Source organism: Mytilus trossulus, unplaced genomic scaffold (genome assembly GCF_036588685.1).
Source record: "Mytilus trossulus isolate FHL-02 unplaced genomic scaffold, PNRI_Mtr1.1.1.hap1 h1tg000234l__unscaffolded, whole genome shotgun sequence".
NCBI lineage: Eukaryota > Metazoa > Mollusca > Bivalvia > Mytilida > Mytilidae > Mytilus > Mytilus trossulus.
In genome coordinates this window covers 3,489,439-3,561,527 of record NW_026963315.1, presented here as the reverse complement: position 1 = coordinate 3,561,527, position 72,089 = coordinate 3,489,439, and the positions used below count along the sequence as shown (strand labels likewise).

The 72,089-nt window shown below is 31.9% G+C and overlaps 1 protein-coding gene across 1 annotated transcript; it reads left to right on the top strand.

The window, feature by feature from the left end:
- The first annotated feature begins 28,335 nt into the window (after window positions 1–28,335).
- Window positions 28,336–43,279, top strand: LOC134701253 (CD209 antigen-like protein A). The gene is made up of 7 exons (XM_063562381.1): window positions 28,336–28,345; window positions 33,521–33,835; window positions 34,875–34,975; window positions 36,093–36,177; window positions 37,050–37,180; window positions 38,201–38,304; window positions 43,198–43,279. The coding sequence occupies exons 1-7, from the start codon at window positions 28,336–28,338 to the stop codon at window positions 43,277–43,279; spliced, it is 828 nt and encodes a 275-aa protein (XP_063418451.1).
- The last annotated feature ends 28,810 nt before the right edge of the window (window positions 43,280–72,089 follow it).

Below are 72,089 nucleotides of genomic sequence, written 5' to 3'. Positions count from 1 at the left end.
GGGGAAAACTCACGTCAAATGTCTACGTACCCTTTCGACTAAAATTTATGTGTTACTACATGTCGTAACTAACAATTTTATGAAAATATTTTGTCAATATCTTATATGATTTCTGAAAATAAGAGATAACAAGCCAAAATCAAAATTTTGATCATGACCTTGACCTTTGACCTTGACCTCATTTTCAATTTTTTGGGCCAAGGACCTCAAAACAAAAGACCCTAGGCCTCTAACACTTATGGTTTTCCAGTTAAAAATGCATATCACTTATATCAAATATAAAAGGGGAAATAACTCTCATATGGAGTCTCCGGAAAGCTTCGGTCAAAATAAATCAAATCATCCTGAGGATATAACGAGCAATTTGGTAAAATAAATTTGTCGGTTTCTTATACGGTTGCGAATATTAAGCGATCACAAGAAAAACAGTGTTCGGGGAGATAACTCTTACATTGAAAAGATTTTGGTTACGCGGTGTCACTTTCAAAATCGTATTAATTGCTCGATATCATATACCATATATCTAAGCGACATCTTGCGAAACAAAAAAATTGCGAAGGAACGAAAAGTTGGCGGAAGAAAAAAAATAATAATAATCAGAAGAAAACCAATAGGTCTTTCCACGGAAAAGTGGAAAGACCTAATAATCAGAAGAAAACCAATAGGTCTTTCCACGGAAAAGTGGAAAGAACTTATAATTGGCAAAGGGCCATATTACAGTGCATTACAACAATGAATACAGCATACAGTTACTAGTATTTAAATATGTTATAATTAAGAAGCTAAAATCTCGTTTCTATATATCCGACATTTATATATATAAGAACTAGTCACTTTCAGGACTTTTAAAGAATTACTATTAATACAACTATTAATATTTAGCTGATTTTCACTACAACATGTAGGAAGTATATTTAATATCTTATTTTTAAAGTTAAATCTATAGTTTGAAAAAATTTCACATTTCAGTAAAAAGTGATTTTCATCTTCTACCTCACCTGATTTACATACATTACAAACTCGTTCGTCGGTGGCTAAACCTAAATATCGCCCCTTTTTAATAGCAAGATTGTGTGCACTCAATCTAATTTTACACAGAGATGACCTTTCTAATCTATTACTTAGAACATCAACATAAGAACTACGCTGCTTTGAATTATGAAATTGTTGGTAAAATTTTAGTTTTGATAAATCATGAATTTTTTATGATTGATCCTGTGTGCACTGATCAATCACTCGTTGTTTAATACTTGGTAGATATTGTTTAATAGAAAAATTTCCCCCAGCTAGGTTTGAAAATCCTAGATTGTTAAAAATAGAATAAAGTTTCTTTGTCCAGGGGTTATTTTTTTCAGTTGCCAGAAAAACTTTGGATATAAGTGTGTTTTCAGACCTTAAAATATGATCATAAAACTTAATACAAGAAAATTATATTTTTGAGCATAACGGTAGACTGCAAAGTTCAGCTCTACAAGCAGCATTAATTGCTTTACAATGAACACCTAGAATTTCTTTTATGAATTTCATATGGAATTTTTCCAAAATGGAATTGTCTCCCAAATTATCAAAAACACCCCAAATCTCACTACAATACAGCAATATGGGGCTTACTAATGAATCAAATTATTTTTCTAAAAGTTTACAAGGATTATCCCAACGACTGCGTTCAGACAATATTAAGACATTCCAGTTAATTGAGGATACTAATCCGAATTTTTCACTTTTCGTGTCGTATCGCTGTCTGATCTCAAACCGGAACAATAATCGGCAATGTGTGAACCCTAGCAATCCAATTGTTTTCTTAATCTTAAATCATGCTTTCCTAGCTTTTTCCATTAGTAAGGATACAGCTAAGTTAAAGTTGCCATTACACTTTAACATTATTCCCAAGTAGCAATATTTGGAGACAGTTTGTATGACATTACCATTATAAAAAAAACTCATTTAGATATGTTTTACCATTAGAGTTAAAAACTAAAACCTTTGATTTTTGAACATTAACCTGTAGCTTCCAATTTGAGCAATATGTACTAAGAGTATTGAGACTGGCTTGCAAACCAGATTAGCTTTCTGATAGTAATACAATATCATCAGCATATAATAAACAATTTACAGACAAATCACTAACTCTAACTGGTTCACAGCTACCATTGAATGAATCTTTTACAACATCATCAATAAAAAGTGTGGGGCTTAAAACATCCCCTTGTTTAACACATTGCTCTGAAGTGAATGCAGTACTAAGACCATTTGAAAATTTAATTCAAGTGGTAGTATTTTCATACATTGCAGAACAAATATTAAAAAGCTTTTTAGGTAAACCTGATTTTAAAAGATTATAAAATAAGCCTACTCTCCATATGGTATCAAAGGCTTTACGTAGGTCTACGAAAGCAGCAAATACTTTCTTCTTTTTACTTTTATAGTGATCAATAATGGTTTTTAAAGAAAATATGTGATCAGCAGTTCTACAATTTTGTTTAAATCTTATTTGATATTGACTGATAAGAGATATGCTATTAACAAATTTCAGTAATCTTGAAAGCATGACTCTATTAAAAAGTTTTCCCAAGTTAGAAGTGATAGAAATGCCACTATAATTGCTAGGGTCCATTTTGCTTCCAGATTTGTGTAAAAGGACTAGGAAACTATCATTCCATTTAGATGGGAATTAGCCAATATTTAGAATAAAATTAAACAGCTTTGTGAGAGGATTTAATATAGGCTGACCTCCATATTTAAGCATTTCAAATCCATTGCCGTACTTTTTTCCATTTTTAAGAGCTTTGATAGACTTAATTATTTCATCTGTAGTGATATCTACGTCTAAAATGTTATTAGATGGATCATTATCTATATTATCTTTTAATTGCTGGAAATGTGCCATTATGGTTTTATGGAAACTACTACAGTTATCATCACTTTTGTTTAACTTTTTAAAGAATTGAACAAAATTGTCATGAGGTATGTCCTGAAAGGAGTCAGCATTATCATGCATTTTACCCAACTTATTTAACATTGCCCACGATGAAACACATCTCTCATTGTCTGACGTTGTCCGTTTCGCCCCTTTTTGTGTGTGTGTGGGGGGGGGGGGGGCAAACGATGATTTAATAACCCCTAGGTATATTATTTTCATTATTCCCTAAATGAACACCGTGTACATATATTTCATAGGGATTCGTGCGTGTTATGACCTTAACATTGACATCAAATCCTAAACTATAGATCAGTATTAAGAAGTTTGTAAGCCTATCATATGCCTTGATTTTTGGCGCAATTGGCATGATATAATTATAGGCGTGCATAATTGACGAGTTTTTGCCGGTGACGGATGAACTCGAAAGTGGTCTATTGTTTATATACAAAAAGATATTAATAGCATTTATGAATATGTCCTCTTAATTCAAAATACCAGTCATCGTATTTAAGATAAGATAAATTTAATTTTCCAAATTAGGTCCCCAGGGGGCATATATTATTGTTCAACATACAGTATATTACATCATGATAACATTCATAAAATAAACTATTGAAATAAATTCATACAGGTATTGTTTGTTAAATAAAAAATATTTAAGAGTTTCTTCTTCAGAGATGTAGTAAGAGATGTGGCAAACTTATGTTTTTTTGGTTGTTTTTTTTAAGTATAATTAAATATATTTTGCTAATAACAAGCGCGTAAGCACTTACTTGTTTCAATGTATCCCTTTATTCTACCCCAAAAAAATGAGCGAATTAAAAATCAAAAAAGCATATGGTAACATGTTCAAACATTTTTATGCTGAAGAGAAGACTCGAGAGAGACGAGGTTTATCTGTAAATGTTATTTATAGATTGCAAGTGCAAAAACAGATCTTAATATAGATAGGGAATTTCCAGTACAAACTGTTTGTCTAGTCTGAAGAGTTATTTTTAGAAGACAAATACGACTGCGTTATTATGATACAAGCATCCTGCCGGTGTCCTTGAAGCTAAGTATAGTCCTACGGAAAACAAATCATTTCAGATATCAAGACAAATTTTGTCTTGAATTTGCGTATCCGATTTAATAGGTAATCTATCTGGGAAACATTTGTTTTTTTAATTTTAATAACATGTTCTACCGTTACTCGTTATTTGAGATTTTAATTAAATAGACAATATACAAGATTTTATTGGCACAAACGCATTTACAATAAATGGTAATGACTCTGAGGGTAATGATCTAATGGTAGTAAAATACAAACGATTTTATGATCTTTTATATGTGAATAAATAAATCAAGAGTATAATGAAAATCTATTGCAATAGATTACTTCTTGCATTTAAACATTTTGTTACGAAAGAGAAAGATAGTTATAGTGCCGTGTAAGATTTATTATTTATTATAAGCTTATCTTGTTTAACGCATAATGCGGTTATCATTATTATACGTTTTTCTGTAATTTTCAACATAAAGATTAAATAGAAGTCAGTAAAGGCATAGATGTAATATCCATAGGTGAAAGTAAACACACACACTTATTATACTACCATTAACTATCCTTTCCGTCACGTTTTTTGAGAATTAAAAACAAAAATAAAGTTAAAAATTGTGTATGTTTTGTATGTCAACAAAAAACCATCGCCTTTTGTAAATCTAATTATGGAATAAATCGAACTAAAGTGCTGGTGATAGAGAAATGACAGTTTGAGAAACATTGAGAAAACATTGCATAATTTTAAAATCTCAATAAGTGTTTTATTTGACTAAATCAGCATCGTCGTTTGTTTTGCTATTATATGTATAGAATAAGCAACACGAACCCCAACAAAAACAAGGGGTGATCACAGATGCTCCGGAAGGGTAAGCAGGTACACATGTTGCACCCGTCGTTTTGCTTATGTGAAAACAAATCCTGTAAATAGTCTAATCTGGTAGGTCACATTCATGAAAGAGAATGGGATTGTAATTACTACGCAAGGAACGTATCCGATATCATTTGTGAAAGGTTATTCCATAACGGTCAACCAACTCGTGATGGCGTCCATAAAATTTACGAAGGGCTGATTTCAGCTTCATCATTTGAAACTCATAGCTTCCTTGTGAGCAGCAACCCTTTATCAAGAAAATCATGATAGGAAATGGAAGCACGTGAATATAGTATTAATTTCGAGATATACACCCCGAATGCAGGTGCTGCTGGAATGTTGCTACCTAGAAATGGAAAATTCACAATTGGAAAGCTGAAATCTTCTCTTTTGTTATCAACCAACCCTCATTGTTAATTTGTTTTTTTATGTAAGTCAAGATATGAGACCGACTTAACTGTATTTGTAGTATCTTTTATTTCTAGTAAGATGCGTTCAACATAGTCACTTAATTTTGAATTATTTAGTGAAAGTACATCACCTTTATAGCTGAAAGACAAGTTAAAGGATATTGCTAACTTCTTATTTTTCGGCCTAAAACGTTCCTGTATGAAGCCAGACTCATAATAACAAAGAAACAAGTCGACAAGAAGAGGCGCACAATTTGTTTCCATTGGAAAGCCGACAGTCTGTTGAAAAACACGTCCTCCGAACGTAACAAATATGTTGTCAATCAATGAATCAAGCATCTTGATAATGTTAGTTTCAGAGATTTCTTTGTTTGAAATTGAGTCATCCTTTACAAAGTAGGATTTATCCTTCCCTAAGACAAGATACTTGAATCTACGTTGGCCAATTTTATGTAACAACGCAATACCAACTCTTTCAATTTGTCTTTTAGTTTGGAATATGAAATATTGAACTGATACAGACATTCAAATTTCAATCATGTTCAGTAGTTCAAAACTAAATTTACGAGTGAATCCATGGTCTGCAATTTAAACAAAAAATACCTGAAGTTGCGGATATATACGTTTCATTGTCGATTTAATTAAAGAAAATTCTTAAAACAAAACACAGGAGTATTGTCTTTTAGAACAAAACATCGATATGTTGACGGTGTACCATTTTGCTTATGGTTCGTTTACAAAATCTTGAAAAGCAAATATCCCTATTCATCGACATATTTTTTTCCTTTCATTGCTATAATCATAAATTAATTATTCCAAATAATGATGATTGACTATATTTTACAAATAAAGACTTTCACACCACATCTTCCTATATCTATTAGGCATCGACATTGATATGTCGACAAAAAATGACCGATAAAGGTAATTCGCCGAAAAGGATCTGATAACACTCTGGTTGACTTTATTTTTTGTGTAATGTATACATGTTTTAATGTTGTTTGTCTTTTTTTCTATATTTTTTTGTTACAGCATTATCATTTTTTTTAAACTAATTATGGGTTCGAATACACTTATGTATGTGTTCATATTCCTCCGTTTGGATAGACCTTTACATGATTAGAAGATTTAAATGCTAAAACTTAACACCTATAAAAAATGCATTGGTTGGCGTTAAACTAATTAAAGATCAGAATATTTTTCGCTGTTTGATTAACACCTCCAAGAAACTGTAAGCAGATTGAAGCTTGTTGATTTACACCTTCATAAAAAGTGTGTGTGTTGACGTGAATTAAATCTAGATTAAAAAAAAGTAGATCGGAGCCTTGTTTGACATCAACTGAAATGGTATCCACTGTGTTTAAATATATACACATAAACAAGTAAAATACTATATCAAATTCTACTATGACGTGCGTCTTTGGCTTTGTGAATAAACCAATGCTCTGATTCCAATAAACGTTGTTTGCACATGCGTTTATTGACTACTGCGGAATAATACATTTTATCAAATTGGCATGCATTAAACTAAAAACACTTCCAAATTATTTTAAAATAATGCACATGTTGTTACTTATTCATTTATTATGACTGTTGAATGTGTTGCTATTCGAAATTGACATATTTGACCTAGATATGACAACCTTTCATGCTGGCTGTTCAAAACCCCTTCCTCTGAAAAATCACATTGCCAGTCGTTTGCTTGTTTCCAGAAAAAAGGCAGCTCACGAAAGAGCCTACACCAAACCGTTACACTTATTACACATCGGACATAGACATAACCTTTATTATCCTAATCAGAATCGAAATAATTGATGAAAGCTAGAATTTATAATAGTTTTAACATGGTTAGGCATTATATTCGTGTTACTTTGGCCTCACTATCGCTCGGGCAAAAATAATCACGAATATAATGCCTACATATGTTGAAACTACAAAGCAGTATAGCTTGCATCAATTATTTCTAAAATATTAGAAAAAAATACACATTATATTACAACATTCAAAATCGTTACACACTCAATGATCGTGCACATGTGTGATTTGTTTAGCTAAAGCAATACGAGTACAAGTTTGAAATGTAAAGATAAAAACTGAAAATACAATGATCATTATAAAATTCATAACTAGTCAAAATTCGATATAGCTTGATATCAACTCGAGGTATTGAATTTCTGTATATATTAAATAATTAGTTGTTTATTTAATTTGTCAGACGGGTAAAGATGATAGTTGTGTAAAAAACAAAATTGCACGAAAATTAATACTTTTAATATGCGGAACATTTTTGAATTTTTGTGTTTTAACGCCTCTTTTAGTCACCGCTTTAAGGACATTTCGTTGCGACCAGTGTGTATTGGAGGAAGCAGGAGTGCCGGAAGAATACCACCGACCTTCAAATGAAAACTGCCAATCTGTCAAATACTGTCAATTAAGATTGGAGTCGACTGCAACCATACGAGCAATGTTCGCATTCACAACTTCTGTGTTGACCGGCTAGTGATTACAGTAGTGACAACTTAGAACATTGGCCACCGATGCCCCTAATATGCAGTGAATTTGGTCCGTTGTTATAGTTTAGATTTATCAATTACCTGTCGACCAGAAGGGAAAGTTACACAAACTACATACGCATTAATTACAAAATATTTTTATAATCTCATTTTTCTTTACACTTTCTTATCTCATACTCCGTTTATTGCAATGCAAAACATATATCTTTAAAAATAGATAACAAACCACAACCATATAAAAAATATCATTAAAAGTATCAATTTCTTTATATAATAGTTGTAGTTAACATAAAAAGTATAAAATCAAAACGTGATTTTAGAATAGATGTCAAATCAAATAAATCATTAAAGTGACATATATTTGTAAACTGCAAACATCATAGCGAGTTTAAACAAAATAAAGAGACCATCCTTGAATTGTATAAGATCATTAAAAATTCTACAATTATGCTGTCGGTTTAAAATTGACTAAAACAACAATAACGTCTATCGAAATCAGAAATAAGTACGCTGCATTCGGATATTTCACCTACGGATTCCAACCATTTTCGCTGCACTGCACTCTGCACTGCACTTGGATACCAGGATTGATAAGGACCAGTTCACCAACCGTTCGCAATTGAATGCGACCATATGGCATTATATGTTGAAAGCCGTTACACGGACGGGATAGTTAAATGGTGCGAAAAAAAAACTATACTTTATGCATATATACATAGAATTACACATTCGATAATTTAACAGATAAAATTAAATTGTGTACTGTCATGAAATCTTTATTACAACAAACTTGCTCGGTAGTAAACAACCTTTAGTTCACTATTTGATGTTATCGAAACAACTGACTATACATTGATAATATTTGATACTATGTTTGATATACATGCATAGTGTAAGAGTGGTAAACGCTTTAAAAAAGATTATCACAAATTAAGCTTTATTGTTTTTTTGTTTTTAAAACATGTTAACGTTTTCTTCCTAAATATTTCATGTAAACAATTACCTTAGTCATCCAGGAACATGCAAAGGGTCCATATTTACGAAATGAACCTTCTATCCAGGGAAAATAGAGGTGAAATAAAAAGGTAGTCCACTTTTTACCTTGGATTTACAATAAGTGAAAAAAATATATTCATATAAGGTTAGATGCATCCAACATACCTAATTAATTTCAAAATAGTTAGTAAATAAAAAGATAACCATACAAAAGATGTGTATTTCCTACAATAAACATGATTGGCCAATACTTTTTTAACATTTTAGTTTTTTATGTTTGTTTAACCTGTTAAAATCGATATTCTTATACGATAAACCATAAAAACTGTACTTTAACTCAAATTGATACAGCTATATTTTCTGTCTAAATTTGCATTATAGCCGACACCAATTTTGTCGTCTCATTGATGACAATACCTTCTAAATTTAAGATTATTTTTCTGGTTTGGTTTCCAGATTTTATAAATACTTGAGGTGCATTAGGCGTTTTGTTAAATTTTATTGAATTCCAAATTTTCTATAGTGTCCCTTTTAGATATATGATAATTATGTTTAGATAATTACTATATTTAAGTATTCCCGTGCTTTTACCTAACACAATGTCCTTTTCAAAAATATGATCATTTATCAGTGTATTCCTATGTTTGATTTGATGATCATGTCTTGAATTTTCTGAAAACGAAATGAACTACAGCTGAAAAATAAGTGTTGCAGGGGTTTCTATATTATTGTCAATTTGACAAATGTGGCATTTTTACCATTTGATATCTTCATTTTTTATAATGTTTCTTCAGTTATAAAATATTGTGAATGGATCTCCATCGAAATTTTTTTTTTTTCAATTCAGGTTGAGGTTTTTAAATTAGCAATATGTGACCATTTATCGCAAAACTATACGCTTCAATTATGACTATTGCATTTAAAATGACCACAAAGTGTTTTTATTCTTTTTTGCTTCTTTTTTTGCTTTGAAAGTGTCGTATCATGAACTAAAAAAGTTATACTTCAAAATCGGTGAATCTTTTGTCTGACACCTACAATGTCAATAGTAAACAAAATTGAATTGCCGATGAGTCATGATGATCAAATACTTTGATGAAAAGTATATGATAACGCTCTGGTTTACTTTATATTTGAAAACAAGAGCAGCAGATATTTAGCTTACTGATTAACACCTTCAAGAAACTGCATCAGTTGACGTACAATGTAATAATCTGAAATGTAAATAAATCGTACCCTTGTTCTACATCAATCTGTTTATGAATTATATTCATTTTTGTTTCAAACAATTACAAACATACATGTTGTTGCTCATATGGTTTTTCGTAATTTTTTTTGTTATGAATTAGACCGTTAGTTTTCTCAGTAATGGTTTGGGGATTAGTGTTGTTTAGTTTATTGTTTCTATGATATGTTTTGTGTATTATTGATTGTCAACTTTGATTTTGTCAGTTAATTTTTGATTTATTAGTTTGAATGTCCCTCTGGTATCTTCTGTATCTACTTTACACCAGTCGTGTTTCTTATATTAGTTATTACAAAAAGAAAAATAAAAACACTTTTTTTTTCATTTTCCCATCAAATCATCCTCTCTTTCTGAACATTATCACACTTCTGTACCAACAGAAATGATAGGACATTCCATGTATCCTAACAGTCCTTTTTCTTTTATTTTTCTAATTTTTCAATCACTGTATACCACCATTCCCCATGAGAAATTTGAAAATCGTTTTTAAGATAAAATCCACAATACTTTCAGCATACACAAGTCAAATGGTAGCATACGCTATAGCTTTATTACTTTGCGAACTGATGCTTCGTTCTTTTGTTGACCTCTTATTAGTTTCATATGAGTAAGAGTTCTTTCTAGCAATTGTCAAAAATAAGAAGATCAAAGAACCCAGGTCATTTAATTTTACATTCAGATAAATTGATAATAATCTACACTTCTTTCATTGGGTTCCATTAATACATTCTCCAGAACTAGAAACTTTGGGAAAATCAGACACGGCTTCCTCTGCCTGATTTAAGACTGATATTTAGAATTTGGCATACGCGGTCATCTCAGTACCATCATCTATGACAAACGAGACGATTTGATCTTTAAATTTGTCAATTGTCAAAACCTTAGTAGCAATATACCAACTTTATCGAATATAAATTTTCATTTTTATTCGCTATTAAAGAGCTTTCAGCTGATATTCAATCTTTGTAAAACGTCAACAGAATCTTGAGTAGAACGTTAACGAGCAAGGGTAATGTCATAAACCGTATCGTCTATAAAAAGATATATCAAAAGGTACCCAAAAGTTGTTCCGTATCAATTTCACAAAAAACTGTCTTGAAAGATAAATTCTGGCTACTATCGTTGTTAATCGTTTTGATAATATTTGTCTTGATGAATACTAATATATCTTTTTTTACTATTTAGTCTTGGTTTTTTTTTTTGTGATATCATTTTGACGTGGCTCTGTACTTATAGATTATCGGTGATCATCTCAACGAGATTGATTTTCTCGCTTGAGCCGGGACGGCAAAAGCGAGAAAGGAAATCGAGTTGAGATGAACAGTGATAATCTTTTTGTCGCTATTTTACCTATGAAGACGTTGTCAATTGCATGTCAATTTCGTTAGCAACGCCACGTGCCTGCCATCTCAAGCGAGTAGACAATATGAAAATTATCACAAAAAAAGATCAAAGAAAAAATGCACAAAATACTAATAATTATATATCTCGTCGTTTTGTTATTGTGCTGTAGTAAATTCTTGTATTATTGTCTTTCATATTAAAGTATATAAGCAGAGCACAGTACATATTTGTTTGCTTTAAAGTGAATAAGATTATAACCAAAATGACTGATGTACCCTATTGTTTACCTACATGTACTACGTTTGTTTGTTTTGTTCAAGTATTGTTGTCAAAATAATGAGATGTATGTGAATGTCATACAAGTCAGATTTTCAGATAGCTTTGAACCAGGTTCAATCGACATTTTCTACATATTAAATGTATGTACCAAGTCAGAAATATGGCAGTTGTTATTCATTCGTTTGATTTGTTTAGGCTTTATATTTTGTCATTTAATTAGGGACCTTTAGTTTTGATGATAAATAATAACAAGTCACATCGATATTAAAGTTTCAACAAAAAAGGACCGATTAAGATACTATGTTTACTATTTTATATTACAGAAACACCTGACAGTACATTGCTAATATTTGATAATATGTTTCAAATTCATGCATATTGTAAGGGTGGAAAACGCTATAAAAACAATTTCACAAACTCAGGTTAAAGTATCTAAACTAGTGATATGTGAGACTTTTTTGCAACACAATACGCTTCAATTGTGGCTATCTGCATCTCAAATGACCAATTGCTTTGAAAGTGTCTGATTATGAACTTAAAATATTATACTTCAAAATCGGTGAATCTTTTGTCTGACACCTACAATGTCAATAGTAAAAAATATTAAAATTATCGATGAGTCATATGACGATTAAAATACTTTAATCACAAGTATCTGCTAACGTTCTGGTTTCCTTTATATTTAAAAACAAGAGCAGCAGATGTTTAGCTTACTGATTAACACCTTCAAGAAACTGCATCAGTTGACATTATAATCTGAAATTAAATAGATCGTAACCTTGTTTTACAAAAATCTGTATATGAAATGTATACTGTAAACCAACTTATTTTTACGAACGATTTATTATCGCGACTTTCGCGAGGAGAAAAAAAAACGCTAATATAAATCGTCGCGAATTATAAAACTTTGATCATTTTTATTTAACTGCATCAAGTCAATCCGAAAATCGCAAAATTAAATAGCCGCGAAATGGTCAAGAAAGGGTAAAACGTGAAATAAAGTATCCGCGAAAATAAGTTGGTTTACAGTATTCATTTTTGTTTCAAACAATTACAAACATACATGTTGTTGTTCATATTACTTTTATTAATTTTTTTTGTTATGAATTAGGCCGTTAGTTTCTCCGTAAATATTTTGTGATTCGTGTTGCTTAGTCTTTATTGTTGTATGTTGTGTTTTGTGTGCTTTTGTGTGTCTGGTTTTTTTTTCTTGTTCAGCCATAGTGTTTTGTCACTTAATGTTATATTTATGAGGTTGAATGTCCCTCTGGTATCTTAAACATCTCTTGTACACCCGTCATGTTGCTCATGTTAGTTAGTACTAAATATACTCATCATCGATACTAGGACTAAATTTAGTATATACGCCAGACGTGCGTTGCGTTTACTAAAGACTCATCAGTGACGCTCGAATCCAAAAAAGTTTAAATTGCCAAATAATGTACGACGTTTGGAAGCATTGAGAACCAAAATTTCTAAAATTTTGCCAAATACAGCTAAATTAATCTATTTCTAATAGATATAACAGAAACAATTGTATTTTTTTTTTCATTTTCCTTTCAAATCATCCTCTCACTACAAATGTCTAAAAGTCTAAAAAGACCAATTGTTGTCTTAATTTGGCATTAACTTTTACGCGACATTCTCCAAAAGTATGACTTGTGTTCATGTCTGCACCTATCTTTCAAGATAAAACTGTATCGTGACAATTTTTATTGTATGCAGTTCTCATTTGCATTATCTTGTGTAAATTCACATTTGAAATGCAAAATTCTTCCATGCCGCTTTCCAGTTGGAAGATTGTTTAAGTGCTTACAAGTTTAATATATTCATTTCATTCAGGATCGATGGACGCTTAAACCTTATTTATGTATGTGTACTGCTGATTTAAGATTTAAAGGATGGTACGGTGTGTAAATTCGGGAATTTTTGCGTCGGGATAATTTAGCGGTTTTCACTCAAAAGGCGTCTGGTTTTTTTTGGTGAGTGTAATTTTTGTGCTTCGCCCAATAACTGTGTTAAATTTTGGAAAATAGAAGTGTCCGAGTTTATTCGTATTTGTCCTTATTTACCCGATTATGTATATTGACAAAATATCAATATCCTACACAAACTAGAAACACAACAAACACAGTTAAGTCGGCTTCATATTTTGATTTACATTTAGAAATTGACAATGAGGGTCGGTTGAAAACAGAACTTTACGGCTAAAGAGATGATTTCAGCTTTACAATTGTGAACTGTCCATTTCTTAGTAGCAACATTCCAGCAGCACCTGCATACGGGGTATATATCTCCTAATTGATACGATATTCCCGTGCTTGCATTTCCTATCTTGATTTTCTTGATAGAGGGTTGCTGCTTACAAGGAAGCTATTAAACCAAGAGTTCCAAATGGGGAAGTTGAAAACATCCCTTCGTAAATTTTACGGACGCCATCATGAGTTGGTTGACCGTTATGGAATCACCGTTTTACAAATGATATCGGAAATGTTCCTTACGTCGTAACTACAATCCCCTTCCCTTTCAATAGTGTGACCTACCGAATTAGACTATTTACCGGATTTGTAATCACATAAGCGACACGATGGAGCACCTGAGATCACCCCTAGTTTTTGGTTGGGTTCGTGTTGTTTATTCTTTAGTTTTCTATGTTGTGTCATGTGTACTATTTTTTTCTTTTTCATTTTTAGCCATGACGTTGTCAGTTTGTTTTAGATTTATGAGTTTGACTGTCCCTTTGATATCTTTCGTCCCTCTTTTAACTAAATGTAGGAATTATACCTAATATTTATTTGCAGATTTGGCTGTCCACAGAATTAAAGAAATATATGGAAGACGTGATTACATTAAGATATTTCTACTAACAATTAACAGTGCGATATCGTCGTACCGGTAATCGATTTTGGCGTTTATATATTAAGTGTTTGCTTTATTTTCGTGTGTTTAATTTTGATACTTTCATATGAGGCACCAAATAAACAAAAATGAAAATTAACAACAAAATAACCCAATTTACGGTAGTACATATAAAAAAAGATGTGGTTTGATTGCCAATGATACAACTCTCCACAAGCGACCAAATGACACAGAAATCAACAACCATGGGTCACTGTATGGCCTTTAACAATTAGCAAAGCCAATATCGCATAGTCAGCTATAAAAGCCCTCGGCACAAATGTGTAACACATAAAACAAACGACAACCTCGAGCTCTAAATTACAGGCCCATGACTTGGGACAGCGCATACATACAAGGTCAATGGTATAACAGTACAGTCTAAAAATGAACTACAAAAATCAGTTGAAAAAGGCCAGATTGTAAGCTTATATCCCAACTACCGTGCTATTTCCTCAAACATCAGTATTTGGGGTTATATTGATACCATTCGTCAATAAAATTTTCGTGTATTACATTTGGTATTGGATTAGGTTCACTATGGACAATTGGAAACACACAGGGTTTCAAACTTCAAATTTAGGCTCAGTGTTCGTCTGAACTGCACTTTGTCGATACACATCGGCTAACGTTAATTGTTCGACGAAATTAGACCCAGATCCAATCTTACCCATTCTTAACATATTTACATAAGAAGTACAAGCATCAAAACGCTAATAAAGGTACATCTGCAGGATATTGCAGAAATGTATATGTCATTGTCGATTAATTTAGGAAAATTCTAATAACTAAAACAGTCTTTTTTTCTTTTTGAGAAAAATCAGAGGTATTTTTCATCGACATACCATTTTGCATTATCGTTCCAAAATGACGTGACTTACGAACAGCCTTATTCATCGATTTATTTTATTTTCAATGAATAATCACTTTAATCATCAATATTGGACTTTTAAAAATACTTTAAATTATCGCCAAAACATTGTCATTAAACGAGAACTTAATTAATTCGAATTGATTAGTTGATAAATAATGACCTTATTCTTCGATATCAATAAATCGATATATAATGACTGATTAAGATGTTTCGTCTAAATAAATCTGATTACACTCTGGTTTACATTCAATTTTGGTGCTTTTTATACTGGTTTTTGTCTTGTCCTCTTTGTTTTGCCATGACATTGTCAGTTTGTTATTAACTAGTGCGCTTTAATGTATATGTTGTGTCGTTTGCCTCTGTTTGATAGACCTTTACTTGATCAGAAGATTTAAATGTTAAAAAGTAACACCTACAAAAAACTGAATTAGTTAGCGTTCTATTAATAAAATATCAGAAGATGTTTTGCTTTTTGATTTACACCTCCAAGAAACTATCAGCAGAAATTTTTTTTTACTGTTTAACACCTTCTTAAATAATGAATTTGCTGACGTGATTTAAATCTAAATAAAAAAAGTAGATTAAGGCCATGTTCGATATAAACTAGAATGGTAAACACTTTGTTCCAACAAATATAAATATTCAAGTACAATATTATTATGTCAACATATTTAAAGAAAAGACACATTATATTAAAACAATTCAAATCTGGACACACTCAATCATCGTCAACATTTGTGATTTGTTTAGCTTAATAAATACAAATGCAAGTTTGAAATGTATTAACCAAAAACGGAAAATTTACAATGTTCATTATAAAATTCTCAACGAATCCTAATGAGATATCTCTTGATATTAACTCGAAATATTTAATTTCAATATATTAAAGAACAAATTGTTTTAAATAATTTTTCCGATAGTAGAAATGATATCAATGTGAATCCCAAAATTGCACGCAAATTAATACTGTTCTTGTTTTTTTCCACATAAACAGTTTGAATACAGAGATACATTTCTGGAATACATCAGTCTGTTTCTGGTATCCAACATTAAAACAAGATCATTTCGAACATTTTGTATGATTTAGAAAGAGACTTCGCAAAAAAAAAATGTTCAGGTTAAACAAGAAAGTGTTTAATTCATAGACAAAGACACAAATTTTCGATAGCATGCAATAATTTAATTTTTGGTGTTTTAACGCCACTTTAAATCACTGCTTTTATGTTATTTCATAGAGGCCAGTTTGTATTGGTGGAGAAAGCCAGAGTGCCGGTAGAAAACCACCGACCTTTAATTGATAAGTGTCAATCCATCAATTACTGTCATTTAAAATTGGAGTCGAATGCATCATCACGAACGGGTTTCGAACTAACAACCTCCATGCTGACCAGCTGGTGATAACAGTAGTTACTACTTTGACCATTATTGTCAACCGAGGCCCCTTATATGTATGGAATTTGATCCGTTGGTATAGTTTATATTTATCATTAACCTATCGAACGGAAAAGAAAATTACATAAATTACTTACACATTAATAACAAAGTAAACATATAAGCTGATTTTTCTTTACACTTTCTAATATCATACTCCGTTCAATGCAATGCAAACCTTATCCTTAAAAAAGATAACAAACTTCAACCATATAAAAAAATCATTGAAACTGCCAATATCTTTGTATGATAATAAAAGATTATTGAAAATTTACACATGGCCTAGGCCGTGATATTCGAATTTTATCCTGAGCGTTAGCGAGGGATAACATTAACGAATATCATGGCCCAAGCCATGTGTAAATTTCTAAAAGTCTATGGCTTCCATGAATTATTTCGATTTTAATAGATTACCTTAGCCGTATTTGGCATAACTTTTTGAAATTTTGGATCCTCAATGCATTTCAACTTTGTACTTGTTTGGCTTTATATATATTTTTATATGAGCGTCACTGATGAGTCTTATGTAGAAGAAATGCGCGTCTGGCGTTCTAAATTATAATCCTGGTACCTTTGATAACTATTTACACCACTGGGTCGATGCCACTGCTGGTGGACGATTCGTCCCCGAGGGTATCACCAGCCAAGAAGTCAACACTTCAGTGTTGACATGAATATCAATAATGTGGTCATTTTTATAAATTTCCTGTTTACAAAATTTTGAATTTTTCAAAAATCTAAGGATTTTCTTATTCCAGGCATAGATTACCTTAGCCTTATTTGGCATAACTTTTTGAAATTTTGGATCCTCAATGCTCTTCAACTTTGTACTTGTTTGGCTTTATATATATTTTGATATGAGCGTCACTGATGAGTCTTATGTAGACGAAACGCGCGTCTGGCGTACTAAATCATAATCCTGGTACCTTTGATAACTATTTACACCACTGGGTCGATGCCACTGCTGGTGGACGATTCGTCCCCGAGGGTATCACCAGCCCAGTAGTCAACACTTCAGTGTTGACATGAATATCCATTATGTGGTCATTTCTATAAATTTCCTGTTTACAAAATTTTGAATTTTTCAAAAATCTAAGGATTTTCTTATCCCAGGCATAGATTACCTTAGCCGTATTCGGCATTACTTTTTGAAATTTTGGATCCTCAATGCTCTTCAACTTTGTACTTGTTTGGCTTTATATATATTTTGATATGAGCGTCACTGATGAGTCGTATGCAGACATAACGCGCGTCTGGCGTACTAAATTATAATCCTGGTACCTTTGATAACTATTAATAGGACAGATACGATCATTAAAAAAAACTGAAGTGAGGTTGGGTATGCTGTGTGTGTGGCTTTTCTTTTTTACTCCCTGTTAGATAAAGCTCGAACATTTTAATAAATCCGTAGGTTGCATGGATTATTTCGTGATCAACCACAAAAAAATGGTTTCATTATCAAAAGCAACAATTGCCATTTTGATTTACATGTTTTTCTCGTAAGCTACTGTCAAATCCAAAAATCAAACAAAACCTACCTTGATAATCAATTTTAATACATTTGTAAACGACATTTAAATGGTTCACGTAACAGAAAACATTCAACTCTAGCGTTCTAATTTGTATGACGTCATGTTTTGAAATGACTTTAATAGCGCCAAAACATAAATAAACTTTCGCGGAATTTTATTTTATTTTTATTTTGTTGGTTTCTCCGAGCTCTTGTGCATTCTTTTTTTTTTTATTATGTAAAACTATCCGAATAAGAATAAAAGTGATTTGGTCTTTTTTAATTGCAATTTTCAAGAATTGTGTTGTTTACAAAGCGAAAAAAGCACGTCATATTAGAAATAAGAATAGATGTCGAACTAAATAAATCATGAAAGTCACATATATTTATGTACTGCATATATCCTAGTTTATTAAAACAAAATATAAAGATCATCTTTGTAATGTATAAGATCCATTGGTAACTCTAAAATTATGCTGTCGGTCTGATGGATATCGATACACAAACAAGATTGCTGTATTCGGATATTGTATCTGCGGAATGGAACCATTGTCGCACCAGCATCTGTACTTAGGATACCAGGATTGAAAAGGTCAGGTAAGGAATAGCTCACAAGCAGTCCGCAATTGACCGCAACCATATGGCTTAGATGAAGGAGGACGTTACACGGACGGGATTGAGTCCAATGGGGCTAAATATGGGCTGTCCATTCCGAAACTGGCAAAAAATCTGGTTTAGAGATGAGTCTTGATTTTTGCTTCAAAAACGTAATGAGAAGACTTTTGTATACTGGCACATGTATGATTGTTTTGCTTCCTCATGTGTCGAAAAAGTTGTCATTTTCGGTCGAGGAGTGGCATGCTGTTCGAGGCTATCTCTTATTACCTTAAAAAGGAATTAGTACAGCGTAGAACATCTCTATGACTCACACATAAATTTAGATATTCATTTTTCTAAATGTTAGCAATCATAATTTAAGCTATACTTTCTGCATAGATACATAAATTAAACAATAATATACCAGATAAAAATAAAATTATTTCATGAAATCTTCATTTCGACAAACTTGTTCAGTAGTAAACAACCTTTCGTTTACTATTTTATATTACAGAAACAACTGACTGTACAATGCTAATATTTGATATTATGTTTCATATGCATGTATATTGTAAGGATGGAAACGCTATAGGTGTAATACCACCATTGATTTTCCCCTATTAGTCTTTGTTAAATTTGCACTTTTCAAAAAAATGTGCAGAATTTATCTTTGTTTCAAATAAAGAAATACTTGGCATGAGTAAAGTTTTATCCTGTCCAGTTCTATAGAAAAAGTTTCACATAACTGTTCATTGCATATAAGAAAATAACCATCATTGGAAGTTAACCAATCAAATTTCTCCCCTTATTCTATCTGTGTACAAGGTTTAGTCACCATGTAACCTCAAGATTACAAAATTTTCTATAAAATCACAAATGAAAAATAATGGTGTTTTGAAATACCCAAGACATATGTTTATGACACAGAAATAGTTTTACTGAAATAAAATGTAGGATTAATTACCTACAACGGTCAAATTTAAGGGAATATATTTTTAGACCTACTTTCGTATGCAACCGGATGTGACGTACCATGATTTGGTGGTATTACACCTATAGAAAAACAATATCACAAACTCAGGTTGAAGTATCTAAATTGGTATTATTGAGACATTTTTCAAAACAATATGCTTTAATTGTGGCTATCTGCATTGAAAGTGTCTGACGATGAACTTGAAATATTATACTTCAAAATCGGTGAATCTTTTGTCTGACACCAACAATGTCAATAGTAAAAAATATTCAGTTATTGATGAGTCATGACGATTAAAATACTTTTATCACAGGAATCTACTAACGTTCTGGTTTACTTTATATTTAAAAACAAGAGCAGCAGATGTTTAGCTTACTGATTAACACCTTCAAGAAACTGCATCAGTTGACGTAATTATTTGAAATGTAAATAGATCGTAACCTTGCTCTACAAAAATATGTTTATGAATTGATATTCATTTTTGTTTCAAACAATTACAAACATAAATGCCTGTCCCAAGTCAGGAGCCTGTAATTCAGTAGTTGTCGTTTGTTAATGTGTTACATATTTGTTTTTCGTTACTTTTTTACATAAATGAGGCCGTTTTCTCGTTTGAATTATTTTACATTGTCTTATCGGGGCCTTTTATAGCTGACTATACGGTATGGGCTTTGCTCATTGTTGAAGGCCGTACGGTGACCTATAGTTGTTAATGTTTTTGTCATTTTGGTCTTTTGTGGATAGTTGTCTCATTGGCAATCATACCACATCTTCTTTTTTATATGTTATTGTTCATATTGATTTCGTAATTTTTTTGTTATGAATTAGGCCGATAGTTTTCTCAGTAATTTTTTTTGTTATGAATTAGGCCGATAGTTTTCTCCGTAATTTTTTGGGGTTCGTGTTGTTTAGTCTTTATTTTTATATGATATGTTTTCTGTACTATTGTTTGTCTGTTTTTTTCTTGTTCAACCATGATTTTGTCAGTTATTTTTTTTAATTTTTTAGTTTGAACATCCCTTTGGTATCTTCTGTATCTCTTCTACACCAGATGTGTTGTTTATATTAGTTAGTACTAATAGATATGATAAAAAACACTTTTTTTCCATCAGATCATCCTCTCTTTCTGAACAATATCACACTTCCGTACCAACAGAACATTACATGTATCCTAACAGTTCTTTTTTCTATTATTTTTTCATTTATTAACCACTGTATATAAACTCATCCTAGATACCAGGACTAAATTTAGTATATACGCCAGACTATACCACTATATCCTATGAGAAAATGGAAAAGTTTCCTTAAGATATAATCCACAATAATTTCAACATACAAAAGTCAAATGCAAGCATACGCTATACACTTATTATATTACTTTGCGAACTAATGCTTCGTTCCTTTGTCGACCTTATTATTTTCATATAAGTTGGAGTTCCTTCAGCATGTTCAGGCACTTGTAGAAAAAACAAGAAGATCAGAGAATCCAGGTCATTTAAATTTTTTTTTTGTGTATTCAAAATTATTATTTGTTATAATCTATACTTTTTTTATTGGGTTCCATTAATATATTCTTCGTAACTAGAAACTTTGAATAAAAAAGGACACGGCTTCCTCTGCCTCATTTTAAAACTAACATCTCGAATTTGACATACGCAGTCATCTCAGTACCATTAACAAATTGTCAATTTTCCCGACTTTAGTGACAATATACCAACTTAAGGTGGTATGGGAGTCTAAAATAAAAATGATACATATTGTTCATACTTTGTCAAAATGTAGTATCTATTGATACACGATCAAAAATATTATAAAAATGATAGGTCATCGTGCATTTTCTCAAGCTACATGTTGTGACAAAATGACAAATTTCGTATGGATTATACAGGAAAAAACACCATTTTGTGAATAGAAACTAAACAAAATGATAGAATTGTAAAATTAATTAGGAAAAGATTGCTTTCAGACAATGCTTTGAGAATATCAAAAGAAAAGATAGGGTCACCGTACGTTTTTTCCGGCTAAAAATCAAAATAGGAAAATTTCATGTAGAGTCCTTCAGAAAATGCACTGTTATAGAGTTACCTACCCTTAAAATGCCAATTTGATAATATTCAAAAACAACCAAAATTAATCTACACTTGTAAAAATATTAATATTTCTAAGTTATATTCTAATGAATTGGTTCTTTTAAATGAAAACTCACATTAAATTTCTGCATTCCTACATCAAATTTTGCTAACTTGATAGAAAATATGAACCTTAGATTCTCTGTTTTTTACAATCCAAGATGGCGAAAGACACCCATACCACCTTAATCGCATATGGAATATACATTTTCCTTTTTATTTGCTATTCAAGAGCTTGCCGCTGATAATCAATCTTTGTAAAACGTCAACAGTGTCTGAGTAGAAAGTTGATTAGCAAAGATAATGTTATAAAACGTATCGTCCTTTTTATATAATAAAAAAAAATCACTTAAAGGTACCCAGAACTTGATGATAAATATTCCGTATCAATTTTACCAAAAAAAACAAGATTGTCTTGAAATATAGATTCTGGCTACTATCGTTGTTAATCATCTTTATATTATTTGTCTTTATGAATACTAGTATATCTTTTTTACTGTTTAGTCTGGGGTTTTTTTTTTTGTGATATCATTTTGACTTGGCAATGTACTTATATATCTCGTCGTTTTGTTATTGTGCTATGGTGAATTCCTGAATTCTTGTCTTTCATATTTGTGATGTGCTCTGTTTATATGCCTTTTTGTGTTTTTTTGTCTCATAATTTTTGGATTTATAGCGACTAAGAGAATAACACAATGATGACTGTTGCACCCATTGTTTTACCAACATGTACTATGTCTGTTTGTTTTGTTCACACATTGTTGTCAATACAATGGAATTGTATTTGAGTTTAGACAGTCTGTTAAAAAAAAGTTCTTCAAACGTAACAAATTAAGTTGTCAATCAAGAAATCAAGCATCTTGATAATGTCAGTTTCTGAGAATTTTTTGTTTGAATCTTGTACTTTATTGTATGTACTCTAACAGATCTTTGGATTGTTTTAGTATCAAGGTCATCATCTTTGGTTAAAATGCCAAAGGAAAATAGAAAAGACCTATGAGTATCCAGGATTTCCTTCTTTGGTATGTGTCGTAAGGGTATATTTTGAGTTTTCAAGTGAATTGTCAATACCTATTTCATTTATCAAGCATGTAATGAAATTAACACACAAAAACGATGTTGTTTGGTGCTTTTCTGCGGGAACAACAACATATTTGTCATTGAGGTAGAACAAATGTTTTCCAACAGTGAGCATGTGGGTCTTTCAAAATTAACGTAGCGTGGGTATTGATAGACCTATTTAATTTCTTAATTAGGTTTTGTATCAACTACCTCACAGCTTTAATACATTTGGAAAGGGTAAATACGTATTTTTCTCTCGCTCAAATTGATGGATTTAGGCTCACGATATTTCGGCCCTTTAGGTAACAAATTTCGCAGGGTGGTGTTATTGACAATGTTGAGGTCTCCGTTAGAAACGTGGCCAGCCGGATTATATGTATATTGGTAAAAAGCACAGGCGCAATCAGGAGGTTTAGACTTGAAGTCGTCAATGTTGAGATCCTGCAAAACGTGTTTGTTACTTCCAATAGGTTTTGTATAGGTATTAGAAATAATTGGTACAGGCTGATCTTAGAAACAAGGGGTATTACCGACTGCATGAACTAATTTATGATGAAGGATATTGGCTTAGTTGACGCCATCGAGACCTTTGTTGGCAAAGGCAAGTTTAAGAAAAGATCTTTTCTCTCTTTTATCTTTTCCAATGCAAACTCTGGCTTACTTCTTTTTGAAGACCTTTACAAATTATCAGATTATAAAGCTTAATGATTAACACCTTCAAGAAACTGCATTTACTGGTGTTATACGAATTTAAACATAAAGTTTGTTGACGCAGTATATGAAAACAGGATGAGAAGATTTTTTACTTTAAATAATTAACATGATTAACATTTCAAGGAAACTGCATTTACTGGTGGAATATGAATTTAAACAAAAATTAGATGTGAGGAAAGAAAAGATGAAGATTTATGCTAAAAATGGGAGAAACAAATCAAAACTGCATGCAATTTATTTACAACTAAATAGAACAATTATCTTCAAAATTGACAGCATTACACGAAAGTCAAGCGAAAAAATCTATCCATGAAAATAGAATGATTTTTTTTTTTTTTTTTTTTTATATATATATTGATATTGTCTGTGATTAATTAAAATGCTACATCTATGTAGATTTCAAAAGACAGCTAAGCGTTCCTGTTAATATACTACAACTGTTCAAAGGAAAGTAATTCATCCCATTGTAAACCTAAATATTGCGAAATCGCCCAAAGAATGAAGACAAATGTTTAAATCTGACACAGAAGAATTTTTTAAGGTTTGTAGTAGACTATACACCTATATGGAGTTATTTTCTTCCAGAATGTCAGATCATTCTCTTTCAGAATCAACCCGGACGATACCATGTTTCAATGCTATATGCGCCAAGGCATAAAATAATGACCTGTGTAAGGTCATTATTCTCCTTGATAAGCATGCGATCTATGATTTACTTCAAAACTTTATTCGTCTGATAGTTTTTTGTTGCCGATTTGGAAATTTATTTTTTAAAGTTCAATCGATAATAGGTGTAAAAGAAACCGTAATTGAAGTCCCGCATTTTAATTTTAGAAACAAATAACGTGAAGTTTTGTTGATTTATCGTTACAATAAAGAAACATCATATATGTCAGATGAATTTTAATGTAGACTTTCATAAAAATAATCTTGATTTAACATATTCGTGTGTAAGATTTTGAAAATCTTATTGAGTCAAACTGAATAGGTTGATTGATTTTTGGTTGCTTGCTTAACGCCCAGTGGCAAATATTTCATGCATGTTCAGAACGATAAACACTGAATAGGAAATCATACTGTGACCGACATGTATTTAAATTCGTCTTCGTGTCAGTTCTTAACTTTTTTAAATTTATGTATACCTTTTATTCTCTCAAATGATCAACTAAAATGATAATCCTATATTCTATTGAATAACATTAACGTAACTCACGAAAGGGTCGGGTGCGGAGGGAATATAACTATATCCTGATTATCTTTTAATAAAACGTATTGCTATTCGAAAGACAATCTTTCTGAATTTTTCATTCGATTCAATTAAAATTGTTAAAAAAATAACCACTTTTCCGCGATAGAAATAACATAACAAATAAGAAAAAAAAACATATCCCTTCCCCCTTTTCCATAAGCTAAGTGGTACAATAAATAACTTACAATGTGTCTTGTATTTGTCATACACCGTTATCGGATGGTAACAATACATGTATTTATGTTCTAATTCACTTGTTCAAACGAACATAAAGTATTTATGTGCACATCGCTACTTATTTTCTAAAACCTTCAAACCCAAACTGTATACTATATATTTTGTAATAAAATAAAGAAAAACATTTCTGATTTTGTCCAGCACGGTGACCATGTCCATTTCATTAAACATTTATTAATACAAACTAAATCATCATTAATTTTCATTGTCCACCAAAATACTGGATTCACTGAATGCAAATGCGTAACGTCCACTAAATAAAAAATTTCATGGTACACTGTCCTTACAGAATATCTAAAAATAAACAAATATCATAATTAATACACAATCATCCAATTGATCTCTGAACTACATAACAATTCTACACTACTGTAAATATGTCTACACTGTCGTAGTAATCAACGTAGTGGTCACCGCCTAACCTCGATAACTGAAAAACGTGCTCCTTTACTTATATACTTCCAGCGAAATCTAAACCGGTTCTTACAAAAGGTACTACGCGTCTAAAAATAACTCCGCGTAGAGCACATAAATATATGTCTTACTTCATTCAGTTACAGTAATATTTTTATTGTGTATGGATAACAATTTTTAAAAGGTTTATATCTAAATAATTTGGTGAGTTTTATTTCACATTTTAAATGAGCCGCAGGGCGTATTAAAACCTGAACGCATTAGAAAGGAATATCCCACTTTAGTGTTATCAATAAAATAGGATACTAAATTTTACAAATCTTTATAAATTTAATATTTTTTGACGGTATATAAGTCAGATAATGCATATTTTAAGGTTTTTCTTGTCGTAGAACACACCGATGGGTGTCAGGATTGTTCAAAGAAAGACCTCCCTCCGGTCGGTCTTCCATTTCATCAATCCTGACACCCCTCGGTGTGTTCTACGACATTAACAACTATAGGTCACCGTACGGCCTTCAACAATGAGCAAAACCCATACCGCATAGTTAGCTATAACAGGTCCCGATAAGACAATGTAAAACAATTCAAACGAGAAAACTAACGGCCTTATATACATTGTATATAGTTCTTTAAAATCCAAAATGATGACAATTTTATTCATAAGATCAGGGCAGGTCGAAATTTTTCGACAAAAAGACGACTAACATGTTCAAACATTGACTTTCTATTATCTTAATCAACATTGGAGGAACAACTAAATATGCAGAGAGCAAACAATAAATTATAGCTGATATTTTACAATGATATATGTCAGGGGCATTTTCTCTATTAGAACAGAACTCCCTTTAGTGATGTACATGTATTCAGAGGATGCGAATAAGAATACTTCTAAAAATATTTTGAAACAAAAACTACCAAGTAAAATGTAGGTATAAACTAAAATTTACCTACCTATACTTTTATCTAAAAATATTTCAAATAAAGTCAGCATAGATAAGTAGTCGGGCAATACAAAGTTAAATAAAAGAAAGCATTTATTAAAAAAATGTATTGAAGAATTTTTCCAATATTTAATTAAGTTATCATTGAATACCGTAGTACTGTGGTCTCCGGGTACTCGTGGTGACTCATATATACAAATATGAATGTATAGGTTTACGCTCAAACTAAATGTGTCTTTTCTTGGGCATCTGTATGAATCCTCCCTTTTTCGACATTAATGAAACAATTACTAAAAATTATCATTCATAACAAATTTTTCTAATGCTGTACGAAGGATATTAAGAACTGAAGCAACAATGAAGGATCTTAAATAATGTATCATTCTGAAAACATTATCAATTGTAAACCACTGAATCACAGTTATCAAAACTTTTTTACTTTATTCAAAATAAAATATATACTAGATGTACCGTCAAACATATAACAGAGTTCATCTTTATTAAGTCAACACCTATCCTAGTCCCGTTGTGATGATAATAAGGCACATAAAAAAATCTCATATCAAAGGTAACTTATATCATAAGGTCACTACAGTCTTATTTTTCCCAAATGATGACCTTTGCATGCTGGTTTAACTAAATAAGAATTTATGTCACAATAAAAAAAAAAATAACACAATTAACACAAGTTTCTTGCATCATATATAAAAAAAAAAGAATAGGTGAAATGATTGCCCATGAGACAACTCTTCACAAGAGACTAAAATGGCACAGAAATCAAAATCTAAAGGTGCCAATCCGCTGTAATTTTTGTATCTGTATTGTCATTTATGCAAGTACTTAAGCGGGACAAAAATGATGAACTGATATTAAAGATATAACCAGGATTCATTGATGCACGTACAAATATGTAAGCTTGGGTAGAGTATACTATTTGGGAAAGCATTTAAATCTAAACAGAATTTATAAGTTTTAAAGGGTTTAACTAGTGTAGCAAGTATTTAAACAGACAAAAAACTTATTCGAAAAAGGAACATACATCGAAATAACCGTTATAATATTTTCTGAACAGTGCAAAGAAAGTAGCATCGTCTTCTAACTTCACAACCTTATTCAGACTTTTTATAACGCTCTGAAAAAGATAGTTTTAATGTTTAAGAAACATAAACATCGAATGTCGAGAACATCTTTTTTGTGTGTGGACGTGTTGGTTTGCCAAGGGATGTCAGGTGTGTTATTTATCTTTAAATACGAATCCAAAATTAATTGTGCCAAATAAATTTCAATTGAAGCGTTAAAGCAAATGATTCACATTAAAATGAAACAAGCTTAGTACTTGCTTCAACAAAATCTTTAGAGTTTAGTTTTACTGAAATCGATGGTCAAATGTTTCGTTTTCGCAGTTTTAGTTTCTAGAGTTTATATTATTTCGTCAATGATATACTAACGTTTTCCTAAATGTAATAACGACTAAGAACAGAACTTATTTCATCAAACGTCATAGGTCTAAAATAAACGACAATGAAGAATGATGATTATGAGTCCAGGAAACATGTCATCTTTGATTTGTAGCTATAGTGAGGGCGTAAAGTGTCACGTTTTTATCAAAATTTGACGAAGATCCCTAGAAAAGGACTAGAGCGTTAGCAAGACCTTTAATATTTTAAAATCTTTATTAAATTATGGCTAGAGGTAGATAACTTATATGCAATAGCCACCAAAGAAGAATTTGCAATACTCTTGAATATTTATTAACTATATATTTAAATGATAAGCAAGCACTTTAAGTGTATACGTATCGAAGACAAAAAAGCTTTTATAAATTCCACTGTATTGCTAAAGGTAATATTAACTTGGAATACATAAGGATTCACTGGTATATTTAGGTGATTCTGACATAGAACATAACGGAATTTAAAAAAGGACTTGTAAACAATTACATTTCAATAAAGCTCATATTGAATTATGGGGGTTTCTTCGGTACATTTTAAATTGAAATATCTTATATATTCAGAAAGCAGGGTACCGTTTCAAAAGCCTTCGTACGTATACGTGTCATCGTAAGCCTAGCTGCGAAACCGTAGCTCTTAATTCCTTATGTCATTTTTTACTATTTGAATGCGGACCGTAAAAATGTTGTTTTATCTCAAAATTTATCATCGAATAATATATCAGCACATACATTTTACCAAAAAGCAAGTTATTTTTTTCTGCAACATACGGGTATTTTCGTGTAAATACTAAACAGATAATTAAAAGGAGCAGTCTAACATAGTTTCATGATTAAAACGATTTTTATTGACTACAATTGACTGTATTCGTTTGTGAAATGTTCTACACGATGTCATTGCACAACAAAAAATACAATGTGTGAATTTCGTTGTGCATGTATAAGAATTTGATGCGACCGTCAAGTAAGTGATATGTTTAGCTAGCTATGAAACCATATAAAATCCACTATTTTCTACATAAAAAATACCTTTACCAAGTCAGGTATAACAATTGTTGTCCATTCATTTAATGTGTTTGATGTTTTAAGCTTTTTATTTTGGCATTTGATTAGGGAATTTCCTTTTTGAATTTTCTTCGGAGTTCAGTATTTCACATTTTAGTATACTGTTGTTTATCGTTTGGTCGGGTTTCCTTTTTATCATTGCGTTGTCTGTTTGTTAACGACTTAAGAGTATAAATATCATGTTAGTATCTTCATCCTGTCTTATAATCTATAAACATGTTGTCAAGTTTCACTTTTAAACACAGTTGTACATTATTATATCAAAATATGAATACACTCAAATGTATTTACTAAGAGTTCGAAAAGAATTACTTCCCTTTGCCCACAAAAGCCTGTTATTTTCTACTTCTGATTTTTATCCCGCTGTACATTTTTCTTATTTTATTGAGTATGGTTACAGAAGATATTAGTTTGTTAATTGCATGTACCTGTAAACGTAAAAAACACACCTATGTCAAAAGTACTTAAATATTGGATTTCACATTTTGGGATTTAGCGTTCCTTGACAATTTTGCATGCAAGTAAGTATCAACCTCAGGATCTGGAGTTCATTTGTTGTCGTTGTTTCATGTCTGTCATTTTCATTTCACGTTTTCATTTTTGTTCGGGGCCTTCAATAACTGACCATACAGTATTGGATTTTTTTCATTGTTAAAAAAAGCCGTACGGCTGTTTTCATCGCTTTCAGCCACTTCATTTGAACTTTGATGGAAACTAGTTTCATTGGCAATAATACCAGATCTCCTTATTTTTGAATTTTATATTGTGAAAATGTTCATTGCTGAATACTACTTTCGTGTGTAACCAATGCACGTATCTATCAGATTATGCTGTATTGTTTTTGTAGATAAAACAATTTTGCGTCATTTGTGTTTTATTTACTTTTTAGGGCAAATGGAAAAGCTATTTCAGTCAAAGAGATTTGATAACTGTATCTGTGCATCCACTGCTTATAGAACCTGCAAGGTTTGCATGCGATAAGCAAGACATATCTGATACGGAATCGTCTAAACCAGTTAATTGTATGCAGTTGCAAGTTCGTTGATTCAATCAATACCGAATTTTAACTTTAGTCTACTTATTAATAGTTATTTATCATATTAAGATTAATATACCAAGTTATTAGCTATGGCATTTGTAACAGATCGTTTGATTTGCAAAATACTTGAAAGAAAATATTCGTAAATTGACACAAATTTCTAGACTCATAAGTGTATTATGTGCTGCTAAATTTTTTAAACCATCGAATTTTATGAGTACAAAAAAGACTGAAACAATCTGAATAACTATTTGGTTCAAATATACTTTCCGATGAAAATCTGACATTAACGTTTTGAAATAAGCATTGTTTTCTTATCTCTACCATTTTAAATCAATGTTGGAATCAATTGACAATTGATAAAAGACAAATACCTATTCTGACATCAGGCTTGGACTTCTTTTAAAAAGAGTTTTACTGTGCGTATTGTTGAGTTTTTGATTCAATATTAGTTTGCGGTAAAGGGGTAACATGTTTGCGCCTGTCCCTAGACAGAAGACTCTGGCTTTTATAAGTCTTGTATGGTTTTTCTTTTAATGTTAATTCATTTATTTGTTTTAGAGTTAAGTTAAGCTTGTTATCACTTTAGTTTGAAATTGTTTTAAACGAGCTTTAAGTAACTCAATGTAACTGCGGGAGTACTCTAAGACTTTTTTTTTCTTTGTTTTGTTCAAAATGTTGTTGTGCTTCGTGTCGATCTTATAAACCAAGCATTTTCTACTTTATTTTTACTTGTTTGCTTTTAGTTTTTCTACTCAACCACATACAAAAGGAATTGGTTAGGATATAACATGAAATGGATCAAATCAAACCTTTCTGCATTGATAATGTGGTCCAATCCAAACCTTTCGGCATTGATAATGTGGTCCAATCAAACCTTTCGGCATTGATAGTGTGGTCCAATCCAAACCTTTTGGCATTGATAGTGTGATCCAATCCAAACCTTTTGGCATTGATAATGTGGTCCAATCCAAACCTTTCGCCATTGATAGTGTGGTCCAATCCAAACTTTTCGGCATTGATAATGTGGTCCAATCCAAACCTATCGGCATTGAAAGTGTGGTCCAATCCAAACCTTTCGGCATTGATAATGTGGTTTAATCCACACCTTTCGGCATTGATAATGTGGTCCAATCCAAACCTTTCGGCATTGATAGTGTGGTCCAATCCAAACCTTTCGGCATTGATAGTGTGGTCCAATCAAATGATCAGAAATAAGCATCAATTTCGGAAAAACGTTAAGTTAAAGGTTCGACATACGGCGAATTTAAAAAAAAAAAAGGATTAAAGGACTTCTTAAAATTGACAAACATGTGATAAGCATTTTCGTCCTTTCGGATTTTTTTTCATGGCAATGTGAGTTTTTTTTCGACTTACGAGTTTAAATATCCCTTTTGATATCTTTCGTCTCTTTTTTCCTTAATATTTTAATATTTTACTATATTTTGTTCGTCATTTGTCACTTATTACTAATATTGATAGAAGCAGGATTCTGTTTCGAAAAAGCGAATAGCGTGACCCGTAGATTCAGTAGTAAAGGTTCAAAGATATATACGCACACCTACTATTCTGTGTGTCTATATAAACAAAATGGGCTATCAAAAAGATAAGACATTGGCGATGACCTAGTTCTGGAATCATTGAATACTAATTCTACTATATATTGGTGAGTACTGTTATAAATGTACTTCGCGTTAACCATAATTTTTTGTGTGTGCTTTTAAACAGTTCATATGCTTTGCGTAACGAACTTTTTTTCTTGAGCTTACCCAATGAATACATAAGTGAGGAAATATATCTGCCAGTGAGACAATTATCTGTAAAAGAATAAAAGACAAAAACGTTGACACATACATGTCACACTACAGACTTCATCAATAAGCAACTCCGTATCCGAAAACGAACGATTTTAAACTGCAGATGGAATACTGCTGAAAAAGGCTGTATTTTCATTACAAACTTTAAGGCATATTTTTTATCAAATCTCTTACCTTTTCTCCACAATCTGGAGCTGGTTTAGAGATGGAGATATAAGTTTTATTTTTTTTATCTTTCTCTTCATGCATAAAAAAAGAACTGGTTCTAAAGTTTGCCTTACTTGTAGAATTCGTAAAAAACAAGATATCACGTTCCATGTTTTACGAACGTAAAGCACGTAAATTTAAATAGAACTTAATGATTCATGATCAATACCAATAAAGTAACATTTTTCTAAAAATGTTTTCTATATTTTACTGATAAATGGATATTTCTTTGCGGTAAACATTTAGTTAGAAGAGTGTCAATCATTATTTTATTTCTATTATTTAGACAACATCCTATTATTTTACAATAACCTGAAAATCTGCAAGTTTTTCTTTTGTTTGTGCATGTGTATTGTACATTTCCACATTAATACTCAATGTATTTCTTTCAATAGCTACAGAAACTTGTGTTATTTGCTTTTTCAGGTCCTTAAAGTACATGAACATGTATTTTCTCTCAGTCTTTCGTGCTTTATTATTTACGATATTGTACCACCAATGTCCTGTAGTTGTATACTCTCAAAGTAAGTTTTGAACATAAACAATGACTTTGCTTAATACATATACGCTAATGTCAACTGCTCCTTTTTCAATGAGCAATATTAGCAATGACCATGATATAACTTGTCCTGATGAGAAAACCACTTGTCAAAATTTAAAACTTGCTTAAGATATTTCTGTACTTTATGAACACAAATTATTTTTATTATGTTAAGTTTTGCATTTCCACGATGTAATACCCAAAAGGTTCCCAAATGTAAGCAACATTGCCCATATTAATTCTTGGAGCGATACTATTCTTTTTTAAAATCATCGTTTGCGTATGAATACAGAGTATGTTGTTTTTTTCACCAACAACAATTTCTCTCAAATGTATAAGTGGCTAAACACAAAACAAACTAGCTATATATTGTCTTGCTTTTCTTGTTTTTCTTGCTTTTCTTGTTTTTCTTATTTGTTTAAACATCAATGATATATAAGATGTATCGTCGTATGTTGTCTTCAGACGTCGTTGGCTGTCGTTGTCGAAGTCTTCTTTACACAACTCGACGGAACCTATTAGGCAAATTGGAACATAGTCATTGTAGTACATTTCATCTTGTTTAACAAACTTGTCCCATCTATTAACCAAAAGTGCCTACACAAACAACAATAGACAAGCAAGACAAGATTAATAAATAAGTTAGCTCTGCTATATTTAATCGTTGATTCTTCAAAGAAGTTAAGAATTTAAATGATGTTTAAGAGATTTCCCTTATAAAACAAAATATTTGCATTTGTTATTTCAGCTTTAACACTGACTGTTGAAGCTTCTCCATTGAAATGCGGAAATGAGGTGACATTAAAATGTTTATACTCTGGGCCAATACCATGTTGTTCATCCTCTTCAAGGGTTTGGAGACGTGATGGAACACACATTATGAGTGATGGTGTTCAAGTTGTTAATACAAAAAAATACGAAGAGAGAGTTAATGCTGCAGGCCATTATTTTGAATTGAAAATATTCAACCTTGAGGAGTCAGATTTCGGTAAAGTATTTCAGTGTCAGTATGGTTTCTCAACCAGCAATTCCGTTACTTTAACAAAGGATATTACTCATGGACGTAAGTATTGATGTTATGTTAACCAAACAAGATTTTCAAGCTACTTGTTTAAGGACATCATTGATGTTTAGCATTCAAATTTAAATTTTAGGTTGTATAATCCTCGATAGCTGGGAAGACAGTTATATAACTTTACTCTGTACTCGGAATTCAAACATGACACAATATGTGCTCCATATAATAAATTTAATGTGTTGATCGGTTGAAATCTAAGTTTGAGTACGATCGAAATGTTTATGGTCGCAAGGCCTTATCATGATCCCATTTTTATTGATACATGTATGTTAACATATTTGTTTTTTTCATATTTTTATATAAATGAGGCCGTTAGTTTTTCTCGTTTGAATTGTTTTACATTGTCTTATCGGGGCCTTTTATGGCTGACTATGCGGTATGGGCTTTGGTCATTGTTGAAGGCCGTACGGTGATCTATTGGTGTTAATGTCTGTGTCATGTTGGTCTCTTGTGGACAGTTATCTCATTGGCAGTCATATCACATCTTCTTTTTTTATATAGTCAACTTTTAAGTTCAGTCTGTGGTTAAATTTTGCTCACTTTATCTAGTTCTTACAAGCCATGTGAACGTTTGCCATCAGTAAATATAAAGTTCAGCACCATTAGATCTACAAATTGACAAATGGTTTTGCCAATTTTTCAAAAATAATATACTTGATAATGTATCTTTTGTTTTAATTTCACACCGCAAAGGCAGCTGCTTTATTCAAGGAACGTATGACGTCACTACTACTTTTTTCCGGTTCCATTTGGCATCAATACAATCAGAACTGTCATATGCCATCAATTTAAACGAAATACACAACAAAAAATCGAAAAAAATATAGACTAAGCAATATGAATTTTGATAATGAATAACGATAACTTTTGAAAAATAAAAAAAACTTTAACTTTAAACCATGAATAACTATAACTTTGAATGATGAATACAGACAACGTTGACCTTGAACTGTGCATAATAATAACCTGTAACCATAAATGACGATATGAAGACTGATATTCAGCTGTGATTTCATTTTTTCAGATAGCCTTTGTGACTTGTGTCCATCGAACTGGACAAGGTTTGCTGATTCCTGTTACTATCCCAGCACTCATATGCAAGTTCATTACTTTCACACTGCAGCGGTAAATCATATTTTTAACTAATAAAATCCACAAATGATATTTTAGCAATGCCAATCAGCCAAAGACGGAGCACCAAGTTTATCGATTGGTTGCATCGATTGTGTCAGATATTCTGAAAATAGCCATGCAATATATATTAGCAGTTTTCAGTCAATTTTCAAAAATGCAGTTGATCATGTATATGATTATTTCTACACGAATCAAATTTGTCAAAAAATACACTGGATAATATAACACGATAATATTACCTTATATGATAGTATGGAATGGGGTCCTACATTCTGTTATCTGAGTTGGTTTTTTTACCCATTATTCAATTATCCTTGAAAATATGTATTGCTACAAAATGCAGTCTTTATCAATGATAAATGTATACCAGACATTTGCCTTTTCGATAGTCAGAATATTTTTACCAAATTCTTTAATTTTTGCAGTTATATTATATATTTTAGCAGCTTATTATTCTCATCTTTGTAAACCAATCCACACCCTGTTATATACATCTTATCGATAAGACCGGCTGACCCGACCGCTTGAACTTTTGACGCAAACAATAATCACTTTTCCAGTGTGGCGTCAGATATTTTGTTTTATGACGTCAAAATTTTACGGGAACCTGTGTGATATCCAGTAATGGCGAGCAAATAGCGATACGGTATATTATATCGCTAAAGTAAAACTGACTAGTTCTTTTAAAGACTCTGTGTTTATATGCCGTTTTTTAATGATTTCCTTTGTTTGGTACAGTATTGTTTTTACCAAAGATTTGGGAATGCTTAAGTCAACAATTACAGTTCTTAATGTTCGCAATACTTAAATCGTCGGCCACTAGTGTCAACCTATTATTCGTACCATTATTTATGACGGTGACATGTATATGCGTCTTAAAGTTCCCTACCCATCTGATAAAATCAAAGCATTTTCTATTTTGCACAGTGTTGATAAGCTTTATTTTTCTTCCACTTTTTTTACTGCTACTTTTTCAGGACACAATTCCAACAGTCTTTTTCGCCATCGGTACTTGGGTTGTCTAGATGAATGCCAATGAATGCAACATGGTGTAAATTGTTATTTCATAATTTTCCATGGATTTTTTGCAATGCCTTTATAATTCCAGATATTTTGTAATGGACAGAACTCGAACTTGGTGGAAATTAATTCCCAAGAGGAACAGTTATTTATGCAAAAATTGATCAACAAAAGTAAGATATATGTATAAAGGCAACAGTAGTAAACTGCTGTTAATAGATCATAGATCAATTGAGAGAAAACAAATTCGGGTTCCCAACTTAAAATAATGTTAATAAAATATAGGAAGTGTTGTCTTGAATACAGATGAATGTGTCTTTCCTGTTGTTAATTCTCCTCTTCTTTTGGTGACGTTATGTTGCAAACGTTCCTTAAACAGCATTAGTAAATTTTGACAAAATTGACATCCTACGGTAAAAAAATCACAAAAAGATCGAAGTACAAAATTCTTTTTTGAAACCCAAAATCCGTCAACTACGATAATCGTGCTACACATTTGTATGACCACAAGGCATGAAGTTTATGACCAGAGTGTTGTAGATAAATGCTACTCCATTCAAATAAGTCGTGAGCTTTCGAATAAATTTATATTCCCAATCCTCCAAAAAATAATATGTTCAGAAAAATATACCTCTATAGACATGATAGAGAAGCAACGAAAACCAACAACAGTTTATGGTTTTCATAAATGTATATACAATATCACGAAACCAATTGTTTTTGTTTGGGGGATATTAGTGATGCTTAAAAGCTTTGTTGTTTCCATACTATATCACGTTTTAAAATAAGACTTTTCACCAGGGTTGTACTTACTCAACCGACACAATAGGTGCTACAAGATGAGCTTATAATTTCCGCGCACCTGATCTAATTCTTGTTTTTGGTTGGGTTCATCTTGCTCAGTCTGTATTCTATGTTTTGTTTTAAGTACTGTTTTGTTTTGTTTTTTAGCCTTGGCGTTGTGAAGTTTAGTTTTGTCTTAGAAGTTTGAATGTTCCTTTGGTATGCATTGGCTTATTAGTAATAATACTGATATCATTTTTAGCTAATTCATTACATGACTTTTGGATTGGTGCTAACGACATTGATCACGAAGGTATTTGGAAGTGGAGTGGTTCTAACAATGTATTGAATTACAGCCACTGGTGTGCTGGAGAACCAAACAATGCACTACAGGTATGCCCTGTTCACTTGTATTTTGTCCATCTGATGAGTTAAGCATTTTCCAACTGATTTTATATTTCTATCTTATGTTGTACTGTTAGACCACTGTCCCAGGTAAGGGAGAAGGTTCGGATCTCGCTAACATGTTTACCCCCGCCACGTTATGTATGTGTATGTCTGTCCCAAGTCAGGAGCCTGTAATTCAGTGGTTGTCGTTTGTTTATGTTCTGCATATTTGTTTTTCGTTCATTTCTTTATATAAATAAGGCCGTTAGTTTCCCCGTTTGAATTGTTTTACATTGACATCTCGAGACCTTTTATAGCTGACTATATATGCGGTATGGGCTTTGCTCATTGTTAAAGGCCGTACGCTGACGTTTATTTGTTAATTTCTGTGTCATTTTGGTCTCTTGTAGACAGATGTCTCATTGGAAATCAAACCACATCTTCTTTTGTATAAGAAATCAAGTTCAGTGAAACTTGTCTAAACCGAACCTCTTCGGGACTTTTGATTTTGTTTTCAGTTTTGGCAGAAGTTCTGTTTAATGAGATAAAATTTGATATGATTGGAATAATACGTATGTATGGTTTCAACAAGTTGTCATTTTATGCAAAAGCTCGAACTGACAGGTTTCACTATACATTCATTTTCCTTGACAGTAATTTTACGTCCGAAATTGTGCAATTACGTCTCGGTTGGATTATTCTTCTTCGTAACTAATAGATAATCATTTGTAAGAAATTGTGGTATGAGTGCCAATGAGACAGCTCTTCATTCAAGTCACTAAATGTTAACTAAAACATGATAGATCAAAGTACAGTCTTTAACACGGAGCCATTACTCACTACAAACAGTTAGCTATAAAAGGCCCCTAAAATGTTAAATTATCCTAACGAGACTGACGGTCATGCCGGTCTCATCTATCTAAAAACCAGAAACGAGAAACACATGTTTACCACGACAACTACTGAACATTAGGGTCCTGACCTAGAAAGGTGCAAATAATCGCTGGTTTCTTTCTTTTTCTTTAGGGTGAAGATTGTGCAGCTCTAAATGTCAACAAAATTCCAGGAAAAAATTTCTGCTGGAATGATTACAGTTGCAAAAGTAATCATAACTTTGTATGTGAGAAAAGGTAAAATCTAAATAAACATAAGTAACAATTATCAGGTTGATCAGAAGATCAAAAATCTTTCAGACTGTGCATGTTGTGTCGGGCAGCTAATATTTTACAATATCAATATGCAGACAACCTGATTACAATTTGCAAAACCAGTATTGTATATAAGGCAGAAAACCAACATATCAAAGTACTTGAACGTCACAAGAGGTTTCAAACGGAAAAGCGTCGAGAAGGAATTAAATCTAATATAAGTATGAAGTAATGTCATTGCAAAACAAAATCCGTGAGTCTTAAACATATACTAGTATCTTAGTTGTTTAAAAACACTATTCTTATTCGAATAAGAATTATTTCTATAATATATAGATATAGGAAGATGTGGTGTGAGTGCCAATGAGACAACTCTCCATCCAAATAACAATTTAAAAATTAAACCATTATAGGTTAAAGTACGGCCTTCAACACGGAGCCTTGGCTCACACCGAACAACAAGCTATAAAGGGCCCCAAAATTACTAGTGTAAAACCATTCAAACGGGAAAACCAACGGTCTAATCTATATAAACAAAACGAGAAACGAGAAACACGTATATATTACATAGACAAACGACAACTACTGTACATCAGATTCCTGACTTAGGACAGGTGCAAACATTTGCAGCGGGATTAAACGTTTTAATGGGCCCAAACCTTCTCCCTTTTTCTGAAACAATAGCATAACATCACAACATATAAAAACATACGATAAAATATCAATTAGCAGACTTAACTCAATCAAAAAACGTATGATTACACAAAGAACGAATAAATTTGATCTGCGATATCTGAATACAAATGCACAGTTAATTAAATATTAGAGACAAACAGTCATGACCAAAAGGCTATCAAACAAATTCAAACACACTGAGAAATATTTAACCAATCAATGTTCACTTTAGAAAAAAAACGGTTTTTTATAATCTTGAAGTTTCTACAAATGTTGTAAGAACAAGTGAAAAATTAAAGATATTACAAATAATCAAAGCTGGTATACAGCCAAGATCCATATAAATAAAAAATGACAAAAAAGCATTATAAACAGTATCAACAGGTCGAATTAACAAGAAAATACGATTTGAGAGTACTCGCAGTTACTGACAGCTAGTTAAAAGCCAAAACCAATTAATAGTAAAAAATCATGCATCAGAGACTAAAATCGACTAAAACACATCACAGGGATTTAGTATTTTAACGTCATTAATAGTCAAAGAAGACATGACTTGTGCAATGCCAAAAATAAATGTATCGACAGGTAGTAGTATAGTGCAGAGCGACTTCTATAGAAATAAAAGTTAACGTGGCTGTGTCCCCTATACATCTCGCCTCAAAAGATAATGAAATTTAGTTATGTTTTAATTTGCTAATGACAAAATCAATATTAGTGCCAATGTGAACTATATTCAGAGATTTAATTACAATATTGGTACGATAACCCTTACTTATAAGTTTGTTTAAAGGTTCGATGAGTTTACAAGGATCACATAGTGATTTCCTCGCTTTAAGTACAATATTACCATAAAATTTAGGATGAGAAATACCATCTTTAATAAGCTTTCTACAGGTATAGCCAAATTTACTAATCAAATCTTTGTATCTATGAAAGAATTTAGTAAAAGTTTTAAGTAATTTATGGTATCGAAATCCCTGACACAACAATTTACCAGTGATGCATTGATTACGTTCGTTAAAATCTATGACATCAGAACACACACGGGCAAACCGAACGAGTTGCGATATATAAACACCGTATGATGGAGCCAAAGGCACATCGCCGTCTAAAAAAGGAAAATTAACAATAGGAAATGAAAAATCGTCTCTTTTGTCGTAAATTTTAGTGTGAAGTTTCCCGTTTGAAATTGAAATGTCTAAATCTAGAAAAGGACAACTGCTGCTGTTTATGTTAGATTTAGTTAAAGTAAGTTCGTTTGGGTAAATTTCTGAAGTATATTTAGAGAACTCTGGATTATTCAACGAAAAAATATCATCCAGATAACGGTAGGTATTTTTGAATGTATCAACCAAATGTAACAATGATGGGTCTTTACTGAGTTTGGTCATAAACTGAGATTCATAGCAATATAGAAATAAATCTGCTATTAAAGGGGCACAATTGGTGCCCATAGGAATACCTACTACCTGACGATACACTTTATCGCCGAAACGTACATAAATGTTATCAAGCAGAAAGTTTAAAGCTTCAATCATATCCTCACATTTCCAGTAAGTGTATCTAGCATACTTTCCTTTTTCGTTACAGAAAAAGGCCTTAAACGAGTTACAGCAAATAAAATTACAATGAGATTTTTCGAAAGACCATTTTATCAAATACAAAAACTTTTTCTTTATAAGATTGTGTGGAAGTGTAGTGTACAAAGTAGAAAAATCATAACTGTCAACAGAATTGTAAGGACCATTGAAAGCATGTATTTTATCTAAAACCTCTAAAGAATTTTTAACACTCCAAAAATAATTAATACCATTATTTTCATAAGCTTTATTACAAAAGTTAATAACCAGTTCTTTGATAGTAGTAAGTGAGGTGGTTAGAAGCACTGATAGATTAGTAGTAGAACACTTACTCGAAGCGGAGATGAAACGGAATTTAAATGGTTTTTTGTGTAATTTCGGTAACCAGTACATGGTAGGGACTTTCAAATGTTCGGAAGATGCTTTAAGCTGGGCAGTGGCAGTGGTATGCTTGTTAACGATTTGACTCTCTGTGGTGCGCACTGACCTGAATGTAGAGGAATTTATTATTTCGTTTTGAAGAACTTTCGTGTAGTATATGCGTCACACCACCACTACATTATTTGCTGCCTTGTCTGCCGGTACGAACACAAACCGCTCTGCGAGTACCTTGAGTTTGTTTTTTATTCTAGAAATGGGTATATCATGGTTCCTATTATTAATTTCAGAATTGTTTTCTAAATGAGATATTCGAATATCAACAGTATTCATAATTTTATTCAAATAACTGTCTAAAGATTTTTTATCGGATTTTTATATATTTTAGAAATTTAAGATTACATGGTTACTAATACCGCAGTTCAACTAGGCCATGATCGATCTAAGATCTGTGAAAAATGCAAATTATGACGATCGTAGTGCGATCATATAGATCGCATTGAGGTCGTATATATAGATCGCAATGAGGTTGTATCACGGTCGTGATGAGGCCAACTTTAAACATGTTCAAAACCATCGTGGTACGGTCGTGAGAAGCGTAGTGAGAGCCCAGTCAGGTCTTGGTAAAATCGCAAAGGTCGCTGTTACATCGTAGCGAGAGCTTAACAAAAGCATGATTCTGTTTGGAGAGAGTGCTAAGATCTCACAGCGACGTTATTTCGACCTCACTACGACCATCATGTTCTCATCGCGACTCAACTACGCTTCTACTATGACTATACCACGTTCACACCGCGCTGTTCAAGACCAAAGTACAATTGTAGCACGCTATTCGTACGACTTGAATACGTTCATACAACGACCATAATGCTCATTGCCATTTTTACATCAAATATATAAAAAAAAATGTCTAGGTTTTGTTTGTCTGTTTTTAATTTTAACGTCTTGATTTTTTCCTCTCGCGGCTCACCATGCTCGACAGAGCTGTGTCCTCCCTGCTATCGTTCATTAAAACACCGTCATTTGAGCTTAATGGACCATCAAAAGGTTGTTATTTAGGTTAGATTGGTAGGTCCGACATCTCTGTTGGATCAAGATTTGTTACTATCAGAGCTATATCTATCCTTACATCTGTCACGACCAACACGCCCTTGTGTTCTGGCAGATTGTGGTGGTATGACTGTGTTGTTTCCGAGAAATCTACGTATTTATCAGAAATAGAAAGAATGAAACAGTTTTATATGGAAAACTCTATTGTCGTTTTTGCTAAGAACGTAATAAGATACATATATAAAGGTTGAGGATGAACACGGATGCGGCCATTTTTATTTTTGACAAAAACCACCTGAATGAAATTTTTCGGCATATTTGGTAGATTTTTCATATTTCAGCTTGAATCCGTGCGTTTTTATGACTAAATCAGATGAAATCTTGCACATTTACTAATTGATTCAAATAAAATAGACACTTACGGTGGTACCCAACACTTTCACTAAAATTAATTTGGCTCGTTCAATTTTCATAAAATTTTGTCAAAGTATTTACTTTGAGCCTTTAACATGTTTAACAAAATCATAAATATCTAAAAAAATTAGAACCAACCGTTTCGTCAGAAAAATTAAACTGGTTATATAGCAATTTGACAAACACCAATTTTGATCACTGAGAAGCTTTATACATGTATTCCTTTTACAACACAACGTAATTAAAACGTTCGAGTGACTTTACAGATTTAATTCCCTGTAGTGTCAGGTACCACCTTAAGTGTTTAAAAAGTGGTCAAAATCTTTCGTCAGATGAACATGAAATTTGAGGCCAAAATCGGTCCTTACCGAACCTACTCCTTTAACAAATACTAACGGGGAAACAGTATCATTTTTATAGTAGAGGGGTGAAAGATACCAGAGGAAAAGTGAAACTCATAAATCGAAAATAAACTTAAAATAACATGGCCAAAAATGGCTTTCAACCGACCACCATGATTAAAAGTAAAACATATGTACATTTGGTACAAAATTCTAACTACATTTAATATACAAATATTTGTCAAAAACTTTGTTTGAAATATTATAAAGAAATTGCAAAAGTTATATCATTGTTATTCCATGGAAATCGGACTTAACCAAAAAAAGTATAAACTTAAAACCGATATAAACCATACAACATCTTAAATCCCGACAAGTTTCGGTTTAGACAGGTTTTACTGTACTTAGTTATCAATATCGATTTATTTTTATTTCAGTATTTCGGCAGTAAGTTCAACAACCAATGCTTATACTCCATCAACAGGAACACTGGTATGGAGAACAGTCGCAAGAAAATGACTATTCTTGTTCTATACATATAAGTGCACGTTTTTTGTGTTAATATCTTTCTAAATTCCACATTTCCTTCATTTTTTTTGCATTTGGATCCGTCTCAAAATAATAAGGAAACAGTTAGATGGGTAAAGAAATGGAAAAATAAACAATCATTGAGAAAAACAATAAGTCAAGAAACACAAAACGAACCACAAGAAAGAAGTTTATTTTAAAAATACGTCAATTTTTAAGCGTTATTAAAAAGAACCAAAAAGTTTTTTTAAAGCTCATTTTAGAGGATATATTATACATGTGACACAATAATATCAATACATGTACCACTATTCAAATATTATATTATGGCCCATTGGAAAGGGTTGACTATTTTGAATATTCATCGATTCTAGGAGGTCCGACATTGTTTTATTATACCGAACTAAAAGTGGAAGGACCTTTTAAACTCTTACTATAATCTTCAGTAACAAACACAATCTGACGCGAAAATACATTTGTGTTTTAGAATTTCTCGAATTAACAACAAAGGTAATATAGTGATGGCCCTTAAAAGGACCGTTTATAAGAAATATCACCCGATGCTGCACTGCTGGCACTACATTCATGTCCAAAGCTTTATTTTCTCATCTCTCAATGGGCTTCTGGTATAACGTGAACGCAGACATTTTCCTAATTTACGTCTTTGGTGTCATTTTAATGGGAGATAACTTATGTACAAAGCTAGAACCCCAAAAGTTTATTCGCCGGTGAGTAAAAGTGTTATTCACCGCTGGTGTAAATTTTAAGAGTTATTCGTCCCTTGAAATTAAATGAAAATTAACCGAATTATTCCATGTCACGTGATTACGTGTTAATGATTATAGTAAATAATTATAATGCTTCTGACAAATGTTAGATTGGAAAAAGACAAAAATTAAAACGAACAAGTTTTAAGCATTAAGAGCTATGTGTTGAAAGCTTAGATTTGAAAAAAAAAGTTGCTTTATTCGAATTTTTACTTCAAATTGACATCTCAACTGTGGGACTTCATAGATCCGGATCCGGGTCATTAGAATTTGTTGAGCTTTTTGTATACTTCAGAATGAAATTAAATTTGACAAAAAAATTATATGCCGTCGGAAATGTGAGTGTCTCTGTACATGATGATATAAATCACATTTCTACATTCCAAAGGAGGGAAAGTCGAGTTCGACACTGAATCTAGAACTCGTTCACTTGCACTTTTATTGACACAATTTGATTCATTATACAATGTACCACCCATGACATAATTATATATTAAACGATTTCCAACACTTAACCACTTCTTGTTCACTTTCTTATCAGCAGAGCCACAAAGTGTGCAGAGCTTTATATAAATTTATAGTGAAAATAATGTAGTGAAGTAACGATTTACTACCAAGATAATACAGTTATGTACAAACGACTTTTGTATTTAGCTTTTATTACCAATATATTCAGACAAGTAACGGAATGCAGTGACATGTGATTGTCGTAAACAAATGTTTGGCAATCGCACAAGCGACAGTCTACATTTTTTGCTGCAATGAAGAAGACCTTCTCAGTATAGCTATAGTGTATATTGGACAAAATTTTAATTTAAATTTTAAGACGAAATAGGAAAAAAAGGGTGAGCAAACCTTTATCAAACAACTTAATCATGATCATTAGATTGAAAAAGGAAATTTTATAGCTAACATTCGATTTCCAGACAATTAAAATTGATTAAAATAGCATTTATTTGCAAAGTCAGTCAGAAATAAGCGAATGTTGTAATAAACTAACATTGAACAAGAAAGATATATGTAAACTTGAAGGACAATATCATTAAAAAATGAGTGAAATACCATTATCTATAAAAAAAAAAAAAAAAAAGTAAAAAAGTAAAATTAAATTAATAAAAATACTAAACTCCGCGGAAAATTCAAAACGGAAAGTCCCTAATCAAATGGCAAAATAAATTTCTCTATCTTATATTAAGAGACCTCTGCATAAATTAAGTTTCATATGAGTTCAATAAAATGTGTATTGGAAAATTAGGAATTCCTTATTTCCGAGGCACGTTGTAACGGGAATTAATTGTCTTCTCACTTAGTAGTTCGAAGGCGTATAAATTTTTAGGCGGGAAAAGTTATTGTGTTAAATGATAGGTGTATATGTTCCGGACCATATGAGTATTTGGACCATACGCGTATGGTCATGACCATATGTGTATACTCATATGGTCCGACCATACGCGTAAGGTCCGACCGTACGCGTATGGTCGGACAATATGAGTATTATACTCGTTTGGTCATTAACGGGCCGGACCATATGAGTATTTGGACCATATAGGTATTTTTTCAAATATACAATAGAAATAATACAATAAACTTTATCTTAAAAACAAATGTGTTTACAAAAAAAATGTATTAATTTTACATGTCAAAAGCTACATAAACATTAAATATTGATGCCACAGTCAGTTTCATCGCTAATTGTATTCATGTATGCTTTTGTATACTTAGAATGACATGCACACGGTACCATACATGTAGCTTTTCTGTAACTGCTTGTTTTGGCTGCGTGCAGTGATATCGACTCGGACAATTCGTGAGGTGTCAACCGTGTTTTTAAGAAACTCTAGATCTCCAATATCGTAAAATGAATATCACAGATCAATTTAAATCAAGGCAGTGGCTATTTCATGGCTCTTTCAAATGCTAGTTTACCATCTTATAATTAAGATTAAATAGAAGTATAGAAAAAAATTAGAAAAAAATAAAGAAACATACACTTTTTATATTTTACTTATCAAAAATGTTTTAAAAAATATCACGATCTTTTAAAAATATCATGATCCTTGCCGGTGATGTCACCTACTTTAAACAATAAAATTCCTTGTACAATATGTTCATTTAATTTTGGCATATTTTTATAATTGTACTTACAAATAGTAGGTAAATTTAATATTAACTGTGTGAAACTGTTTTTTTTTTTAATAAGTTTTTTTAATATATATAATAAAATGACATTTTAGTGACGTAATAACCAGAAGGGTCACACCTAATGAAGAGTTTAAAAGTATACGTGTTGATTACCCCGACCATATGAGTATGGTCGGACCATATGATTATATATCCATATGGTCATGACCATACGCGTATGGTTCAGATACTCATATGGTCCGGAACATATATATGGTCATTTCTAGCTTTGTCTTACTTGAGTGAACATCAAACATGTGCGTTAAGAAACATTTTTTTTTAAATATTAATTATATATTAGGTATGTTCAAACTAGCATTAAAGATAAAACTTGTTTTTATATACAGGTGGTATGGCTATACAAACGTAATCGGATTTGGTTATTTCAGACTCATTTCTGTCTTCAAATTATTTTCATTTAGCCGCTGTCTTTTGACTGATAGCAGATTATTTGCATTTAAATGTTTTCTTAAATGTTTTTTTAACATTCTTATATCAAGTGCGGTCAAACACTTGGGGTTTCACTTGGCATTGGCAAATGGATACAGGTTTCTAAAAGGTTTTTTTCCTGGACGGCCACGAAACAATTAGATATTAGTAGAAGGCATTATAATTGCCACAATTTTTAATGTGTATTGATGTGACATGTTTGTACATATTTGTTTAATAAAACCGGCAGCTCAGAAAATACACAAGCAACAAGCTATTCGACAAACACACGTTTGTATTTAGTTGTTTATTGGTAGAAGTGTTGCTATGTTTGGAACATAAAGTGTAGAGAAGACTGAACCATTAGCAGTAACAATTAAAATATAGATTGTTATATTCATGTCATGGAGAATTGGTGCAGATTGTATAGATGTCAAGTTCCTTCGGTCAAATTTTGTCTAAGTAATCTCAAAACATCGCTTATGTAACCTCATTGAATCCGTATTCTTGTGACTTTCAGTTAACTTCTCATTTAGATAGAGATTGGTTACTCAGGTAAAAGGCGTCTTCACCTATAAAAGGGAATTGAATATAGACATTGAAATTGAAACAAGGGTAACATCCCAGTCTTATTCATTTCATTACATTATTCGAGGAAATGTTGACACGAATATACTTACGACAATTGGAACATATCATCATCATCTGTGAAACAGATATTTCATAACGGTCAACCAACTCGTGATTTCATCCGTAAATTTTACGAATTGATGATTTTAACCACAGCACTTGGAACGATTGTACTATTAGCTTCCTTAGCTTGTGGGTAGTATCCCTCTGCCAGGAGTCATGTAAGGGAATATAAGCCATGGAATATCGTACCAACTGGGAGATGTGTATTCCGTACGCAGGTGTTGCTTTAATAGTGATACAAAGCAAGAACTACATTTGAACACGATCACATATGTAAGGGTTTTCAAGTAATTGAGTGATTTGATCCCATACGAGTCGCGTTACAATTTAACTGGAATACGATACATATAAAATTTCCGTGTGGGGTTTCAAATAAATTAGAATACGATAATATAAGTGTGAAATGAAAATAATTTGGTGTACGATCACACAGATGCAAATTTGACAAGCCTTCAACAATTTTCGGGTCTCTTTTACATATTTGCAAAAATATTGAAAGCATTTTTGTGAGAAGGTTTTGTTGTTTAGGCCGTAGACTCTGAAATATATTTCAAGACAAGGCATGAAAATACGGATTTTTTGTGTTATTAAAGTTTGCTGTTACAAAATATTAGAAATTATTATGAATAAAGGAATGTATCTACCTCATGCAAATCTCTGATTCCTTTCACGGATTTGGCTATACTTTTTGGACCTTTTGGATTATAGCTCTTCATCTTTTATTTAAGCTTTGGATTTCAAATATTTTGGCCACGAGCATCACTGAAGAGACATGTATTGTCGAAATGCGCATCTGGTGCAAGAAAATTGGTACCGTTAATTTTTTTACTACCACAGTTTTGACTATCGATAATACTTGTCACATCGTTAATCCTGCAAAGTATATTACATAAAATATATGACGTAAGAACTTCAACGAGATATCGGTTGTCTATACATATACTTATATGCTAATTTTAGTATCATTACAGAACAATTATACCGCAAATCGGTTTTATAAGAACAATGATAGTCATTCATATTTCCATAAATAAATAAGATCGTATGAAAAGCAATAACGATCCAAACAAGTATATAATTATTATATTTATATGTTTTAATTCATCAAGTTCATTGTTTTTTAATGATGCTTTAGTCAGATATTGCTATATAGAGGAAATTCTATATCAGTAACTCAATAAGTTTTCAATTCTTCGTATAACGTCTATATAATTTCATTATATGTATATCCAATGATTTGATGACCTGTTTTTGTTGTCTGAAGTACTGATTTTTGATATTGGTTTGTAATGGATGCTCTTCAATTACGTAATGGATTTGGCCTGTTCACTTTTTTTATGCGAGTGTCATTGTTTAGTCTTTTTCTAGACGGAACGCGCCAGTGAAGTGTACCTTTTTTGTCTAATACTTTTCGTGATTTTTCAGTTTATCTTTAAATGTTTAAAAACGAAGGAGCGAAAGATAGCAGAGGGACAGTCAAACTCATGTATCCTCTAACCAATTATAAGTTATGACTTACTTGCTGAACATATTATATATTTAAAAAATAGGATGCGATTATGGTTATCAACCTTTAAAAAATGTGTATGCTGCTATTTGTCGGCAGACTTAGTTTCTATCGTGAAATTTTGATTCTTAAAAGTTCACTTTTGTCAACTTTTTGTCAAAGAGGGACGAAAGATACCAAAGGGACAGTCAAACTCGTAAATCTAAAACAAACTGACAACGCCATGGCTAAAAATAAAAAAGACAAACAGAAAAACAATAGTACACATGACACAACATAGAAAACTAAAGAATAAACAACACGAACCCCACCAAAAACTAGGGGTAATCTCAGGTGCTCCGGAAGGGTAAGCAGATCCTGCTCCACATGCGGCACCCGTCGTGTTGCTTATGTGATTACAAATCCGGTAAATAGTCTAATTCGGTAGGTCAAATTCATGAAAGGGAAGGGGATTGTAGTTATGACGTAAGGAACATATCCGATATCATTTGTGAAATGGTTATTCCATAACGGTCAACCAACTCGTGATGGCGTCCGTAAAATTTACGAAGGGATGATTTCAACTTCACCATTTGGAACTCTTGGTTTAATAGCTTCCTTGTGAGCAGTAACCCTCTATCAAGAAAATCATGATAGGAAATGCGAGCACGGGAATATCGTATCTATTGGGAGATATATACCCCGTATGCAGGTGCTGCTGGAATGTTGCTACTTAGAAATGGAAAGTTCACAATTGGAAAGCTAAAATCATCTCTTTTGTCGTACAGTTTTGTCTTCAACCGACCCTCATTGTCAATTTCTAGATGTAAGTCAAGATATGAAGCCGACTTAACTGTATCTGTAGTATCCTTTATCTCGAATTCGCTGGGATAGATGCGATCCACATAGTCACCAAATTTTGAATTGTTTAGTGAAAGAACGTCATCTATATAGCGGAAAGTAGAGTTAAAGGATATTGCTAACTTCTTATCTTTCTTCCTAAGAAGTTCCTGCATGAAGTCAGCCTCATAATAATAAAGAAACAAGTCAGCAAGTAGAGGGGCACAGTTTGTTCCCATTGGGATGCCGACAGTCTGTTGAAAAACACGTCCTCCGAACGTAACAAATATGTTGTCAATCAAGAAATCAAGCATCTTGATAATATCGGTTTCAGAGAATTTTTTGTTTGAATCAGAATGATTCTTTACAAAGTAGGATGTATCCCTCCCTAAGACAAGATACTTGTATCTACGTTGGCCATTCTTTTTTTATGAAGCAAAGTAATACCAACTCTTTTAATTTGTCTTTTAGTTTGGAATGTGTAATACTTGGGTAAAAAGTAGAAAAGTCAAATGTTTTAATACTGTTACAAGATGAAAGAGAGTTAGATTGTATGTACTCTAAAAGATCTTTGGAATTTTAAAGTATCCACATCTGATTCACGCCACCTCTAGAATAGGCAGTTTCACAATAACTTTGAAGCCCGTCTTTGATTGCTGATAAAATAGATGTTAATAATTTAGAATGGGTTTTCGTGGAGCACTTGGAAGACCCAGCAATATACCATTGTTTGTAAGGACACTTATGTAGTTTAGGTATCCAATACAGTGATGGAAGATCCAGTTCTTTATCTGAAATACCAAAGGAACAAAGAACAGACCTATGATTATCCAGGATTTCCTCTTTGGTAAGTTTCGTGAGGGTATATGTTGGGTTTCCAAGTGAATTGTCAACTTGCCCTCATCACTTTATTCAGAACAAAATTTACATTTGATTTTATTAAGTCATTGTTTCTTTTTTTTTTATCAAATCCTCCAAAACGGTTATGCGTTCAACCACTTGTTTTACTCCATGTATTTTATTCTTAAAAGGGTACGGGTTAAAATTGACAATACAAAATTGAAATTTAAGTAAACACAATCATGATATATAAGAATACACAAAGCGAGACAAATCTGTAACTGAACTCGTAGTTTATTCGTCTACTAACTATGAGATATCAATAGTGAAAGAGGTAATACGATAAATACTATTTATAACGGGTGGTATCAAAATATTAGTTCAACATAAAAGAAATGAATTTACAGAATACCGTATAGCGGATTATTTTGCTTGGTGTAAATTTTCTATTATCTTCTCGGATAAAAAACAATCGCCAAAATAAATTCCGCCAATTAAAAAAGGCACATACAAAAGAACTGATAAAAGTTTTGAATCCGCCAAAATAATAACCGCCAAAACTTTTCGTATACCTTATTCAATAAAAATCGCGAAAATATTCTGAATACGATTGAACACTAATAATTTGAAAACTACAAAAAAATAAGCATGAAGCAGAGAAATAAAACAAAACCTTAATCTGAACGCTTACTAAAAGCATTTTTGTAAGATATGTTTAGCAATACATAGATTAGTTAATTGACGTATTCTGTTTTATTTATTTTTGTTAACATACATATACATGGCAGTAAACTGTTTTCGGATAATAAAAAACCTGATGCCTGAATTCAAGGATTATTGAATTAACAAATCAATTTATCAAGTGTCCATCAATCATTCAATAAAATATATTTCCTCAAAATATTAAATTTGCAAACAGAATGCACAATATAACAGAACAGTTGGCCAGCAATTGCAACATTTTACTCAATGCAGTAGTAAGGTGTGTTAAGCCAGCATGTTTAAATTAGAAAATCAGAAAATTGAAATAGGAATCCATCAATTAGATTTATTGTTACTGATCAGATTGACTCGCTAATCATTTTCCAATTTGAACTAATCAAAGCAGGCTCGCTAAAAGTAAACGACTCAATCGATTATAGTCACCGAGGGTGTTGAGGGTACCAATATAGAAATTCTTTTTTACCTCAGTGCTCTTCAACTTCGTACTTTATTTTGGTCTTTTTGGATTCGAGCATCACTGATGAGTCTTTTGAAGTCGAAACGTGCGTCTGGCGTAAATACAAAATGTATTCCTGTTTTTTATGATGAGTTTATTAACGTGAGTTAGTGGGGATGGTATGATCCGACTGATGTGATTGAGGTTCTTTGCATGAAATGATACATGTTAATGATTGAACAGTTTCACCGTTAATATGTCATCACGTTCGTAATCCTTAGTTTATTGTTGATTTCTTAATGGTTTGGTTTTTTTTGTGCTGTGGTATTTTTTTTATTTTCTTGTCTTTCATTTTTGCCTATGTGCTTGCTCAAACTATACGCGATTTCGTTTTTTACCAACGATGATAACAATAAATTTAATGTGATCCAATTTTCGGTTACACTTACCCCATCCAGTCGGGTAATAAGCGCTTAAAGAAAAAAACAAATTGATAATCAATTGATAATCGACTACTAAAAGAACACTAGATATGGACCACATTTAATTCGAATCAATTTGAAAAGTCAGTGTAAATATGCAATGAGACTTCATGCGGGTATTTATGTCAAAGGGTCCAATTATTTTGAAATTGGCAGTACCAAACTTTTGCAAAATGAAAAACATGCTATATAAACGCAAATATGACAAGGATTGTACAATGCCATGTACAAGTTTGTTTTAGATTGTTAACGACATATTTACACTAAATCCTTATGATGTTAGATGTGTATTGATTGATAGTTTAGTCTTAAATGCATGATAAGGGGAAAAAGTAAAATCACAAAAATACTGAACTCAGAGGAAAATCAATTTGGAAAGTCCATAATCACATGGCATAATCAAAAAACAAAACGCATCAAAAACGAATGGACAAGAACTGTCATATTCCTGACTTGGTACAGGCATTTTCAAATGTAGAAAATGGTGGATTAAACCTAGTTCTATAGCGCTAACCCTCTCACTTTAATAACAGTCTCATCAAATTCCGCTACATTTACATTTACATGAAGGAGACTGATCAGCCGTCAAACACGATTCAGTATGTGTCTTTTCCAAGTCAGAAACATGTAACTCATTTATTGTCATTTTTTGCTGTATATCATATTTGTTTTTCGTAAATTATTTTGACTGTACATAAATCTCTTAGTTTTTTCGTTAGATTATTTACATAAGTCATTTCGGAGAATGATAACAATGCAGTATTGGTTTCTCTCATTATTGAAGGCCGTACATTGCCCTATAATTGATAGGAAATATACCATATGGTCTCATTTTGAGAGTTGTCACATTGACAATCTTACTACATCTTCTTATTTTAAAATGTCATCTAGTCAAATAAATTACAAAGTAATTCAAAAATATTTTCAAAATAGGTTGATTTTAATTCAGCCACATACAAAACCTTTGTAAGTCCTCTTTACACAATAAGCTAATGAAAAATATAGTTCCAATGTGTCTACAAGAATGCTTCGAATAATTAACTAAGAATAATATTGTGTATATGCAAGGTAAACAATATAGTTTAACAGGCATATTTGTATTTTGTTATGTTCATAAAAATAACGCTATAGATAGTTTACTGATGTTGAAAACTCATAAACACAGGCTGAATATACAAATTAAGAGTAATGCCCCAAGGACTAGTATGCAATCTAAAAGAAGCATGATCACGTGTGTTTACAAGTGAATTACCACCTGCAACGACCAATCCCCATATGAATACAGTCAGAAAAAAATGCCTTATTAGTATAATTTGAATCTGCGTAGATATTAAACAACTGCATGTAGTACCTACTTGAATTTACCTGTGGATTTATTTATTTTCGTGGGTACCAATTTTCGTTCATTCAGGGAAACTTACATTTTCGTGGATATTTAATTTCGTGGTTTTACCGAAGACTGCATACACGCCTTCGTAAAATTTGTCATTCGTTGAACATTTAATTTCGTGGTTTGCCTGTACCAACGAAATCCACGAAAATTGGTATCCCACGAAAAATAATGAATCCACAGTAGTATAATTTGAATCTGCGTAGACATTAAACAACTACATGTAGTACCTACTTGAATATAACTGAGACATTAATAACATAGATTTCGTATGTTAACACATGCACATATCGTATTAGACAACTAGAAGGGTTACCACAATATGTACTGTAATACTACAAACCATCTAGTTTTGAGACCGATTAATGTGCGCGACTTTGGCAGGTTAACGACAGTTGCATACCATGTTCGCCTATTTGTATTCACATTGTGAGCAACATCATCAACATGGCTAAGATACTTAAATATAGAAAATAAAACTAGGTTACTCATATGGAGCCAACATTTTCATAACTTTGCACGGTGAGTTAGATAGCAAGTGATTGCCTGCAGTAGTTATAGCACTAAACAATTTAATCCACAACCATAGCAGTTCTATTTCCGTCACATCATTTATGGAAGGTCAAAAACTGAAATAAATCAAAGCTAATTTGTCACTTTTTATCACTGCAAATGGCCGCCTACTTTGTTTACTGAGGCGTAGTGTAAACAGGAAGATCAAACTCATTCAAATATTTGATGGAATTATTTCATAATATTTCCCCTCAAGCGTCTGGGTAATATTGACAAATAATAAATAACAGATTAAATATGATACATAAAATAATGGTATGATTTTTTTAATAAACACGTTCAAACCATTAATTGAAACGGAGATTTAATCAGGACACCGAGAATCTTTTCTCAAAATCATGGCAAAAATGTCATGTCCAGTCAAAATAAATAAGATAAGTTATCTATTTACATTGTCAGAAATGATATAGATTAATTTCTTTTATTTGCTACAAAGTCAATATCATAGTTTCGTCTTTTTACGTAGAAAGACCACGATTACCGGCGTCGAATACCATGGTCTAATGGGAGATGATTGGACAATCGGAAACTTGTTTAACCCCGCAAGATCATGATGTTTATTGACTGTTAATGACGTCTTTATACTAAATTCGTCGGATGCGTAAAGATTGATATTTGTGTCTTACATTTGTAGATTCATGATTTGTTTTTGTACATGTTGGTGGTTTTGAATACCGTATAGTATATTTATGAGGTTTTTTTTTGTAAATTTGTGTGTATGCTTTTGTGTTACATTTTGTAATCTAACAATTTCAGTGGTTGTTTGTTATATTTGTTTTTTTTGTTTTTTTTCAGAATATATCTCCGTTTTTTTATAAATAAATGTATCATATCGAGGTTTTTACAGCTTGCTAGATACTGTATTTGATTTGCTTATTGTTGAAGCTTTTATGGTAACATATAATAGTTGCAAGTTTATGTCAATTCGATTGTCTAAATGACAATCCTACCACATCTTCTTATTGCTTTTTAAATAATTGATGAAAACCATACGCACGGTGGTCTACTATGGCAAATATCTTCGTCATTTGGTTTGAGCATCTGAAATCATACCACATCTTTTCAATTTTACATCAAACTTGAATACATTGAGTTATAAGTCAAAATGAGTCGACGACCGAGTCTTAAACATCATCGGTTATCTCGATGATATATTTAGTTGTTTATGTTTATAAGTATTGGTAAATAGGCTAGTTTATCAAAAAAAATATTGAGATATGATAATAAGGCAACAACAAAATACTGCCAAAACTCGTCTTTCTGCATCAATAACAAATGCTGTTTAATTAGCAATATAGGCTGCAATATGACAACATACAATGCAAACAAAAGATCAACAGACATAATTTATGACAAAACAATATACGCAAAAACAAAACAATACTGCGTTTAGGAATGTCAAACACTTCAACATGCAGCTTTTTATCGTCATATCATTTCGAGATTGTTATCAACGCTATGGTTCACCAGTTATTACAGCGTTGTTCTGTTTTCTTACTTACGATTTTGCATATTTGTGATTAGAATATTTCGTCTGCAGTTATCACTTAACCAGTGATATGGAAGGAATAGCGGTTACTTTTACCAATCAGCTAATCAAAATGATCAATACTGTACATGCATGTGTGATAAAAAGATCAAGGTTTATAATAACCATCTTGCATGAAATGTATTACTAGTATGCTCTGAAGCTTCTCTCAAATTACAAATTAAGATATTTCTATTTGAGATTTTAATTTTCTGAACATGTAACAATACACAAATAACAGTTGTAATAATGTTAAATAATTACATTAGATGTAAGTTTCATTATAATTACGTTATTCTGATTGGCTAACATGTTATTCCGTAAACAATTGCATCAGACAATAACATTTATCATGCATGATAACACGAGGTCCCACAAAAAAGTGCACTGGTGAACAACCCGACCGTAGAAAAATACAGCAGAAGGTCATGTACATATGTACATAAACAAAGGACAACCACATGTACAGCATTATATGTATTACAGACTCTTAAGGCTGCTTTTATTATGTTTAAAGGATTTATATGTCATTGTCTATCATGTCTATGTCATGTATGTAAGTCTGTAATTTGTGTGCTTTCTTGTTATCTTTTATGTTATATATTTTTGCCATTTACAGACCTTCTAAAATTCAAACTGACCATTATTCCGTGCGTTCATCGTGTATCGTGCGTGTTGCGTGCGTGCATCGTGCGTGTATCGTGCGTGTACCAATCGTGCGTTCATCATTCATCGTTCCGTGTATTTTCCGTGTAACGTGCGTGCATCGTGTATTCTTAATCGTGTATCGTGCGTGTATCGTGCGCTCATCAATCATTCATTCTCAACCGTGTATCGTGCGTGTATCGTGCGTTCATCAATCATTCATTCTTAACCGTGTATCGTGCGTTCGTCAATCGTGTATAATTGTGTATATCAGATAATGTCCATTTGTCAAACGTTCATCTCTAATTGTGTAACGTTCATACATTGCGGCTATTATATGATAGTCGGTTATAGAGCTCACCAAAGCTTATATTTTTTTCTCGCTGTTAAAGTATGTATATTTGTTCCGACTTTAAGTAAAACTTACAAATATTATACATTTTAACCTGAGACTACTCTTATAGTAGTCTCAGATTTTAATGAACATTTTAACCTATCATTATCAGATGGCGAAAGTTTTATATTTTTATTTGATAACGGCAATGTTGCTAGTTTAGTCGCCAAAATACAAACAATATTTTATTTAAAAGAAACTATACAAATCCTTGGTTGAACTATGCTAGATTATAATTCTTCGATTATTTGGCCAATTCATATGCTACTAAGATATTTTCAAAGGAATTCCTAGTTAATAAGTAAGAATTTCAAGAAAACAAGTACACATTCTTTGACAATAAGTATACTTAATTTGTACCATATACGCTTCCATATTTAAGTTTTGATAAATACCATTATAAATATTTTATCTTAGTTTCTGATGGTCACATGCACGTAATGTTATTCCATTGAGAAAATACAATGTACAAGATTGTCGGGTAAATGTGGATTGCGGATTAAAATGTTAAATGTCAAACTTGAATTAACAAATTAAACTGAGGTGAATTAACACGAATATGTATATCCTCTTCAAAAGTGTCTGAAATCTCTGTTCTGAATTTCATTTACACTAAGCTAAATATAATTTGTGGAAAATTGAATAAAAATAAACATTATATGAAGGCATTATTTAATTTTTAATTAAACAAATATAGGATCAGGCAAGTATATCATGTATCATCATATTCCGTAAGAAAGATTTTAAATCGAGGAACTTTTAAAACTTAAAATTGAATTTACAAGTTATGATATAATTTTTTTTTTTTTTTATAAAACAGTTTAAAATATGGTATTATCGTAACAAGTCTTTATTTGAATGGAATAAACATGGAACACTTTCACGGATTCATTTATCATTGTGTTCATGGTTGCCTATCAATGACACCGTTTTTAATGTACAAAATGTATGTCTAAAAGATTATTATCCGAAAAAATAATTCCCAATAGTATTTTGTTAACTAGGTAAGTTCCCTCCGTAAAACATTCAGTATGCTTTCGGAATATACAAATATTAAGGTATTTTCACGAATTTCAATAATGGCCGGGAAACAAACGTCTAAACACTGCTGAGAAGTCCTAAGTGCACTAAGGCCTTGACTATGCTACTAAGGACTAGAAGGAGTGCTGTTATACGTTTTATTTTGATATATCATGTTAGAGAATGATATTTAATGCATAAATTTCAAATTTTACAGAAAAATATTCGTAAATAAACGAAATATTCAACATTATTTAGACACGTGCCGGTTTTTCTTTGATATGCCGAAAATCAATGACCCGATTGACACGTACCAAATAACATAGCAACTGATTAAACAATCACGATCTCTTTATTTTAAGTAATTTAAAACAATTGTATCGAAAATATTTATGCTTCAAATATTTATAATTAAATGTGTTGTTCTTTCTTAAAATGATAAAAAGGACAAATAATTTTGCTGTTGTTTTATTTCTTTCCCAACAAAATTGTTTGCCACATGAGCACGACTTTGATGTGCGCTAACTTATAAGTAAGAGTGTGGTCAGCTTGTAAAAATGTTTATGTAAGATATACGAACTTCAAGACAAAAGGATTATATATATTTTAAGTGTTTTGTTTTTATTTTAATTCCGACAAAGATGCGGGCATATTCTGTACAAATGGTTTCAATAAAAACCGTAAATTCCGAAAACCATCATAAGAAACAACTATGTTAAGTTTCATGAAATGGATAAGCGGTTCTCAAGTTACAGCGCGACATGTGGAAGCCCGGCGGACGGACGTACGCCGTACATTTTGTATACTATAATACATCCCGTCAAAATGTTGACGGGCGTATATTTTTTACGGGCGTATGAAAAAAACGTATTGCGCCCGTATGTCAGACGGAAATCTGATTTGTATGTTTTTGTTGAGTCTTCGACTTTAGTCGAAAATGCGAGACTAAGCGATCCTACATTCCGTCGGCTTCGGCGGGGGCGGCGTCTACAAATATTCACTCTGTGGTTAAAGTTTTAGAAATTTTAATAACCGTTTCTTAAACTATCTTGGATTTCTACCAAACTTGGACAGAAGCTTGTTTATGATCATAAGATAGTATCACGAAGTTTTTAAACATTTATTAGATTCATAAACTGCTCTGGGTTTTTACCAAACTTGGCAATAAGTTTCTTCTAATGTAAAGATAGTTTCAACAGGAATATTTTATTGATTTATTTCCTTATTTTTGTCGAGCCTGCGATTAACAGAAAGAATAGGCGAGACACTGGGTTCCGCGGAACCCTTACGAAATTTTTAAAACAAATTGTCTGTTTAACATATTGTATGAGATAATTTATGAAATTATGACTGTGGTATGTTCATTACTCACTGTTGAAGGTCGTGTGGTGACTTATGGGGAAAACTTCTGTGTCATTTTATTTCTTGCGATGAGTTGTCTCATCCCCAATCATACCACATATTTTTCTTGTTATCAAAACTTCAACACGTACTTTCAAAAACTTAAAGAACGATTGTACGATTGTGTATTACCTCGTACCGGCTTCAACAAGTATCATTTGCGAATCTATAAAACACGTATTCAAAATGGCGATTAACTGGAAACCACAAAGTATACCAGAATTTGTGAAAACGCTCTACGAACAAGTCAAACTGACGACGGAGGACGACGAAGTAATACCATTATACGAACGCAAAATGTGTATGCGGTCTTTCAAATACCGACATAAGATATACTGCTCTGTTGACAAATTTATTATTTACATGCAATATTTACAAAATACACTTGAGAAAATACTTTTTCGTTCTGGATTTTTTTAACAACTATTCATTTATTTTAAATATTATATAGTATCCAACCTTAATCGATCAACGTCAACACAACAGATAGGAGGATCCCCGCGTAATCAGACCAGACAGAAGCTAGCAAACAATAGCTAGCGAACAATAAACCAGCGAACAATAAACAACAGAACCACCATACAAGCATTTATAGTCAACACAATTAGAAAGAGTTCCCATCGTCGGACGGGAAATATGAAGGCTTCCAAGAATAGAGAAGTGACATGTCTGACTCTGATCAGTTAGTAAACGGACTATCGACATCGACCGCTTGTTCTTGATATTTTAAAACTGCATCCATATACGTATACGTTTATGATAGTGATGAGCTTTTGTGTCTGACGAAAACTAAATTCCTGCATGGTTATTTCTTGCCATACGTTTATATTGGTTTGGTAGGTGATCACTCAAAATCGTTATTTAAAAATCCTGTTTGTGAGATGTAGATTCACTTCAATACCGAAATTTCAGTTTATAACACGGTGAAGCTTTGAAGGAACATCACTCCCATTTTGTTTGTGTGTAAACCATCGATGTTTACAGCAATATCAGAGAATAAGATGATGATGGTAGAAAGAACTATGGGCGTCATGTGGCAAATATTCCATGCATATCGGACCATGAGTTGTCAATCTGTAATAAAAGATTTCCAATACAACCATATTGAGAAGGAATGTTTACATGCTATACTCTCGTACTAAAGTATGAAGGGGTTCTTGTGTCGTTCACCTTAGACACACATCTTTAACGATACTTAAAAAAAAGACAGAACCAATTTAATGTCATTTTCCCTATTTTTTAATATAACTATAAGTCTTTAATATGGCACGAATACCCCTATTTAGCGGACAAGCAGTTTTTTGTTTTTCTGTTATTGAATACCAAGAAAGAAAATAAATCCCGTGATGACGAATTCCTTCCTTTGTTCGAGAACAATCTTAGTGAAATAGAAATCTGTGATTTTACTATGTCCATATAACAAAAGTTTGATGAACCAAAGCAAGTTAAATATCGACCTGTATTCAATTCAAAATGGTTCTCTTTTTCTTCTTTTGGTATACAATAGTCCATCGATATCCCATGATAACATAGAATGTAGGACAGAAAGTCACAGGACAAAAAGTCACAGACAAAAAGTCACGGACAAAAAGTCACAGGACAAAAAGTCACAATTTAGTTTTTAGAATATTTTTCTTTAAGCAAGAAAAAATAATTTAAAAAATAAAAGTTTTGTTTTTTTCTTGAAGTGTTAAACTTAAAGCAACTTTGTAATTAAAAATTATTCAATAAATATCAATAATGATCAAATAATTGTTATGAAAACAAGATGTCATCATGACATGGTACTTAAATGGCTTCATGGTGCCAAGAAATATCATTTTTGAATGATTAAAATTTACTATTTTTTTATTTAACAAAGCTTATGAACAATGTCCTACACTTCAAAATGAATAGATGTAATAAAAAGATAATATTTCAAGATCTTTCTTTTATATATTCAAACAATTGTCGAAGGATTAATTGTGACTTTTTGTCCTGTGACTTTTTGTCCTATCTAATTTGTGACTTTATGTCCTGTGACTTTCTGTCCGTTTACCATAACATACTATATCTATAGTTCCGTAACGTTCTATCCAGGCGAATTGTTGACAAGTGCGTATATTTTTGTTAAATTTATATTTCTTATATGTTTCAAACTGTCCTTCACTTTTGACAACGAGACGAGTACTTACATTTTCTCAAATGTACCCTCGGAAAAAATCTTTTTTATTTAAATTATTTAGATTTTTATAAATAATATTCTTTACATCAGAAATGCTATTTATAAACAAGCGTATGAGTTTTAGTAATATTGACCAGTATATATCACTATCAGACACGCAAGACAGAGATGTATATTATACACCCGACAGGAAATCGCTTGAATACCTGGACGTGTCACCTCGCAATACCTTTCGGAGTAATACCTTTAGCTATGCAGGTGATCAGACAAGGGAAGGTCCTAATTTATCAAAATAAGTATTTTTACATAAAAGAATAATGAACAAATTAGATTTTCGAAAACAATTTTCACGGAACACTTATTTTTGTTCATTTATGGCTTTGAACTATAACTTTTTAACCAATTCCCATGTAAACAGTTAAAAACGACATGCAGACCTTGGTTACTTACAAAAAAAACAATTTTTCGTATCAAATTAGTAAGTCGGATAATACAACCGTACGATTGACAAGATATCCACTCGCAATTACGACTACATTAGGTTATTGCTTTGGTCTTTTATGGTTCATAGACATATCGTGGCTAAACACGGAAAAGATGGTCAAAGATGGTCAAATTGGCGGCACGCAGAGAATTGATACTCTAATTTTAAAATCGATTGTGATCTCTTGTCTAGCAGAATAGAATTTAATATCAATGAATTTGATTTGATTTTATATAGAATGGACATAATATAAATTTTTGATTTTTTTTTTGCGGAGTTTCCCTTTAAGCAAATGGTTAAATCTCGAAAAAAAAAGTGCATCTTTTCCCGATATTTCACAGTTTGACGTCGCGCAAAATATTATTTACGGCAGCAATTTCAAATGTGTCAAAAAGAACGAATTCTTCAATTATTAAGTAAGAAAATTTCTGTCAAAACTCATTATATAGGAAACTTTTATTAAGGTCATATTATATGTGATAAGACTGATAATAAAATACTTTTTCAATGTCATGCAATAAGGTTTAAATGCAAAAAGTTTTTAGAAGAAAGAGTTTAATGTCTGCTTATTTAGATTAATTCTGCGAATTGTTTTTGTCTGTAAAAATATCAAACAAAGAGATAAAGAAATTCACAACTAATTGAATAAAATGGAGGATTGAAATGGAGAATGTGTCAAAGAGACAACAATCCGACCAAAGAGCAGAAAATGGTGCGTCTAAACACGACTAAGGACTCCTAAGTGCAATAATGAGTTATAATATGGTACTAAGGACTAAAAGGGGGGCTATACAATGTACACATTTCCTATCTAGATAGATATTGATATCTAATGAATATATTCAAATTCAATCAATTAAAGATCACAAATGATAATCGAACAATGCCTGTGCCAGTTTTCGTTATTTTTTCCGAAAATCGCTGAACTATAGACACGTGTCAAATTACATAACTGATAACACTAACACCTTAAAAAATGAAAAAATAATTATTTGGATACGAAAATTACCCTGACATCTAGATATATTTACCATAAAAATATGTTTTAAATTTTTAAAATATCATTTAATATGCATCGGTTTATGATTAAATGAAAAAATATAGAAAAATTGTTAAGCTGTTTTTATTTCAGGAAGGAAAATAATGTTTGCATCGAGAAAAATAGCCCCATCCCCTATAAATGATCATTAATTTACCTAAGTGGGGGCTTAAATTTGGACACCGATCGCGAGGCCTGACTGCCATAAACAACAGATTACGAACAGCAAACAGTGGTTACACCAATTGATATGTACAATGTATGAAAGACAACGACGGACACAAAATGATTGCACTGTAAAATTTCAACTACCATTAAGATCGATTTTTTCAAATTTCCTTATCAAATTAGACTTGCATTTAAAAAAGATATGGGATATCTATTACCGTTTGGTTTCAAATTGGAATTAATGATTGCATTTTCCCTAAGAGTTTTAGGTAAAACCCCGAGAATCTCACCTCCTAGAAATTTGAAGTGTCAGGATGTTTTGAAATATGTATGAATTTTCTTACATACTTGAAATTGTATAAAAGGAATAAAAACAAATTCAGTATGTTTACTGTACAAACAAACAACATACACCAATTTTGTCAGTTATATTGTTTAATTCATTTTTACTGAGAGAAAAAAATGATTAATTGATTATTCAGTGGTTGTTTAAACGTCCAGTGGCAAAAAGTTTAATGCATATTCAGGACGAAAAGTCCTTTCAGAAGTATATAATGAAGTATTTGGTATAACAAATGTTTAAATTTTCTAATTATTTGGTAAATACCATTTTATTAGCTAGTTCTAATTAATTTGTACGAGCTAGTTCTAATTAATTTGTACGAGCTAGTTCTAATTAATTTGTACGAATCAAATTTTCTAACAAAATAATATCTTTTGCTCTAAATTAACAAAAACGATTCTGATAACAATGGATAATATAAGGAACACTGTAACTTACATAAAAAAAGAGATTATGATTGTTAAATCAGTTGTTTTGTCAGTTCGCTCGTGTCAGTCGGATCACTGATTTTCGGCAATATCAAGGAAAAACCGACACGTTCTATTAAAATAATGTTCAACTACTGATTTATTGGTGAAATTAACCTAATATGTCCTGTTCATAAGTATATACAATGTATGTACAGAACTACAAAAATTTGCAATGCATGTTATCATAAAAGAATCAAATAATTTCTGCTATGCTTGTAGTAAATACGAAAACAGCTTACTATATTTTTTTTTTAGATATATACAAATAAACCGTCAAAGTGAAAAATTATATAACATGAAAATAAAAATACATAGATCATTCATTTATTGCAATCAGTTATATCAAACATGTAGTTGAAATAATTTCTAGAACCAGTCACTGTCTATAGATATAATGCGTCGGACATTGTATGCATAAAAATAAAATTAAGATTTTAACTGTATGAAATAAAATTAGTTTAGGGTTTCGCGGAACACAATGTCTCGCCTTCGTTTGCCGTAAACTTGAACTCTCAGGCTGAACTTTAATCAAGACACTATATTTTGATTGGTAGGAACTTCTGTCTAAGTTCAGAAAAATTTCCGGTGCCTATAAAATAGCCGACTTTAATTTAGTTATTTGAATCTGAGCTGGCAAAATAATATATTATCTATTATGCTGGTATCGGCAAAATAGCTACAAGTATTGCCTTTAATTACAATGCATATAAATTTTAAATACTATTCTAAATATAATAGCTTTGAGAATCGTGTAAAAAGCGTTCGTTGTTCATTCGTCAATGAATCATTCAACGTGCGTGTATCGTGTATTTATCATTCATCGTGCATCGTGCGTGTATCGTGCGTTCATCATTCATCATTCATTTTGCGTTAATCCTCCGTGTAACGCTCATCGCTCATCGTGCGTGTATCGTGTATCGTGCGTGTACTGTGCGTGTATCGTGCATTCATCGTGCGTGTATCGTGCGTGCGTGTATCGTGCGTGTGGTCAGTTTGAATTTTAGAAGGTCTGTACATGTAGTTGTACATGTATAAATCATGTGTCTTGGGAATTTATGGATACAACTCCACACAGACAATGTAACACCAGGACTTGGATTGCATGAAACTTTCAGAAATCTTCAATTTCAATTTCAATATCTTGATTACTACATGCACATGTTTGTCATGATGCCTTTGCATTGTGAAACTATTTTTTTTATAATTACACCTTATGTAAAAATCCTGGATTTTGATTGGTTGATGGCCATTGTATTTTTCACCAATTTTCTATTATTAAATGAAAATTGTTCATTTTTTAACCCCAACAGGGTATTTGCCAAAAAATACTCTATCAGCTGACAGAACGTTTGTAATGTCACGATCATCAATGCATTTTTAAACAAGAACATTCAGTGTAATTAAACAGATATACATGTAGCATGTTCTTGAAAATGAATTTCCATCGCCTTACGGCTCGTAAAATTTAACATTCTCTCGACTGGTATTTTTTGCAAATACCCCTCCTTAACATGATACAGTATACAAATGTATCTGTTAAATATGTCAGAATGAGCAATTGAAATTATACATACATTGTCTTTACTATATTTTTGTTTGTTATACATGTATATTTACTTCTTTTCCTATTCCTAGTTAAGCCAATATAATATACAAAATATGTTTTGAGAAAAGGTATGAAGGTTAAAATTGAGAATGCAAATTGTGAGTGTGTCAAAGAGACAACAACCCAACCAAAGACGCATGATAGAATAGACAGGTCACCAGTAGGTCTTCAATGCAGTGATAAATTTCTGCACCCAGAGGTGTCCTTCAACTGGCCCCTAAACAAATACAAATGTCAATACACAGTGGCGGATCCAGGAATTTTCATAAGTGGGGGCCCACTTCAGTCAGGCTTCAGTGATTCCCTATATAAGCAACCAATTTCCCCCCCCCCCCCCCCCCCTAAATCCGTCTCTGATACAATACTAGTTCAGTGAAAATGAAAGCCATACTAAACTCCATATTCAATATTTATTTTTTTTTGTTTAGCTTAATTTAATATTTATTATCAATCTGTTTTTAAGGTACCTTCTACCAGTCATCCAGCGTCATTCAAAGTTACTAAAGCAGAAATTGAAACCTTGAAAAAGTGATACATTGTGTACATGGTAATTAACCAATAGAAAATATTTTTTTAAATATATTTTTATATCAGACAACTTACATGTACTGTAGTTGTCAAAACAAATAGAGAACTGTTAGTAGATTGTGCCACTTTTATTCTCTTGTTCATATTTTTTGAAGCCTTTTTTCAACTGAACTAGTACTGATCCTTTTGATTTCTATACACACATTGTTTAAGTTTATTAAATTATAACTAGGCTGAAAAGTTCAATTTCATTGATATGAAACTTTAACCAATATATACAGGTACAAATGTACATATACATTGTATATAGCATTTGTTACTCTATATCATATATGTATAAGGTGAATGATGTGCTTGTTACTGTGGATATATATAGAGTCTTATGAAATGGTGAAAATCACTTTATCCTGGTACACAGGTTTGTCAATAAATGAAAACTTAAAATTAGCAGAACCAATTATAATACTAATACATACATGTACATTACAACAACACTTTAAAGAGCCAATTTCTTTTTTGAAAACTTGGATCAGATAAATATAGAAAAATATATATACTATTTATCAAATCTATTCATAACTGCTGAGTCCGACTGTCTTCTTTCACTTTTTCCTCTCCCAAAGCAATTACTCAAATTTAACTGTTTCAAGTTTCGATACAAATGCTTGTTTTAGTAAACAGGCGTTTATAAGTATGACATTTGATTTCTATGATTCTGATTCTTACAATAATTTTAAACATGATCATTCATTTACCATTATTATAATATTTTCATTTCTGTTTTGTAGATTTTCTAGAGGAACTACATATTAGTTACATAACAGACATAGAGCTATCACAGACACAGTACATATAATGTATTGGAAGCAGCATTTTATAAGATATCAATAAGACAGTGGAAATACTACATTGTACTCTTTTGGACATGTTGGATGAATTATAGCCTAAGAAGATCTGATCTTACATTAAGGACTGGGCCATACATTTTTTGCCCTAACCCTACAAGTGGTTTGTTGTTTGTTTAGAAAGGACTGAATTGGCTTGTGTGTCTGCATCTCTAAAGAAAAAGACTTGATTGACTATCTGTAAAAACAAAAAAAATATAGAATAATAAAGAAAATAATGCTAACTGATTTTTCTATTGCCTTTGAAAATAGAGCTCTATATATGTGAGACTTAAAGATTTACTGATAACTATCTGGCTGCAGCAGTGTAAACTATTTGTATAAACATGATAAAGCTTTATATTTTAGAGGGGAGAAGACATGGATGCTTCAAACCTTTTATGCAGATACCTTATGCTAAGAAGTTTCCTTCTGTCAGGTGTCCCTTTTCCTATACAACATTTTCATGTTTCAACAAAACCATAAAAATATACCTACCAGGTAGTTTGATCTGCTCTTGACCTCATTTTCATGATTCATTGGTCAATGTTAAGTTTTGTGTTTGGTATGTTTTTCAATATCATAAGCAGAACAGGATATAACTGCTTTAGTGTACTGAAGTGAACAATTGTAAGGTGTACATGTCTGTCTGACCTTCACCGCAATGGCTAATTGTCAGGTATCTTTAAAAAATGTTTAGTTGATGAGATACATGTATATTCTGAGCAAACAATTTGTTGTCCTTTTTAGAAACAGTGTTGAACTATATCTTGAACCATTACTACTATATTGATATGGATCACACACCCCTATTCTTATCCAAATTCCAAATTGAATTCTTTAGAAAAAAGTAAGGAATAAGTTCAATTATTTAATGATTTAAAGGCTATTCCTTGCACTACAAACATATCTGAAAAGCTTTCATTGATTAAATATAGAGCTTAACTGTCAGAGTTAACATCCAGATTAATTCTAGGAAAAGTGGGGGGGGGACAGATATCTTCAAAGGGTTGTTTGAAAGATATAAGTTTAGCATCGATATTTAATATTTTTGCCCCGTTACAATGATTAGGTAAAACAAATGATAGTTTGAACAAATAATGTTTAAGTGATTTTAATAGGAAATTATGGCATTAATCTAGGCATTCGTCTCCATGATGACCAAATTTCCTTCTCAACTTTATTTCATTATTTTGAATAATTTGTTGTTACAATGTATAATATGGAGAAAAAATTAAAAAAATTAAATGTTTCATTAAATTTTTATCATTTTAAAGCATACATTTATCAAAAACGTGTAATTCTCAAAATCGGTGTGTTCTGTTTCCATGGCAACTGGTAGCTTGCTTTGAGGAAAATGATAAATAAGTAACTGGTTTCTTTACTTTGTTTCAATATTTAGGTGTTATACATGCAAAAAAGACACAATCAAATGAAATGTGCTATAAATACATGAAAATAATTTAGCTTATTGTAAGAAAAAAAATGCCAACCAAAAATAAAATGAGACAAAAAAAACTTTTTTTTCTGAAAAATCTAAAGGAGGCTACAAATGATTATTTTTGATATGTTATAGAAAAAGGTCAAATGAACAAATGCAAACAAACAGATTATCAATAGGACCCTGCTCTTGGAAGAAAATAGAATTTGAAAAACGTAATTTTCACTCCTTTTGAGAAAATGAAAAACTGCAACAATTGGTTGCCATGGAAACAAGAGTTGCCATAGTTGCAACTTAGGGTTATCAACTTTAAATTTTAGAACAAATGTGAAACTATGATAACACATATTTGTTTTATCCAAATTAATTAGCAGTTTATAAGAAAATCTGTGATGAAAAACAGAAAATTTTGAGGTTTTAGGACTGAAATTAAAGGGTTGTTATGGTGCCATCGTAACCATAGCAACCAAATGTACAACACATGTGTTATTGTTATTTTTTTTAATTTCTCATCAAAATAGAACATATGAAGCCCAAAAAAGTCAATTTGACAACTATCACTGTATCACCCTCTGCATGATTCTTAGGTGGATCCATACTTAAATAAAACTGGATAAAAATCGTGTTTTCATGATTTTAGCTAAAAAAAAATGTAATTATAAGTATTGAATACTTCTTTTTGAAACTTTATAGGGTTGTAAAAGCGTTGACCGTGCGTACATTTTTAGAATGAAGCGCTTCCGCGCTTCATACAAAATGTACTTCGGTCAACGCTTTTACCACCCAATAAATTTACAAAAAGAAGCATTCAATTCTTTAAGAAAATAACTATGAAATGCCATTATGATAAATTTTCTAACTGAGGTATTTGTTTTCGGTAATTGACATGATAATTGAACAAGATGTCAGTAACTGCGAGTACTCTCAGATCAGTACTTTGTTTTTGGGATATACAAATACCCGGTCACGTTCACTCTGTGTTTTTGTTAGATGTATTTCTATTTGTAACTATCTGGTGAGTTAAGACCTTTTCAACTGATTTCAATAGTTTGAATCGTTCTTATGTTGTACCGTTACACCACTGTCCGTGGTTAGGAGAGGGCTGGGATCCCGTTAACATGTTTAACCGCCCCCTATATAGATATAGGAAGATGTGGTGTGAGTCCCTATGAATGTATGTGCCTGTTCTAAGTCAGGAGCCTGTAATTCAGAAGCTGTCGTTTGTTGATGTGTTACATATTTGTTTTCGTTCAATTTTTGTATATTTATTAGGCCGTTAGTTTTCTCATTTGAATTGTTTTACATTTGTCACTGCGGGGCATGTTTTAGCTGACTACAATGTATGCGGTATGTGCTTTGCTCATTGCATTTGTTATAGGCTGCATGGTAACCTATAGCTGTTCATGTCTGTGTCATTTGGTCTCTTGTGGAGAGTTGTCTCATTGGTAATCATACCACATTTTCTTCTTTATTTTTAAATATCTATTTATGTTTTTGTGACGTATGTATAATATATTTTTTGTATATACTAATGGTGAGACGTTTATAAACTTTATATCTATCTAAATTAATACGTCATTATTTGTTTACATCATTTTTTTTTTTATCTTTCAATATATATCACAGATATAAAGTACCATTCCTGTCTTTTTTTTAAACTGATTGCTGTCTTTGACATCTACTTTTATTCACACAGTAAAAAAAAAAAAAATCAGCCAAAAGGTTCTTCAAATTAAAACTGTGGAGATGTGACAGGAATTCTAACTAATGACACAACTATCAAACAGGGTCTAGATGACACAACTATCAAACAGGGTCTAGATTAAGCAGGTTTATCAACTATATAGCTTACAAACGGGCCATAACGTATATACTCCAATATAAAAGGCCCAGAGAAAGTGTTAAACAACTTAAAACGAAAAATTAACAATACTACTACAGCCTGCAACCACTGAATGACAGGCTCCTGACTAAAAGTATAAAACCACTAATGCATAGCCCCGTTGCTTTCTAGGTTGAATTTTGCTGTTTTAGGCATTAATTGCTATTTTGTCATAAGTTCAAGTAAAGTGTCCGTCATTTCATGTCAAAACTAGGCCTTATTCTGATTTTGAATACTGAAATATTCAACATCGGGGCCTTTTATAGCTGACTATGCGGTATGGGCTTTGTTCATTGTTGTAGGTCGTACGGTGACCTATAGTTGTTTATGTCTGTGTCATTTTGATCTTTTGTGGATATTTGTCTCATTGGCAATCATACCACATCTTCTTTTTTCATATGTACCTTTAAATGCAATTTATAAAATACTGGTTCACGGAAGTTTGGTGGTACTTCTGGTATAAACAACAAGATAAATGGGCCTCTCTATTATTATAGTACCTTTTCGTTAATTCTTCATAGAAAATGTTTAACAAACCTTATGGTTCTACGATGACCTAAAGTCCCTTAAACTTCAATTGATACCAAAACTTCCAAAATGTTACACGATTTGACAAAGATACAGCAATGCGAAGGAACTAATTTGTTTAAAATATGTATGTTCTTAACGACCGAGTCCGAATAAGTGCTTTTATACGTAAACTAGAGGCTCTAAAGAGCCTGTGTCGCTCACCTTTGTCTTTGTGAATATTAAACAAAGGACGCAGATGGATTCATCACAAAATTGTGTTTTGATGATGGTGATGTGTTTGTACATCTAACTTTACTGAACATTCTTGCTGCTTACAATTATCTCTATCTATAATGAACTTGGCCCAGTAGTTTCAGGGGAAAATTGTTAAAAATTGACTGTAAAGGACAATAACTCCTTAGGGGGTCAATTGATCATTTCGGTCATGTTGACTTTTTTGTAAATCTTACTTTGCTGAACATTATTGCTATTGACAATTTTTCTAAAATAATATTCAAGATAATAACCAAAAACAGCAAAGTTTCCTTAAAATTACCAATTTAGGTGCAGCAACCCAACATCAGGTTGTCTGATTTAACTGAAAATCTTAGGGCAGATAGATCTTGACCTGATAAACAACTTTACTTCCTGTCAGATTTTCTCTAAATGCTTTGGTTTTTGAATTATAAGCCAAAAACTGAATTTTACCCCCATGTTCTATTTTTAGTCATGGTGGCCATCTTGGTTGGTTGACCGGGTCACGGGACACAATTTTTAAACAAGATACCCCAATGATGATTTTGGCCAAGTTTGGATTACTTTGGCCCCGTAGTTTCAGAGGAGAAGATTTTTGAAGAAGATAACTAAGATTTACGAAAAACGGTTAAAATTTGACTATAAAGGGCAACAACTCCTAAAGGGGTCAACTGACCATTTTGGTTATGTTTACTTATTTGTAAATCTTACTTTGCTGAACATTACTGCTGTTTTTAGTTTATCTTTATCTATAATTATATTTAAGATAATAACCAAAAACAGCAAAATTTCCTTAAAATTACCAATTCAGGGGCAGCAACCTAACAACAAGTTGTCCAATTCATCTGAAAATTTCAGAGCAGATATACCTTGACCTGATAAACAATTTTACCCAATCTCAGATTTGCTCTAAGAGCTTTGTTTATTGAGTGATAAGCCAAAAACTGCATTTTACCCTTAATATGTTCTATTTTAAGCCATGGCGGCAATCTTGGTTGGTTGGCCGGGTCACCGGACACATTTTTTAAACTAGATACCCCAATGATGATTGTGGCCAAGATTAATTGAATTTGGCCCAGTAATTTCAGAGAAGATTTTTGTAAAAGCTAACGACGACGGACGACGACAGACGACGGATGGCGGACGACGGACGACGACGGACGCCGGACGCCAAGTGATGGGAAAAGCTCACTTGGCCC

Coding starts and splice junctions, on each gene's coding strand:
- LOC134701253 (XM_063562381.1), top strand. Junction 34,976..36,092: donor ATTACTTTCACACTGCAGCG/GTAAATCATATT, acceptor TTATAATTCCAG/ATATTTTGTAATGGACAGAA. Junction 38,305..43,197: donor AACTTTGTATGTGAGAAAAG/GTAAAATCTAAA, acceptor TTTTTATTTCAG/TATTTCGGCAGTAAGTTCAA.